General features: G+C 36.2%; 7 protein-coding genes across 8 annotated transcripts; 1 reads left to right on the forward strand and 6 right to left on the reverse strand.

Moving 5' to 3' along the window:
- Positions 1-7,663: 7,663 nt before the first annotated feature.
- On the reverse strand, positions 7,664-8,269 carry LOC113341171. The gene has a single exon (XM_026586154.1). The coding sequence runs from the start codon at positions 8,267-8,269 to the stop codon at positions 7,664-7,666; it is 606 nt and encodes a 201-aa protein (XP_026441939.1).
- Positions 8,270-24,137: 15,868 nt separating this feature from the next.
- LOC113341156 lies at positions 24,138-26,126 on the reverse strand. Its single transcript, XM_026586144.1, has 2 exons — positions 25,968-26,126; positions 24,138-24,621 (listed from the first exon to the last, which is right to left on the reverse strand). Exons 1-2 carry the CDS (start codon positions 26,044-26,046, stop codon positions 24,317-24,319), a joined length of 384 nt encoding a protein of 127 aa, XP_026441929.1. The 5' UTR covers positions 26,047-26,126; the 3' UTR covers positions 24,138-24,316.
- An 898-nt stretch (positions 26,127-27,024) lies between these two features.
- Positions 27,025-31,782, reverse strand: LOC113341162 (neutral ceramidase 2-like). Of its 2 annotated transcripts, none has more exons than XM_026586148.1 (10): positions 31,629-31,782; positions 30,702-31,110; positions 30,009-30,217; positions 29,597-29,914; positions 28,995-29,259; positions 28,626-28,896; positions 28,400-28,525; positions 28,230-28,293; positions 27,969-28,138; positions 27,025-27,834 (listed from the first exon to the last, which is right to left on the reverse strand). In XM_026586148.1, exons 2-10 carry the CDS (start codon positions 31,049-31,051, stop codon positions 27,286-27,288), a joined length of 2,322 nt encoding a protein of 773 aa, XP_026441933.1. In that variant the 5' UTR covers positions 31,052-31,110; positions 31,629-31,782; the 3' UTR covers positions 27,025-27,285. The 2 variants fall into 2 exon arrangements, with proteins under 2 accessions (XP_026441933.1, XP_026441934.1); XM_026586149.1 differs by having other exon boundaries at positions 31,722-31,741.
- A 5,780-nt stretch (positions 31,783-37,562) lies between these two features.
- On the reverse strand, positions 37,563-40,955 carry LOC113341172 (pentatricopeptide repeat-containing protein At2g39620). Its single transcript, XM_026586155.1, has 2 exons — positions 39,404-40,955; positions 37,563-39,296 (listed from the first exon to the last, which is right to left on the reverse strand). Exons 1-2 carry the CDS (start codon positions 40,953-40,955, stop codon positions 37,855-37,857), a joined length of 2,994 nt encoding a protein of 997 aa, XP_026441940.1. The 3' UTR covers positions 37,563-37,854.
- Positions 40,956-41,078: 123 nt separating this feature from the next.
- Positions 41,079-42,957, forward strand: LOC113341173 (pentatricopeptide repeat-containing protein At1g12300, mitochondrial-like). The gene has a single exon (XM_026586156.1). It carries the CDS (start codon positions 41,079-41,081, stop codon positions 42,858-42,860), a length of 1,782 nt encoding a protein of 593 aa, XP_026441941.1. The 3' UTR covers positions 42,861-42,957.
- Positions 42,958-49,052: 6,095 nt separating this feature from the next.
- Positions 49,053-50,833, reverse strand: LOC113341160 (S-norcoclaurine synthase 2-like). Its single transcript, XM_026586145.1, has 2 exons — positions 50,401-50,833; positions 49,053-49,612 (listed from the first exon to the last, which is right to left on the reverse strand). The coding sequence occupies exons 1-2, from the start codon at positions 50,642-50,644 to the stop codon at positions 49,542-49,544; spliced, it is 315 nt and encodes a 104-aa protein (XP_026441930.1). The 5' UTR covers positions 50,645-50,833; the 3' UTR covers positions 49,053-49,541.
- Positions 50,834-66,275: 15,442 nt separating this feature from the next.
- LOC113341188 (S-norcoclaurine synthase 2-like) lies at positions 66,276-67,182 on the reverse strand. Its single transcript, XM_026586173.1, has 2 exons — positions 66,848-67,182; positions 66,276-66,759 (listed from the first exon to the last, which is right to left on the reverse strand). The coding sequence occupies exons 1-2, from the start codon at positions 67,089-67,091 to the stop codon at positions 66,449-66,451; spliced, it is 555 nt and encodes a 184-aa protein (XP_026441958.1). The 5' UTR covers positions 67,092-67,182; the 3' UTR covers positions 66,276-66,448.
- Between the last annotated feature and the right edge of the window lie 4,907 nt (positions 67,183-72,089).

Consider the following 72,089-nt stretch of genomic DNA (forward strand, 5'->3'; position numbering starts at 1 on the left):
CACAATTGGTCCAGAGAGCAGTATGTGTGTTCGTGGTCGCAAGTTCGAATTTGCCTGCGAACATAGTTTTCTTCTTTTTTACAGAGAGTGAAAAAATGATAATTTCGCAATATTGTTTCATTATTTCGCAAACAAGAGGCAGCACAATTGGTCATCTGCGAAGTTAATGAGTTCATGGTCGTGTGATCAAGTCCCAACACATGCGTATTTTTTCACACATATATTTCTTTGAATATTTCGCACAGAAGAGAGTTGATGATAATTTTGGCAGAGATATTTCACAAAGAAAAAGCTTGCACAGTTGGTTAGGAGGCATGAATGCAAGCAGCAGGTCGCGGGATCAATTCTTGCTTCTCGCATCTATTTTTGCTAAGCAACATTTATACTTCATGCAACGCATTTTTCGCGCGAGATTGACAACAACAGCGAATCACATAAAAGCTAAGTACCACTTTCCTTGAACATTTTACTTTTACAGAAAATAAAAGATTTTTGATTTGATTTACAAAAGGCGATATAATCGCAGAATTACAGAAATTTCAGAATTACAAAGATTCCACAATTACAAAAGAAACCGAGAAAAATCTCGCACAGATCAATTTATATATTTCTCTTGAAAATTTGCTTTGTTTTAAATGAGAATGATATCTAACATGGAGATTAGTAGGAGGCAAAATAAGACCTTCCATCAACAGGCTAGTAAGACCTTCCATCAACAGGCTGCATAAGACCTCATTAGGATCATTTCCATGAAAGATGTTTATCGGATGAGACGAAACAAGTTATACAAAGGAAATCAAAACAAAGAAAAACAATTTGAACTTGCAATTAAATGAAAATTTTTGATAAAAGAAATGTTGAATACTAATCTAAATTCTTATTTGCATTACAGCATTGCATGAGGCAGAGAACGTGGAGTATAATTTCGCAATACTTCTTATTCGCAATCAAGGACGGATACTTCTTATACTTCTCAAATGATACTTCATACTTCTTATATATTTCGAGGATTGAGTACTTCGTATACTTCTTCAAGGATACTTCATACTACGCATACTTCTTCAAGGATACTTCATACTTCTTATACTTCAAGGGTTAATACTTCTTATTTACTTCGCAACGCTCCGGAACTTCACAAAAAAATAGAGGCAAGTACGTACTTTTCAAGTCCAATATTCTTTCGCTCGTTCCTCCAACAACTACTACTACAAAGTTGATTTTTCCTTAAAGATCGCTCTTCAAGCAATATTCAAGGAAAAAGAGGCAAGATGTAGGATCCAAATATCGCACAATAGTAAAGCTTTCGAGAATGTAGCAGAGCCTGCGAAATTGTAATGAGAGCCTGAGAGAACGTAGCAAGAGATCCGAAAATGGGGGAATATGAGTTGTACCCCACCATATATGAGTTGTCATTCGTTATGTAAATACCTATATAAAGAGAAAGGAAAGAGAGAGAAAGAATAATAATCAGAAAGGGATACACATTTTAGGATCAGAGAGGGAGACACATTTGTAGAGAGAGAGAAAACATAATTTGTATTATTGTTATTATCTCCTTCTTCTTACATCATCAACCAAGAGCTCAAAATATTCATTAATGGAATCTCAATTGTAATCCATATGTAATTACAAACAATCATAGTGAAGATCCCTAAACCCGTGGATGTAGATCACATTGATCGAACCACGTAAATCTTGTGTCTTATTTTCTATTTTCATTATCTTTATCTTTATTTTCATATCAAATAAGTTTAGATCTAGAAATCATAGTCATGATAATACAAAGGGTGTGTTGTACGATTTCCTGCAACTACAATCAAAGATCTTTAACTTCCCAATAAGTGCGTTCGTGAGAGAGTTGAAAGATCATTTGCCTCTATGATTGCATGCTTCTTAGATTCGTATTTATATGGCAACGATCTGAGAATTTTGCACAGTATATCTTTTTCAGAAATAGCCTTTCCAAGAGAGAAGGAAGCATTAAATATCTCAGAGAGTTTAATATGAAACTCTGTCGTTGTCATCCATTCGAAGGTTTTCCCAATCAGAAGTGAGAGTTTGAAGCCTAGCTTCCTTTTCTGATGTATTACCTTCAAATACGATCTGAAGATTATTCCAAGCTTCCTGTGAAGTTTAGAATATGGATACATGATGTTGTAAATCACGGCTTACAGCATGTATAATAGCATTCAAACCATCTGAATTCCGCATTGTAGAATCCTTTTGTTCAAGTGTATAATCCACTAAGCGTTTAAAATCAGTTTATGAACCTTCCATTTTCGGACGATGATAACCATCATCAACTAATAGCCGGTATTAAAGTCGCGTGATTGGAGAAAAGATCTCATAGCAGATTTCCACCACAGATAGTTTGTTCCGTCAAATCTTGGCGGTACGTTAACTAAAATCGATTCATGAGAACTCGAGTTCATTTCTTATAAGTTGGATCGCACCAAATACAGATTGTTAGATCTTTTCGTATTTGCCTGCTCTGATACCAATTGAAAAGACAAGGGTACCCAAATACACCACAATCTTTTTGTTTCAACCTATAAGTCCTCTACCAAATGTGATCGTATATGGACAAAGTCGAGACAATACGAAAATTCGGTTCACACTTTACGTGATCGTCTATGGATATGAGGTCGAGACAATACGACAACAAGATAACTTGTGTGATTGACTATGGATACAAGATCGAGACAATACAACAACGAAGTATGTTACTTGATAATAGGTTCGGTAATAACCAAAATCTATATGATCACTATCAAGAAATGCGGAGTTAACGTATATGTGTATTTTACTTTATATAATAAACAATTATTATGAAGAAATCAAAGTAAAAGACGCAACAAGATTTTGTTAACGAGGAAACTGCAAATGCAGAAAAACCCCGGGACCTAGTCCGGGTTTGAATACTCTCAGAATTAAGCCGCTATACAAAATCTAAACCAACTTTGTGTAGTTGATACCAAGCGGACTACCCCTGGCTACTTAGTTCCCTCAGTATCCTCGTGCCTTCGACTTCTAGAGTCACGCACGTGAATAGCAAGTCCTTTGGATCGTATTCCAAACAACAAAGGAAGAATATGTTTGGTAAACATTCTAATCAATCTTTGCTACAAGATATAAATGAGTTGTTGACAAAGGCTCTTATGTTTAATATAATAACTCCTTTGTCTGATTAGATCAATCTAACTTTAACAAAAGTATAGATTCACATTCATCAAAATAAATCTCAAAGAGATATATTGACAATGACGATCTCACGTAACTAATCAATCGAATACATATGATTCTAGTTGGATCCCAACCGATCAAGGTTTGTGCACACAAATTCACAAGATACGAAAACCAATAAGAAATCTTCTTCATCTTCTTTAATCTTCAATAAAAACCTGCACAACACCACTTGAATCTCTTGTGATCAATTACACACAAAATGAAGTCTGTTAACAATGGATTATCATAAGATGTCTTTAGATCTACAAACAGTTCTAAAGATCCCGTCAATACTTCGATCTAGTTTGAGCGAATCTTATATCAGAAGAGAAGATTCTCAATAATAAACAAACTAGGTGCAATCAAAGTTTCAACAACCGTTAGTCAATTAAATCAATCGAAAACTTTACAATTATCTAGTTTCTTACCAACGGTACTCGTAGAGCTTCTTGATCCCACGGAAGTCTTTAAACGAGCGGTCGTAAGAGATTTCACCTAATTAGGATACTTTCCTCTCTGAATAGACGGCTCCACCAGAAACAACAAAAAATGAAGTTTGCCTTGTTCTTAGGATAGTTTGCTAGAAATTCAAACTTAGGTAATTATAGACCAAGGATGTTTAGACACCAAGGAATTTCCAAAACCGAAAACATTCTCAAGATATGCAATGAATAGAAAAATTCGGTTTTCATAATTCCAATAAATGCTTGTCAAATATTTCCGAAATCTCTCAATAGAAAATCTCCAACTAGTAAATGCACATTACGAATTTTTATTTTCTAGAGCTACACATTAATTGCTGGTAATTAATGTATATAAAATCGAAAACCTTAATTAAAAGATTCTTAATTTATTTTGGCATATGATCACCTTGAGTACTAAGGAATATCTTTGAACAATAAATGATAAGAGTTACTGCTCGTGTTCAAAGTATGTTGACATCTTTTCACTTCAAATCCTTATTTCATATTTACATGGATTTACATTCTTGGAATCGGTTAAACCACACTTCCAAACAAATTTAGAATTGGTTCACATGTATTCCAAGACTACTATGTGATTGATCAAATACCAAACCACATACATGGGTTCAATCGGTTCTACCAATCACTAGGATCAGTTATACCTACATATGGAAACACTTGTGATCGGTCACACCAGTCACTAGGATCGGATACACCAGTTACAAGGATTGGCTCGATCTACACATGGTATTACTTGTGATCGGTCACACTAGTTACCAGGACCAGTTACACCAGTTACCAGGACCGGTTACCAATTACAAGGATCGGTCACACAACATTCGTGATCGGTCACACCAATTACTAGGATCGGTTACACCAATTACTAGGATCGGTCACACCAATTACAAGGATCAATCATACCATCACATGGTGATTACTTAGGATCCGTTACACCTATTAATAAAAACTAGTCATACCAAATCATAAGTCAGGCATTGTGATTAGTTATTCCAAGATATATGACCTAAGTTAAGATCGGTTCTACCATCTCACACATATTGGTCATCCAAATATTTGCAATGAATAGTCGGACCAATAATCCTAATGATTTCCCTTTCGATTCAAGAAACAAGTTCATGAATGTACTTCCTTTAAACAAATGTAAAACATTGTTTCCTAGAATGAAATCTTTATTATAATCCATTCACATAATCATAACAATATATACAAGATTACGTCGATGTCATATCTACGAAGTTCAAAAGATAAGCATTATACTTCATAGTCTAATTCCCTAATACTATGATCATGTCACATCACTAGAGTATTATACAATATGGTACGACTTGAAAGATACGTTAAGAATGAAACAATTCAAGTCAATATTACTAACCTCAAGTGAAAGGATGATGTCGCAGTTGTAGTTCGCTACTTCTTCACATTGTTCAGGTCTTCGGAGTAATACTTGTATGTCTCAATATTCCTAGACTTTCTAGTCTAACCTAACGAAGTTGACTCTAGTATTTAATCAAGCGACTCTAGATGAGCTTTGATACTAAAATATGACAACCAAACTTGACATACCAACGCTTGGTGAGTTCAACCGAGCTATGCTCTAACACCAAGTCTAACCATTATAGTATTATTTATATATATCTTCGCATGTTATGTTTTTTAATATAATCCGACTTGAAAGATATGTTAGGAATGGAAACAAGATCAAGTTAATATTACTAACCTCAAGAGGAAGAATGATGTGGTCGTTGTAATCGTTACTTCTTCATATTCTTCAGATCTTCGGGGTAATACTTGTACGTCTCAACATTCCTAGACTTGCTAGTCTAACCTAAACGAAGTTGACTCTAGTATTTAATCAAACGACTCTAGATGAGTTTTCATACTAAAATATAACAATCAAACTTCACATACCAACACTTGGTGGGTAACCGAACTATGCTCTAACAAGATGGATACGGATGTTGGATTATGGATGATGTTAACTATAAGCTTAGGGTTCACGGGATGAAATAGGGATAATTAGAGCCATTATACGCGCCTCGAGGATAATATATGCTAGAATTATGGAGAATAATATCTCATTATGTTACCTACTTTGAATTAACATCATTATTCGTAATTATCGTAACTGACTCTATAATTGAATTCAGCGCCAACGAAAGGTTTACGTGTGTCATCTCCATTATCAGATCAACCTCCTTCCATGTACATTACCCCTATAGCAGTTTTCGTTCATCCAAGGACTCCGATTGATGCACATATATCGATTTTATTTTAGGCCAATAGTTGCTCTGATTTCCTCAAAATAACAAGCAATTTTTAGCTCATGCATCTATTGATAAAATCTTTGTGAATAATCTATTTCAAGTTCTTTACTTTGTCTTAACAGAGTTGGACATTCTCTCATTAGTTGGCGGAAAAAACCACAGTAAACACACAACTTTGGTAATTTTTCATATCTCAAGTGAGCTTTTATCATCTTCTTGGACGAGAGAGTAACAATAATGGATTTTGGCAGCTCTTTTGTGATATATATCTTAACTCTGACTCTCGCATACTTCACCAATCTTTTTGATTCACCCTTAGACAAAATTCCCGAGCAAGGAAGGTGATATCCTTTTCATTAAGAGCTGTCATGGGTAAACCATGTATCTGTAAGTTGAAATCTGCATAATGAAATAAATAGTCATTTGGAAGTTTCTTTTGATCACCCACTTTCATTAATATAAAAGGTCATCATTCAAACTCCATGACCCACCTTCAATAATAAAAATCGAACTTCACCATATAAATTCCTGCATCCATCTTAGATACTAGAATCCATCTTTTTCGTTTCCAAATTTTTACCACCAAATCATTTAACACCTTCAGACTACAGTGTCTTCCATTAACATTATTAACCAAAAAGTTGTATTTCGAGTCTTGCGACTCCACAATGAAATCTGTTAGGATCTCCACTACAATAGCTTCTGCCTCCAACAGACAAGCTATTATGTTAATTATTTCTTCAACCTCGCGTGGGTTTGATTTGTATGCAAGTTGAAGCCATGTTCTGAAAAATCCAAGCTGACCACCAATCAAATCCTAACTACGCTTGATGAATAACAAAAGAAGAATAATACATCCACCCAATTACTTAAAGAAATTATCCAAAAAGACGAAGAAAGGGTCACCCTAATGGTGAAGAAAAATCGTCCCTATTGCCGAAGAGAGAATAAATATCTGATCCTAAACTCTTTTTGTTTAAAATAAAAAAAAAAAATAGGAATATTTACACTCATTAAATGTGTATAGTTATATTCCAGTGGGTAAGTTACACTCATTCGATGTGTAGAATCATATCACAACGACAAAAACCTTGTTTATAGTGAAATTCTAAACAAAATCAAATCAGAAAACCACACAGCAATAGTATGCTTAATCAACATACAAATTTCATCCACAAACATAGCCCTATCCCCAAAGACTCTGCTATTTCTTTCCTTATCACAAGTGCCAAACAACAACACATGTCTTTTTTTTTTTTTTTGTTCTGAATCATATATATTATTGATAAAGGAAAATACCAAAAACTTGGAGGTTACAAAACAAGAAGAAAAACTAAAGAAAGCCTACTTAACAGGCCCAAGATAAAAGAAATCAAAAAGGGCCAACTGTATAGGCCCAAAAATCGACAATCCAGAATAAAGAACTAACTTTTAACAGAATCTGAAATACTCAGTTTCAGGCATCTCAACCCTTACAAGAAAGTAGGTTTTCCAATAAAAACTTACCTCTTACATGCATTTAGCATAGCAGCTCTTTTTGTTATTGTGTCAGCTGAGGAATTTACCTCTCTATAACAATGATGAAATTGAATTGAGGAGATTTTCTTGGCTTCTCTTAACCATCTCATTCTGATGAACCAAGAGGCCTGATTTCTGGTAAAATCTGATATCGCAGTTTTAGAATCTGAGCTAATAATGATATTTTTTTTCTCCCCATTCAACAGCCAGCTCAGCTGCACTAACTACTGCATAAGTTTCTGCAATATAATTGGTTGCAATACCAATTCCTCCAGCCATAGCTCCCACTACTTGACATAAGTGATTCCTTACAACTATGCCAAAGCCTGCAACTCCTGGGTTACCAACTGATGCCCCATCACAGCAAAATAGAGTAAAACCAATTTGAGGTGGAATCCAATAGCAGCTTTTAATACACTGGAACTTGCTTTGCTTGCATCCCAATTTGAAGAATTCAATTATATGTAGATCATAATTCTGATTCCATTCGGTACCCTTCATTCTCAAACCTCCTTCTGAAACCATTTGAATTATTCTCTTCTTAAACTGATGAATATTTGGTTTGATTTCCTCAAACAACTTGTTATTTTTTTGAAACAAAAATTCTTTGATAACAAAGCAGGCAGCTGTAATCCAAGCTTCTTTTATAATAGGATTTTTATTTTTTGATCTTTTCCAAATATTGTCAAAAGATTGAGGTATACTGACTTCAAATATATTACTGAGCCAACTCCAAATTTCAACACTAAAAGAGCAATGCCATAATAAGTGATCCATGTCGTCCTGATCTTCTTCACAAACACAACACCTTGAAGCTAATTCATATCCCCTGCCTACCGTGACAATATCATCCACATACATACCCCTAATGATTTTACACATGTTACTTGCTATGCTGGGGTGTAAAAATGAATTCCATATGTATCTTTATGTCTTAAGATAGATACAACAGAAGATGTTGTGAAGTTACCTTGCATAGTGCCAGTCCAGATCAGTAAATCTTGCTTCTCTCCCATTTCTGGCAAACTTTGTGCATTTAACAGATGCTGCAATTCTTCTGGTACATTCCATCTGTTGTTTTTTATAAGATCTGCCACCTTCATATGTAGATTTTCCTTAACATAAGAGTTAAATTCAGTTTTGAGAATAAGTGGAGAATCTCCAGTCCAGTTGTCATTCCAAACTAAGATCCTTTGACCATTACCAACACACCATTTAATACCATCTTTTAGTACTTCCCAAGCCCATTTCAATCCTGGCCAAATAGAAGACTGCTTCCAATCCTTACTCCATTGCCCTTTTGTGTTTATATATTTAGATTTAATGAACATTTCCCAATCTTCTTCTGAATTTATGATTCTCCACATCAGTTTCATGAGAAGAGCCCTGTTAATAATCCCCAGTCTTTGTATACTCAGTCCTCTTTCACTGTATGGTGTACACACTTTCTTCCAAGACAGAATAGTATATATAATTTCTCCATCACCTGACCAGAGAAAATTTCTTATAATTTTCTCACAAATCTTGATTACTGAACTAGGCCATTTATATATTTCCATGTTGTAAATTGGTATGATGTTTAGAACTGACTTGATTAATACCAATCTGTCTTGAAATGATAAAAGTCTTCCTTTCCATGTTGCTAGCTTTTTTTGCATTAGTTCCACCATTGGCCACACTGAAATTACTTTCACTTTGCTAGGATCAAGGATTACACCTAAGTATTTATCAAGAAAAGAACTCAGATCCATATGCAGAATTTCCTTTAATTGATTCTTCTTTGATAGAGTAGTTCCATCAACAAAAGTTTACTCTTAGCTTTGTTTATTATCTGACCTGAACCTCTTTGATAATCCTCTAACAACTTAGCAAGATTTTCAACACTTCTTTTTGCTCCATTACAAAATAAAAAAACATCATCAGCAAAAAACAAGTGAGTTGGATGAACCCCCTTTCTTATCACCATTGTACTGATTAACTTTTCTTGAACCATTTTCAGAATACATCTACTCAATACATCCTCCATAAGCACAAAAAGAGTAGGAGACAGTGGATCTCCTTGTCTCAGTCCCCTCCCCACAGAGAAAAAACCATGTGGACCACTATTTATTGATACATATATTCTTGCAGATTCAAACAGTATCTTTAACCATTGACACCAAGAGATGGAGAATCCATACCTGCTAAGTACTTGAAGTAAGAACTCCCAACTTACTGAGTCATATGCCTGAGATATGTCAAGCTTCACTCCTACATTTCCACCTCTTCTTGTCTTTTTCATTTCATTAATCATCTTTGAGGCCAACAAAATTTGATCTTGAATGCTCTTACCCTTGATGTAAGCTGACTGCTGTGGAGTTATAAATTTTGTCATAATAGAACTCATTCTTTATTTGAAAAAACGGGGGTCTAACAACACCACCCAATATTTCACTTAGAAATCTGTATGGAGTAACTCCGAAATACTTTTCTAGAGAATCAACTAGACAATCAGACTCAATATAGATAAAAGTATCTCAAGGAGTTAATATCTCTCTCTTGATTTGATTTTTACTCAAGATAAAAATAATAGCGAGTCTTTATCAAATACAAGGAATAACTTGGACGGTACCAAAGACCAATGTCCAAGTGTTAATCAATGAAATCGACAACTACAAGGTCGGATCTCCAATCGATTAAACTTTAACGCACAAACTGTATTATTTCAATTATAAGGATAAACAATATAATGGGGAAAATGAAATAACACAGACATCAGAAATTTTGTTAACGAGGAAACCGAAAATGCAAAAAACCCCGGGACCTAGTCCAGATTGAATACACACTGTATTAAGCCGCTATAGACACTAGCCTACTCCAAGCTAACTTGAGACTGGACTATAGTTGAACCCCAATCAGTCTCCCACTAATTCAAGGTACAGTTGCAATCCTACGCCTCTGATCCCAGCAGGATACTGCGCACTTGATTCCCTTAGCTGATCTCAACCACAACCAAGAGTTGCTGCAACCCAGAATCGCAGACTTGATAATAAACAAATCTGTCTCACAAGAAAAGTCTACCAAAGGATAAATATGTCTCCCACAGAAAAACCCTAGGTTTTTGTTCCGTCTTAAGATATGAAATCAAGGTGAACATGAACCAATTGATAATCCGGTCTTATATTCCCGAAGAACAACCTAGATTAATCAATCACCTCTCAACAGTCTTACTTGAATACACAAGAGGACGTCGAGGAATCACAAACAGTGAGACGAATATGTTTGTGACTTCTTTATCTTGCCTATCGGAGAACTCTCACGATCTCAAGCCAATCAATAGATTGTACTCGTACGATAAAATATGCAAGATCAGATCACGCAGCTACGATAAAAGTAGTATCGGTCTGGCTTCACAATCCCAATGAAGTTTTTAAGTCGTTAACCTGGTTTTAGAGAAGAAAACCAAAGGTTAGAGGAGAATCGACTCTAGCGAGCGCACTAGTATCACACAGACGTGTGGGGATTAGTTTTTCCCAATGCTAGATGTCTCCTATATATAGTCTTCAAATCAGGGTTTTTCCTTAGTTACAAAGCAATCAATATTCACCGTTAGATGAAAACCTGATTTAGATTCAAGCTAATATTTCTCAACTGTTAGATCGAAAACTTAGCCTGTCACACACACTTGTGATATACGTTTACTGGATTTGTGAAAACCGTGCCCAAACGTGTACGTGTATGTTGGTTCAACATAGTAACCAAAAGGTCAACCATTTGAGCATTTCATATTAACCTTGTTATTCTTTACCATAACTAGTTCATTTGAGTCAAATGAATTAGTTAAAGAGTTGTTCAATTGCTATGAGATCTTATGTAACTACACAAGACACAATTGAAACAAAGATGATTCGATTCGATTGCCACGGTTTTCATACTGCATTCCTTAGTAATTTAAGTTTCATGTTCATAGCACATCTTTAGATCATAACCCACTCAAGTACGCAAGCAAGTTCGCGGAAACAACCGGCAGAATGTTCCAAACTCAGTAGAAAATCTCGGCAAGGAGACTTCCGTCAGTCCGCGGTCTAGGTTCGTGGACTGAGTTCGCGGACTAAACACGCAAACGAGTTTTTGGAAAATCCCAGCAGAAATTCTCGGCAAGAGAACTCCCGTCAGTTCGCGGACTTGGAAAAGCTAATTCCTTCGGTTTCTCTCAATCAATAAAGTTCGCAAACTTCGGATTAATGAATCGGACTTATGCACATATGTGTTTCCACACAATGCTTATATCCATCATTGGTTATATAGACCTAAACTCTCATTCCAACCAATGAAACATTCTTAGAGGACGTTATATAGTTGTTACACTATTTCTCGTCAAAGCGATTTTCAAAATGATTGAAACATTATGACTTTCATCATTAGGTGAAGATGAACCTGATCAAAGCGAAACGCTTTACCAACACATGATTTCGAGATATAGATAGGCAAGATATACTCGGATCGAAATATCAAATGTGTATGATCTAGTCTATATAGCATACGACTTTTGTCTCATAAGAAGTAGTAGATAGAAGAGATAGACTTTTGAGTGATAGATAAGTTCAAGTCTCCACATACCTTTTTGTTGATGAAGTTCCACAGTTCCTTGAGTAGATCTTCGTCGTTGTATGATGAATCTTCATGAAGTCCTTGAGCTCAACTACACTTTTCTACCTTAGTCTGACACTTAGCTATGTAGACTAGAAATCAAGACTCATAGTTTTGATCACTAACATTGAAAAACATGCTTGATATAGCAACGCATGTGAGGTCGACCGAGCAATGCTCTAACAGTATTGATGATTTTTGTAAAAATCTTGAAAATGACATTGATGAGACCTATTGGTCTAAACTGGTTTGGATTTTTAGCTCCTTCAACCTTAGGAATGAGAATTAGAAAATTTGAATTAAGCCCTTTGGGAATGAATTTTCTAGACCAGCAATACTAAATAGTTTGAATGAGATCTTGATGTATAATCTCCCAACAAGCTTTATAAAATGCTCCTGAAAAACCATCTGGACCTGGAGAACTATCAGAGTCCATGCTAAATACTATTTCTTTGATTTCCTCTGCACTAGGAACTGCATCTAGCATTTGTTGATCTTCTTCATCTATTACTGTTGGGATGACATCCAGTAAATAATCCACCTTCTCTACTTCCTTGTATTGGAATTTCTGCTCATAATTTCTGCATTGATCTTCTATTAGGACTCATTCCCCCAACCTTTTCATCTGAAGAAGAAACAGAGTTGAAATCACCAATTGCTAACCAAGGTTTCTTGAAATCACTAACTGCTTCCATTTCTGCCCATAAGAATCTTCTTTGAGTAATTCCTACATGTGCATGGATACCTGAGATAAGAACTTCCCCAATACTTATTGTAATCATCTGGATGGACATTGATACCACTGAAGGAGTTGGAAGAGCTGAATTCCAGAAAATCCAAATGTTGCCCTTTTTGTTATTAACTGAATTATGAATTTCCATCTTCTGCATTCTTGGCAGATTTAATTTATTGCAAAAAAAAAAAGAACACACAACTTTTGGTTTTTCTACAAAAACAACTGAGGGTTGAAATTGATTTATTAGTGACCACAATTTATTCTGGGCCCTAGCTCTTCTAAGGCCCCTTAAATTCCAGAATAGAACTTTCATTGTTGAGATTGGAGGTTATTAGTACCTCCTTTCCCTTGATTTTTCCTAAAGTTGTATTTACTTGAAGGTTGTTGAGTATTTACCTTAGCAGCTCCAGGACCTTGTTGAGTTGAACTTTCTTTAGATGCTGCTGGTTTTTGTATAACTTTAGACCATGAAGTAGATGGTACTCTTTCTTCTGATACTGAGCCATCTTTACCATTAATATACTTGATTTTTTCCACTGTGTTGTCTTCTATTATTTGTAAAACTTTTGCAGGATCCAAATCTTGCTTTTCATTCATCTCAATAATATTTTCTTCATTAGTTAGAGAGCCAAACCTCCCTGAAGTTATTTTAATTGGACCATTAGTCTTCTGAAGTATTTGAACTTGTTGTATTAGAGTCTCATAAGTATCACAGATATCAAACTTCTCTAATGCTGAGGTAGTACTAGTAGCTGGTGAAGCACTCGTTTCTTTATTTTTATATGTATTCTTATCAGAAGAATTCATACTGATTTTTGGAGTACTAAACTCTTGTTGAACTGTTGGTTTACTTACTTCTGTGAACTTTGAAGCTTTACATTCTGATTGCAAATGACCAATGATTTTGCACTTATTACATAACTTAGAAAGATTAGTTAGTATCACACTTTGCATAAAGCCCCCAAACTTTGTCTTAATCCATAATTTATTTGGAACCTTCTTTACTAAATCAATCTTAATCAGAATTCTTGCATAGAAACCATCACATAATCAATGTTGCTTCATCAATTTTGATTGGATCTCCTAGAGCTCTTCCTATAGTAAAAAGAGTTTTCTCATCCCAGAATTCCAGACTCAGACCTGGTAATTGAACCCAAATCATAGCTGATGATGTTCTATGATTTTCTGGTGTAAAATTGGGAATCCAATTCCTTATCCACAAGGTTTGACGAAAACTTCCCAACTTCCTGATTTGATGTAGTTCTTATCATACTCATTGTCAAGTTTAATAGTGAAGAAACCCTTACCTAATGGAATCATCTTACATTGCCCCTTCAATTTCCATTGATTTTTCAAACATGAAACAACATCAACAAATTTAATACGAAGTAAATCAAGTCGACCAATTAGAGAAAATTTCCAAACAGCACAACGTGCATCAGTATCAGAGATTAAATCAACCGATGGTCTTTCTATTAGTGTATGAATTAAGTCAACCACAGAAGAATCCATCTCTGGATCTAGATTCGTTTCCATGAATTAAAAGAAATAATACCTAGAATTGAACACTAAGAACACCTGAAGAAGATTTTAAACACCAATCATTGAATGTATGTACGAAAATCACCTGAATTAATGGTGTTAACCGTTGAGAACGAAAAAGTAAATGAAGTTTTTGGAACTGAGTTTGTCACCGAACACTATGTATTGAACACTAACAACACATATGTTGAACACTAACAACACATGTCATCTTCTTCCAAACATATGTATTGTGTCTTTCAAACTAATAAAACTCCTTGCTTCAAAATTCCAAACCAACCACCCTAAAAGCTTTACCTTAAAAGTAAATTAAAAAGTAACAAGCAAATGATCAGCGGTTCCTATCTCATTCGGACATAAAACACGCACATCATTCTACACACTTCTAAGTTTACTCAAAGAAGGTAAATGAATTATGAAAAATTTCCCATAACATAAAGCTTACCTTTAAGTGGATAATTAAATAAGTTTGATAACTATTTTATCTCTAATTTAGGGTTCTTAAACGATTCCGTCAAATACCGCAACAGTAGGTAACGCCCACCTTGTGACTTCTAGTAACGTGAATTCTAGAGGAAATCTCAAACATAATCTGACATACGTTAAATATACCGCAACTGTGAATTTTATTGGCTTGACTAATTCGTTTTAGGATTATATGCAGAAGTAGGCCTGGTCTGGACCCTCACTTTCATTTCTAGGCCACTTTTTTTATTTCTTGCAAAACTAGGAAAGTTAAACGTATTCCATCCACTTTAACCATCTCGGTCAATTTATCGCGTTGACTTTTCAATGTCTCGCCAAAATATCATATAGGGAGATCTCATACATGTGGTAAGATTACTGAAATGTCCTTCACACGTGTGTGTCAGTCACATTAGATAAGATGTCCACCTGTCTCGATAAGATCTCCACGTGTTGCTATCTGAGAGCCTAAGCTAACTAACACGACATCTCGAGGATTAATTGAACGTCCAAGATAGTTTCTTCATTGTTATTATCGACAGCGCGGGAATGTGAAGGAATAAGAGAAGACAGAGAAAAATATTGATTCATTTGTTTCTAGTAGAGAGATTAATTAGTGAAATAGCGTTTTGTTAGTTGAGATTTGAAGAACAAATTGAAGATTTCCTGCTGGTGAAGATGACGAGACGGAAGAAACGTTCTAAAGAGAGGTAACAAAAAAACCCTAATATGTTTTCATGGTTGTTTTTAACGTTTCAGTGATAAACAGACTATGGGTTTTGTTTGTAAGGTTGATTTATTTGGGTTTGTGGGTGTTTAGATTTCTAGGGTTTTCTCTGTTTATAAAATTTTTATGAAGTTCGAATGTGTTCTGTTGCTAATGAAGTTGTACTGATAATTTCACAAAGTTTGTTAATTTCAAAATTGGGTTATGCTGATTGATTTCAAAATTTAAATTGATTTCTAGGGTTTTTTATGGTTTCTGTGATAATTGATTTCTAGCGTCTTTATGGTTCTAGATTAGGATGGGTTTTTCACGATTTGTCTGAAATGGGTTTTACATAATTTGCCTGATACATATTTTGTTGTTCTTAATTGTAGAAAGCAAGTGGTTCAAGAGGTTATAAATGAGTTTCAACATGGAATATTTCCAAACAGAGATATTAAGGTCAAGGATCTAATCGACACTTCTATGTGTTTTGAGTTTAAGGGTTTGTCCAGAGAAGGTATGGGTATAAATCAGTTAAAGTATAGGATTAGTCCTATGTTGAGATTAACCAGTAGGGAGACATTGGACCATCTATGGTTTGTTGATCCATGCCTACCATCAAACATCATTAATTATGAAGAGTTGTGGTTTTTCTGGGAAAATGCAACTCAAGATGAACATGGTTGGATTACATTGTATTTAAAAGTGATGCCACTAGATGACAATGGTGAGATAGATGTATCTCATGTTACTGTAGGTTCAATGCCTCCTCCACCACAGATGACACCCAAAAAGAATGTGACTCCAAAGAATCCAGTCTCTAAGACTCCACCTAAACCAGTTTTTACTAGCGCTTCATCACCTAAGAGATGGCATGACAAGTCAGTTAGAAGAAGTCAAAGAATACCAAGGATGAAGAAGAAGAATCCTAGTAAAGTATTTATTGATTTAGCTGGTAGTGAAGAAGATGTTTCTGATGAATATGTTGATGATGGAGGTGTATCAGTTCCATAGTTTACTTAACAAACACAAGCAAGTGTAGCTGAGAATGATGATGGAGATGTTTATATTCCATAGTTTACTCAACAAACACAAGCAAGTGTAGATGAAAATAATCATGTTTTGGAGGCTAGTGGAGCTGAACAAGGTAATGAGATACCTATATTTGGAGACTATTTCAATCATGACTTTTGGGTTGAAGCTACAACACAGGCAGAAGTGGTGGAAGATTTGTTTGCAGTTGTCCAAGAGTACAAGAAAAGTGATGAGTATGTCATGCACTTGAAAAATGTAGAAGAAGATGAATGTAAGCCTGATGATGAGGATGTCCTGAAGATGAATGACAATGACAGTGAAGAGAAAGATATCAAGAGTTACAATAAGTTTCTACAAAAAGTTGAGAATGGGTATCTTTCAGATGGTACTTCAAGTGAGAGAAGTGATGGTGATAATGTTGATAATGATGCTGCAAGTGATGTTGATAATGTTGATAGTGATGCTGGTGATCCAAACTTTGGGGAGGTGGAGGTTGAGAATGACAAGGAAGGTATGTGATTGCTTTTGTCTCTTTTTTAACTTTGTTGTGTTTGATTGTAGATTTTTTCAATTTATTTAGTACTAATGCCCTTGTCTCTGTGGTTTTGTAGAGGACCATTATGGGGACTTGGTCTCTGACAGAGAAGAAGAAGGTAAATTGTCATTTGTTTTGTAGTCTTTTGTTTTTCTTATTCTTTGTTTGTTTGTTATGTTTGTTTGAAGGGCTCTAACTGAATCATTTATTTTTGGGAATTTGTATCAGAAACCAACAAGACTGATGGGCTTGAACTTATAGTATCATAAAGCAACAAGACTGATGGGCCTAATTGTTCAAAGCCTAAATGTTCAAAGCCTCATGATAACACACAGTTTGATGAAGAGCATGCACAACATTTTAAGGATGAGGAAGATGAGGAGATGTTCCCTGAGGGATACTTTTGAACAAGTGGATCCTTACAGCCTAGTTAAGGGAAGCAAGTTTGTCAGCAAGAAAGCATTCAAGAAGCATTTGAGGGCCTACTGTGTGAAGCATAAACATCAGGTCAAGTTTAAAGATTCAAACAACTACAAGATTAGGGTGAAGTGCGTTCATCGTGAGAAGACCAAGTGTCCTATGTTCATTTATGGAAGAGTTTTGAAGGGTGAAGGAACTACATTTACTCTGAGAAGTTGGAATGTGAAGCGCACATGCAATGGAAATATTAAAGGGGAAAACAGATGTGCAAATCCAAAATTTGTAGTTGGCTGGTACATGCAAAGGTTGGAGACTCTTGGTAACAGAAACAAGGGGAGAACAGCTGCACGCCCGGTCATGTGCCGTCTTTCTTTCGAGGATTTTGCAAAGCAGTCTCTTACAATATCGATAGGTCGGCTTGGCATATAGGTTTTGACCAAGGGGTCCCACTTGTTCGTCATCTGGTTGTTCCAGAAGTCTCATTGTCAACGTTTCTCGATGCTACTGTTCTTGTGTCGGGTAAAAATCTCCCTTTCCCGCTTGCGGAACGAAATCCATCAACAACCTCCAAATATAACACGTTTTGGCAGGATGAGTTTCTCGTTTTCCATGGATTCGTGAATGATGTGGTAGAAAACCGTCGCGGTTAGCCTTCTTCCGCGGTTTTAGCGGAGCATCCACTGTTGAGGGATATTTCTTTGCCCAAGCGAAAATCCATTAGCCCGAATGCAGATAGTCCCCAAGTGAAGGAGCGAAGATCTAAAAGTTGTGCAGATGGTTCCCAGTCAGATTCGATAACCCTACCGACTTTCATCTCGTCTAATATGCGAGTATGTATGATTTTCCTCTTGATTTTAGTTGGATCGCGTATATCCTTGTTCCCTTTTCTGGGTATCCATCGTTGCATCTTGCCTAGGGTCTAAGCAGCGTGAACGCCTTTACCAAACATGCAAGTAGTCAGAAAACATCGTTTCTCGAGACGAAGGGTGGCGCTGCTGAGCCTATTCATGGTGATGGGGAACCCGAGAATGATGAAAGTTCTGAGTCCAGTGATGGCGAGAGTAGTTCTTCCGACAACAGTGCTGAATATTCCTCTAGTCGGTCTGAAAGAGAATCAGTGAGTCTCCCGCATGTTTTTTTTTTCTTTTGGAAAATATCTAATCCGTGATATTACAGGGGGAAGCCGTTTCTGAAGACGACCCTGAGATGGAGACTGGCGGAGATACAGCTTTGTCTCCAACTGTGGCAGCCGCACCGGGTGACCTTGAAATGGATGTTGATCGAGATGCAAACGCCATTGTGACTCATACAATGGAGAGTACTCCAGTGGCCGTGGGTGCAATTGTCGTTAGGAATTCCTTGCCGGTCGCTGATGCAGTCGCGGGCGCCACTTTCAATCCTCCATACCTGGTTCCTTATCCGGATCATGTGTTGATCGGGGGATTTAGCGTGCCAGCTAAACATGTGGCGCTATACACTAAGATATGGGGAAGCTACGGACATATAGCCACAACCAAGAAAATTACTAGTCGATTTGCGTTAGTTAAGCGTGTGGAGGAAGCTTTGTCTTTAATTAACGACATGTGCAACGTGACAGGTCACATTGTTTCTGAGGATGTAGTCTCGAGCTAGAGGTTCCATCGTGACGTGTGTGTAAACTTTGAGTTTAATGTTCCTTGGTTCGTAGAAGGTCTCTCTGAGGTTGAAAAGTTGTTGTCCGAAACAGTCGAAAGTCCTTCTGCGAATATGGTGAAGAAGCAGGAAGTGGAAGTTGAAAAGCTGTCCAGGAAACTAAACTTGAAGAGGGCGGCCCTTCAAAGCGCAAAGGAGATTCTCGCCAAGAAGAGCAATCCATTTTTGGAAAACTTTCCTTGAACACATTTTTGTCTTTTGAACTCCTTATTTTAGTTTTTTTTTTTTGAAAGGTGAATGAAACGCCTACTTTATGGTTTTAATTTTCTGAATTTTTGGGTTGATAGAAAAAGGCTACCTTGATGGTTTTGGAATATTATTCTGGATGAACTGTTTTAGGATGATGTCGTTTTTGGTTATGATTGTAAGTAACACAAACATCCCAGGGAAAATATGGAAACATGAACGTTGGGTGTCGGTAGATAACATGGGATGAAACATAACATGGCTATCGATTTTATCATTCCCGTGAAAAACTTGAAATAGTAAACCATGTATTTTGTCTAGGCAAGACTTACTCGGTTTTTTGGATCCGATACGAAAACGAATCAGGTGCAATTCCGACTTTCGTGGGAAATACCGCGATTGTGGAAAGTCCCATGTCGTCCCTGAGTCACTTTATGATCGAGTCGTTGATCCCTGAGCGGATCGTTTTGCTTTTAACCTCTGGGAAGTCCCCAATCGCCCCTTGCCGCGTCAAGACTGGTTAGATCATTCGCTTTTAAACTCTAGGCAGTCCCCAGTCATCCCTTGCCGTGTCAAGACTGATAATCGGGTCGTCTGTTAACTGAGTCGTCGATCCCTGAGCGGATCGCGTGCTTCTACCATCTTGATGTCTGAGTCGAATCATGAAATTGATGGTCGAAAATTGACATTGTAACCAAAAGATCAATCTCCCACTGTGGTCGCCAATTATTTGTAGGTGAACATGGTTTCTGCTGATTTTGGTAATTTCGAGTGTGTGGGTGAGAAAAAAATTTAAACCCTGAACAATGTACTGCAAGTGAGTACTTTAGATTCGAGAGATCAATCTGTACAAGTCCGTCCTAAACCGATAAATGGCAGTTCTAGACTTGCTTCGGTCACAAAGTGAATGAGAATGAGTTGGTTTTGGGGAGGGAAGCAAGGAAAGTGTTGAGACCAGAATAGTTGATTCTGGAAGAGTAGTTGTTTCACGACTTGTATCAGAAATTAGGAAGCTAACCGATGGAAAGCTAGCAAATGTTTTCTGAGTGTTGTATTGCTCCTGACTGAACTTGTTCTTCGGTGGAAATAGGTAAGACCTATTTATACAATTCGAAGTGAAACGTACTCTGGTCTCATTAACGAATGGTAAATGAGTGAGTAAATGAGAGGAGGTGATGACCGGTCAAGCTTGGAATTGATGTTCCATAAAAGAAAGCGTTTCACCATTACTTCCCATGTTTACTAACATCCTCATTCTTATTACACTTTCTTATAACGGGCATAGTGTACGCCGCACGCTGTAAACCGCCAAACCAATACCCAAATAGGATCCCCAGTTTGTGATATGTTTTGATGTCTCGAATGTTTTTGTGGAAAACATGTAACATGTTGTTGTTTTCCTGGAAAGTCGAGCTTGGGAGACTTGCTGGCTTGGTGACCTTCGACGATCAAGATTTTGCATCTTAAGAGGAAAGGTAGTCGTTGATCGCCGCACGCTTCCGTTCTTTGGTAGTCGCATAGGGAAGGCTAGTATGGAGGCGCGGCAAGGTTGGCATGCTATGGCGCGGTTTGGCGCGTCCAAATTAGGGTTTCGCGCCAAAGGTTACCATGCGTTGTCTGGTAACCTTGGATGGCTAGGATTTTCTCCTAGGATTGAAGGGCGACCGTTGATTGTTGCACGCCTTCGTTTTAGTAGCCGCATAGGGAAGGCCAGCATGGTGGCGCGGCTAGGTTGGCATGGCATGCCTTGGCGCGATTTGGCGCGGCCAAATTAGGGTTTCGGGCCAAAGGTTACCGTGCGTTGTCTGGTAACCTTGGATGGCTAGGATTTGCTCCTGGGATTGAAGGGCGACCGTTGATTATTGCACGTCTTCGTTTTAGTAGCCGTATAGGGAAGGCCAGCATGGTGGCGCAACTAGGTTGGCATGCCTTGGCGCGGTTTGGCGCGGCCAAATTAGGGTTTCGGGCCAAAGGTTACCATGCGTTGTCTGGTAACCTTGGATGGCTAGGATTTGCTCCTGGGATTGAAGGGCGACTGTTTATTGTCGCACGCCTTCATTTTAGTAGCCGCATAGGGAAGGCCATCATGGTGGCGCGTCTAGGTTGGCATGCCATGGCATGGCATGCCTTGGCGCGGTTAGGCGCGGCCAAATTAGGGTTTCGGACCAAAGGTTACCATGCGTTGTCTGATAACCTTGGATGGCTAGGATTTGCTCCTGGGATTGAAGGGAGACCGTTGATTGTCGCACGCCTTCGTTTTAGTAGACGCATAGGGAATGCCAGCATGGTGGCGCGACTAGGTTGGCATGCCATTGGCATGGCATGCCTTGGCGCGGTTTGGCGCGCCCAAATTAGGGTTTCGGGCCAAAGGTTACCATGCGTTGGCGCGGTAGCATGAGAATGTTAGGGTTTTGGACAGGTGATGTCAATCAATGTTAAGGGTTCTGTCGTGGAACATGACACATAGAAAGAAAAAAGGTAACCTAATAATTCTTACATAAGCATGCTGATCGGTTCAATAAATGTGCTAATGGTCATAATGATGTCATGTCAGATGTGCGGTTTTACGATTTTAAACCTAGGCTAAAAACCACCATCAACAGGTTCTTAAACGGTTCCGTCAAATACCGCAACAGTAGGTAACACGCTCCTTGTGACTTCTAGTAACGTGAATTCTCAAAGAAATCTCGAACATAACTTGGCATAGGTTAAAATAAAGCCTAGACAAATAAAGCTTCCAGTTGAACGTTATGGAAATTCTCGCTTTTTATTGGCAGAAATAAGACTTTTACGGAATGAGAGTTTTGGCATACGCTTATCAACATATGATCTGTAAAAAAATTTAAAAAAGGAAATCTTACCTTGCCATGTTTTAAACTCTATAGAAGTACAAATTCAATTCAGAAATAGCTAACCTATAATATGAGGACTCAAAACCATATTAAGATTTAGGAACCCAAAAACAAATAAATAAAAAATAAATAAATATTTACAACAAATATATATACATGTAGATGATATACTAATTTTTTTTCTTAAGGCACACGATACCAAAAAAAAGTTTAAAAGGTTTAGGCATTACAATAAACACAAAACAAACCAAAAAAAAAAATCATAGACCTTTTGTCAGTTGTTTTATATCATAACATGCAAACATATGTAAAGAAAAGTACCAATTTTGTTCATTATTATCTTTGATTATTTTCATCCAACGATTATAATTTTTATATCCCATAAAAACTACAATGCAATACTTGTATTGTATTAAAGCTCGGTGCTACTGGGCTACTATCAATTTTCATTCAAATTCTATCAAAAAGAAAAAAAGCTATGCTGGTGGATATAATGGAAAGACACGGGCACCTATCAGTTCTTAGGCCTATTCTTATGGATATGGCAAAAAAAATGTTGTTTGGCATGTCATGCGGCATGCCAAATGAGTTTCCTCAGTATGGTAGATATGCCTGATTAAAAACATATATTTAATTGTGTTGGGTGGGATCCTAATGAATAAAAAATATGTTTGTGTTTGTGTGGTGAGGTATTTATAAAAGTTTTAGTATTATAATATATTCAGTGGGGCCCGGTAAATATAAAAGTATATTAGAATAATGAAAAAGCAGAAAAGAAGGAGAATTTTTATATATATATATATATAATTACTTGGAGATAAAGAGAATATCGCTGGAGTTAAAGAGAAATCGTCAGCGATAAAGTGAATATCTCTCAGCAAAGAGATAGAATCTCTATCGCTCGATGGAAACTCTATCGTGTATGCCTATATGCCAGGAATAACATATATGCATATGAGTTTGGCAGTTTGGCATACCCATAGTGGGTGCATATATACCAAAAATCAATGTCTGGTATGTGCATAGAAATAGGCCTTATCATCATTTTATTTAGAGGAAAAAAATAACAAAAAGATATGGACTACTATTAACTCTCGTAAGCATTTTATTTAGAAGAAAAAGAGTAAAAATATGACATGGAAAAATATCACTTTTAAATTATTATTTTATTTAAAAAGTAAAAGAGCTTCGCTGAAGGGTATAACAAATAGGCATGACAATTTTCAATTTTGGACATCATTTTTTTGGTTTTCTTTTTTTTTTTTTTTGTGGAAAAAAATAATAACAGAAAGGCATGGATAACTATCAACTTTCATTATCATTTAGGAAAAAAGAATAATAAAAAAATACGGGCAAATACCAAGAATTTTTTTTATCAATTTTCGTCGCCATTTTATTAAGAAGAAAAAGAGTAACAAAAAGACACGTGCAACTGTTAGTTTTCAATTATTATTTTATTAAAATAAAAAGGAGCTTTTGCTTGAGGGTATAAAAAAACACATAGGAACAATATCAATTTTCATCGTGACCGGGAATTAACATTTTTGAACGTAAAAAAGCCTTTGATCTGTATAAATTCGTAAGGTGAAATTAGGCACCCCATTACATAGCGCGAGTAACAAATCTAAATTTAATGATTTCTCTAAATAAACTTTCTAAGCGGTTGAAATATGCACCATGTTGGGCGTATTTTAAGATTATCTTTTGCTTGAGATACTAGAATATAATGCAGATTTTTAATAACAAAATTGTTTGCGGAAATGATCCTTATTGCGAAAGTTTGATGCCGAAATTCTAATGCAAGACATCGACAGCTCCCACTACGGACCAACATAAGACAGTCTTATTTGAGAACGAAGTATTTCAACTACTAGTGGAACATTTTATTTATTTTTGATCCAAATAAGAGTGAAACATCGTGGATCCACTGCTTCAAAAAAAAAAAACAAAAAAAAAAACATGGATATACTCTCCTCACGTTGGCCACTTCCAACTACTACTAGGATCATGTTGGATTAATTTACTAATCTGATGAAGTGAAGGAAAGCTTCTGTACGTTACTACAACAGCAGTAGCACTGTAATGTGGCTGAGGCTATAGTATCGCATTGGTTGTGGACGGTCGTGTATTTGCTTCTTCCACATTGCCCCAGGCAGTTTCTCTTGCACCTCGGGCAAGATATTTTGCTTGTTGCCACTATTACCTGTCCGATATATCCACCGTCAAAATAGCAAACTGCGTTTCCATCACCGCTTAAATTGGTGGTCATTGCAAGATCCAAAATTGCATTTCCGTCGTCTGAATTAGTAGTCTGTGCAAGATCCCGAACTGCAACAACAAAAACATTGCTCAAAACCCTCTTTTTCTACCAAAATTATTTTTGCATATATATATATATATATATATATATATATTCCAATCAACTATCAAGAGATAACAAATGGCCTCTAAAGTACCGGTTACCAAACAGGAGGGAGGATCCCCTCACACTTTTGTTTGCATACTATCTCACACCTTCAGCATTATTTTTGTAAATAAAAACAAAACGGTAATGTATTTGAAGCTCATATTTTGAGAATATATTCCTTTTACGTAGTTCTATGTTCCTACCAAAAATCAGCATATTCCAAAACGTATAACACCATCATCTACTACCTTGAAAATAAGCCGTCGAAATCAATAGATTTTTAACCATTGAAAATTAGATTGGTAGATGGTGGTGTTATATGTTTCTAAATACGCTCATTTTCGATAAATATGTAGGGTTTTGTAAAAAGAACGTATCCCAAAATATCAGCTTCAAATCCAATACCATTTGATGATTCATAAATACAAGCCTAAAATGTGAGATAATGTAAGAATTAAATTGTGAAGGGATCCTCCCTCGCCAAATAAAAGGTTGCCTTTAACTCAAACCCTAGTTAGCAATTCGGGATTCGTCAAACGTACGGAACGGTAAACGTACGAGTATTATACGGTTTTGTAAAGTCCAAAATTCGGTCCAAAATTCGGTCAACGGGACGTGATTCGTCAGTAATTCGGAACGGCATACGTACGTGTATAATTCGATTTATAAATGTGAGTTCGGCTCTGAAAATTCGGTATCTATATATAACAAATAATTTGTATTTATAAGGTCATAGACCAATTTTTATGCATATGTGTGAGTTATTTAAAGAAAAAATAAACTTAATATGATGATATTAATAATATATACAACATTAGTTATCTAAGAGGACGTCGTATGGTGGTTTAGATGCTTGGTTAGTGAGTTTGAGATCTCTCTCACCTTCACCTTCAAATCTCTTCAGTCGTTTTTGTTTCATAAAAATTACAACACGTCTAATATTCGGTCGTGTATGTTCGGGAGGCAGTAAATCCCAAAAAGTGGAGTCTTTGAAAAGTAAAATCTAAAGAATTTATGGCGAATTAAGCGGACGTATCATTCGGGATACGTAAAATTCGTGAACGATTCGCAAATAATCCGGGAATGCCACATAATACGCGACTTGGGTTCGGAATTGCAAACGTACGCGAATAAGACGGTAAAATTCGTGATACGGAAAAATCATACATCTCATTTCAATGAAAACCGACCATGAGATCAAGCCTAGCCAAGCCCAAGCTTAATTTCCAAATGCATATAAAGGGGAAAAATACATGTGTATACGTACCAGAAGAAACGGATACAGTAATCAACAGCAAGATAGAAGCAGCAACGAAAATGGGAGAAGCACAAAATAGCTTAGCCATTATGGTATTAACTAAAGACTGTTTTCTGAATCAAAATAAAGCACAGTGGATAAGTTTAGAGACTCCAGTGATTGAATCAGCTTTAAATAGAGAGAAAGACTACTAGCTTAGCCATTATAATAACATTAGTCGGGAGTGGTGGCCAACTTATCATGCATTGCATCGCTGCTGGCTGCTGCTTTATTTTGCTTGAGCACAACTCGCAAATAAGATATAACTTAATATAAAGGTGGGCTTCTTTTGGCAGTTTCAGTTTTACTGTGCTTGTATCGACAACGCTGGTGTTATCTTTTTTATTTTTCTTTATAATCAATAACTAATTTTTTTTATTATGAAAACGATCCGTGTTAGATTGTGTATGTTTCCTTCGTTTATGGAAAAAAATTACTATCATTTTTGTAATTTAACCTGCTTTTAATCTACAATAAAACGTGATAATATCTATTTTCTAAAGAGGAAGGTAGTATATCTTAAAAAAGTTTACTGCATGTTCTAACATGATCCACAAAATAAAGAAAATTTTGTTGCCAAAACTCAGAACTTTTAATTGGTTGCCATGTAAAACCAACAACTACATAAGAGGGAATGGCAGCCTCCCCAATCTATAGAGATAAGAAAGAATCATATTCAATTTAATAACATATATCCTTAGCTCAATTTCAGGGCCGAATGGTTAGTGGCGGCTTTATTTCTTTATTGCCTCTTCAGCTCATGCAATAATATTATGACGCCTACTCAGACAGCAGGTGGAGTTGGAGTTGTCCTTAGCTTTGCCAATTGGGCTAAGAGTTAATCTAGATTCTAAATGCTATCTACTAAATTTCGTAGGATTTTTTTTCGACTAATGCTGTCAATTAGACCGGAGGTTCTCAAATCACTGGAGTAAACTACCCGTTGCCTGAAGAATTATTGTTGGATTAGCTCGTGTTGCACTGGATATATACAGAGTTAACGGTCCAATCTCAAACAACAATTCTAGAACCAAAAATGATGTCCAACATTTGTAACCAATATAGGACAATTCCCTTGCCAAAAAGAGAGTTCCAATACCAATCTCTTACAACAAAAACTTCGCTTTCCTCAAACCAATATGTAAGAAACTGTTATAAATTTAACAGCAAGGAAAATCCTCGGCTACAATCCTTCTTTTCTGTCACATGGGGGATCGTTTTCTGAACAAGACTAATTAAACTATACTTATATGCGCTTTAGATTAACAGTACGTACCAGAATATGGTATTATACAACTACAAAGGCACGGGATGAACCAGTGAAACGGCTGATTGACCCCAACAAGCTCTTTGCCGCACCGAAATGTCTTATCCTATACACACCTGAAACTGCTGACTCTGGAATTATCCAATCTATAGTTGCAAAACTATAAGCACTAAGTTTCTTAGGTCTCCACCATTTGAATAGCAAACAGAAATCATCGTCGTCATAAGCTGGGACCCATGTATCCTTGCCCTTAAGAATTTCAACTAGTGCAAATGTTCCTTCGGTCATCAGGTCATTCCTTGGACATCCTGTCCAAAAAGTAACACTTACATTGTCCCTCCTGTGGAAGGTGGAGTTTTGAGGAATTTCGGTTTTGACGTCCCCAAATTTGACACCAAGAGGAGTGAAATCTACAACAACTGGTGTGAGCAAGCTAATTTGCTTATTCAAAAGATCTGGGGGTTGTGGACCTGGATTGACAGTCAACCCACTAATGAGAGCCGTCGCCAATTTCTTGAACTCCTGTATGTATGCACTGAGTGTATGTGGGCCATATAGTGTCGAGGCACCCTGAGCATCAAGATAAAAAGCCAGAGAAATGGTTGAATAATGTAAGCTTATTCACTGATATAGAGCTATGTTCGAGGGTCTTTACCAAATAGAGGAAAATATAAGTTGAAGTCATTTGTTTGAACTATACTGACCTCATATCTCTGTATTTGGTACTCCTCAAAGGTGGTAACATACTGCGAATATGAATTTGTCAGGCCCGCGATAACAACATGAGTGTTGCTGTCAAATTCTCCATGACCTCCACTCGTGAGTACTGACTTCACAGCATCACGTAGACGTCTTCCAGCCATGGTGGTAAATTCTGTGGAGTGGGCAGAAAGATACTACATTCCAGTCAAGCCAGTCTAGACACTAAAAGGACTCGAAACTGAAATAAGAAAACCAGCTCCTACCTCCAGGTACGCTGAGAATGACTAGTTGCCCTATCCGCAAAATTTGAATCGGAAGTATTGAAGGCTACACAAGTCATCATAAATTTGAATCAGAGAAAAAAACAAAAAGATTTGGAATTTTGTTTCACACAAAAAATTTAGAGCAAAGAGATCCATATTTTAGAACTCACAGCCCAGTCATACGGTTCTTTCATTTCACCAGTATCGAGTAAAATAGGCTTTGGATGCTGACAATCTACTTGTTCCTGCCCTGGCTTTTTCAGTATGTTCCTCACCAACCGCCAAAAGGGATTACCCTAACACATTATTAGAGATACCCCAATCACACAAATACACAAGTCAAAAATATAATATGGTTAAAAAATGTGTATTTATCCATATCAACTCTCTAGTTACCTTGACGTCGCCTTGTGAGAAGTCAAAAGCTCCTGGCCCATCAGTGGTTCCAGCAGCAAAAGCAAACCCCATTGCAGCAGGACATGTTTTTACCGTCTGATGTCCTCCACCTTGTTTAGGAATATCAACCTCAAGCTTTGACAAGTCTAAGTATGTATGCCTGTAGTCAATCTTCCCATTCAACTTCTCAGATGCTTTGCTGAACAAATCAGCAGCCTTTCTAAATTGCCTATCCCCGATGATGCGAGTACTCTCAAATTCATCTGGGTAACTGCAAGGTACACAAAATGATATTTTTGGAATGTACATAGATATTAGATGCAGGAAATTAACCTAAATAGAAATTAAAGAGGCCAGAGGAATAGGTACCCTGGGCCACGACTGTAACACAATTCATTCTTCCCACCGCAGGTACTGTGATTAAATTCACAAGGTAGCCCAGTGTCTATGCAGAAAGCACCAAGCACATTAGGGCTAACGTCTCCACAATTTGACTGGCAAAATGCGGAAACAAAACTAGGCCTGTCAGCCTGCCGGATCGTACTACGAACACGGCTTACAGAACTAAGCAGTCTTGTAGCAGGTCTTCCACCAGAAGACTCGAAGGAGGCAGCAAGCACGTTTAGTTCGTCATCTGAAAGAAAGGTTTTACAAACATTAATGGAAAAAAAGAGGGCCAGATGAAAATGTTGTTTCTTTCACGCAATACCAACCATGACAACCAAGAATCAAATTGGTCCCTTGACTTGAGAGTACCACTACTACTTGCTAGGCAAAATGCGAAATGCACGAAGTCATGCCAAATTGGAGTAATAATCATTCCCCTCATAATTAGCTAACATTCTGAGGTTCCACAATCATTTTACACTACTTCTACAAGAAAAAGAAATCAACCCAACATAACACAGATATTTCTACCAGATAATCTCCTAACTGTAAATAGTTAACATGCTAGGATTGGTGGAACTTACAATTTCTACGCAGATGAGAAACTATGTTTGAGACTCTTCTTGGGATCCCATTAGATGAACCTTTCTTTTCGGCCCAGTCTTCCATGAACCTTGCAGCGGCACCTTTGTTGTCTCCACTGATCAATCCATTTGTACGACTCATCGAAGTCCCATGAGTTGGAAACCAATTGAAGCTGCCAACCGGGCCCCATTCATTATCCACAAACTTCAAGAGGATCATTTCTTTATCAACATTATACTTGTATTTATTCCGCTCAGCTAAGGGATTGTTAAGATAAGCACTAGGACTACGGCTTATACCAGCATCTAAGAGCTCGCCTGTAAGTGGACGTGACATTATAGATTTTATCTTTCTAGAATGCAACAAAAAGTCAAAACCAAGGGAAGTTAAGATACAAGTCAACAATCATACCTTTATTTACAAAAACTGAACCTGGTTGGAGGTTTTCATGAGCTATTATAATACTTTTCTCGATACCATCAACAACAGCATCAAATGACTGACGCACAAACCCAAGAGATGTCACAATGTAAACAACATACTGAAGATAACCACCAGGGCCTGCATGAGTGTGGATACCACTAATAGCCACATTCTGGTCGGTATACAAATCTCCGTACCTAAGAAAGGAAAGACATGACTGAGGTTAGCCCTAAAGTTAGACCAGGGAAAGCATTACTAGAAAATTCAACAAATAGATTAATACCAAGACTTAATGTAGATATAATGAAATCGAAGCTAGTGGGATTGTACTTCCAGCAGAATAACTTCTATTTACAATGAGGTCAGAAATCTGAATATCTTAGTTTGGCCAAACAACTTTGCCAAAAGTTCAAAGGTGAAGATAATAGAAACACCATAACATTAACCGAGGCATTTGCTATCCTTTTATTGTACTTTCTCAAACGCTAGATTGCAAACCAAAACCAAATTGCCTTGCAAGCTTTTTACTAACATAAAAATTAACTAACTAGTGAAAACACAGTTGTTGGTGCAAAATCTTGAAAGTACACCAGGAGTTATCTCACAGCCTTAAGCAGTTAAAATTTATAGACTAGATACTCGATTAGATGCCGGGAACAAAACAACACTAGATAAGATTACCTTGTCTTTAGTCTCTCAAGCACTTTAATTGTCACGATTTGTGAGGCCATACACGCATCAAGATTAACAAATACCACCCTCTTCCTCTTGGGCTCCGCGACAATAAAAGTACGAGCCCTCAACCTGAAGTGAACTCCAGAAGTAACCTGTTCCGTATTTGCATACCCCATCATGTTAACATCTGCTGCAGGTCCAGTTATGTCATAGCTTCCAAGTCCAATCAAATACTGGGAGGAGGAAGCTGAGAACGTTTCTATACAACACTGTGAAAATATCATCAAGGAGAACCAGAAGCAGATGCTATTGCACGGCTTCCGTCCATCGCCATAACAATGAGAGAAAATCGCCATACTTCCTTCTCTAACTGACACTAAAGGTCGTCACTAATCACTATATCCTTGACATTGTCCTTCAAACAAAGATCACCACGAAGAGACAAATTCACAGTCAGCATAGTTCAAAAAACAATTATCCAAACCATGAAGGAAAATTATAAGCTAAATCGCAAAGAGGAAGCAACCCTTAATCCAGTAACAACAACAATTTCAAACCGCAACCACTTGAAAACATACCCAAAAAATAAAGAGAAAGAAACCCATCCCACTGGTACAAGCAAACAAATTAAAAATCCAGTTCACGAAATTCACGAACCATTTTCGGAAATTAAGCCTATAAACAAAAAAACATCCCAACAAATTTTGTAATCTAGTTCAAGTTAGTTAGAATGTAGTTGTATTCCGAGAGAAGGCGATGAATAACACTAAATCAGTGTTAGAAATGAAACTCCAAAGCCGAATTCTAACAAGCATTTTAACAAAAACACAAACAAAATCTCATTTCCCAAGTCCTAAGCATTCAATTTAGCAAAATTTAAAATCATAATCAATCAGAAATGCAAGAAATTAATTTGGGGAAAAACATGTGTACCTTGTTTGAAGGAATAGTTTGATGTGTAGAGAAAATGAAGGTTTTAAGGAATGAATTTGAGGAAAAAAAAACCTAAAACCACACTCAACCAACCTGCTTTTGATCTGCTATTCAATTTCAATGGAGTAGTCACTCTCAAGCAAAGAAATAATCAATGAATGGAATATAGGAGTGGTGGTACTATATATGGGTAATGTTTTGGTGCTTGGACGTTTGTAGAATAATTGTAGTCCCGTTTTTTGACGCTAACAACAACTTCTACTCACTGAGTGAGTGAGGGAGGCAGTCGTCAGATTGTCCCACTACCTGTAAATACAGTTCGTGTTTAACTCTCGGGCAGTTGAGGAAAGTAATTATGTGACTTAAATACCCCTGTTTAGACCAAGAATATCAAAAATTTCAGTAGAATTTACGCAAAGAAAACTGTGGACTGTGGAGTATCATTTAGCTTCCATTAATGGGAACATTTTACTCATTCCATGGGAGAATAGTAACTTAATAAAAGAGATCAAATACTTAAATCCTGTTTGGTATAGTTTTCAAAAACAGTTTTCTGTTTTTAAAAACAGAGAAAAGAGAAAACATGAGAAAACGTGTTTGGTAAGGACATTTTCACAAAATGTTTTCTATCTGTTTTCTGTTTTTAAAAACAAAAAAATGAAAACAACAAATTATTGTTTTCTGTGTTTTCTCTTTTTTTCTTTTCTTTATTCTTTTCTTCTTTTGAGAACAAAGTAAGAGATGGGGAATGACTGCAAGTGAGTCATGGCTAATATCACTATCTCTTAGACGAATCTTTACATTTGATCCGATTTAGTTGGTTTTCCTTGTTTTCAAAAACAGTTTACCAAACAATTTTTAGAAAATGAAAACAAGGAAAAAAAAGGTATGTTTTTAAAACAGTGGAAAACTATTTTTGAAAACTGTTTTTCAAAACTGTACCAAACAGGCCCTTAATTTCTAGTTTTTCTTTTTGTGAGTTTAAATATGTTAGTCGAGATGACAATCAGGTCGCAGACGCTATTGCCAAAAATGTCAGGCAAACAACAATGCCCCTTGAATCCTCTGGAAATTTTGATCCAGCTATTTGTGGTCTTCTAGCAACTTTATCATCCTGGCCAAATTGGGGTATACCCAGATTAATTGAGGTATACCCATTTTGTTCCCAACCATAATAGAAGGTTAAGGGGTGTCTAATATGTGTAAAGTTACCTAATTACCCTTCTCCTAATAATAACCTAACCACCTCTTTTGGGTTTTAGATCAAAACCTTATTAATTTCTTTCCTTCTCCTTTATCATCAATGTAATGATCAATTCCTTTCTCCTACTCTATATTTCATCGTTTTCAAATGAAAAAATATCGTCGATTATGATCTTTTTTATTGTCGATTAATCCTTTCAAACTCATTCCAGTACTTTGTTTTGTTATTTCAATGAAAAATTAGATCAGAAAGTTTGAAATTGTTGAATTGTAGTTACACAGTCGGCATGGTCTTTGTTTGTCGAGCATGCCAACTTTTCATATTTATTTTTAGTCGGCAAGGTTATAAGATGAATAGCATGCCGACTTTTAAAAGAGTTTTGTTTCTGAAAGTAATATTTACAGTGTCGGTGTAGCGCCCCCAAAGCTAGCAGCTGACAAATCCAAGAGATTAACTAAATAAAGAGGCACTAAAAATCTAAATCATTTACTTAAGCATTCAATTAAGAAAACTGCATCAAAACTTAACCCAAAAAACTAGCCCCGCTCTGAAATATATGTATAAAAGAACTTTTCTCAAATGATACATATACAATAGTCATATGTTTTACAAATCGAATATACAACATAATAAACATAGACGAAGTTAACCAATTAACGAACTCAAGCCTTGAAGCTTTCGCTGCGCAACTTTGATCTGTCTCTGAAACTGAACGAGGGAATGGGTGAGCACATCATCCCTAAAAGGGGTGCCCATTAGGAATAACACCTAACTTTTAATCAATCATTGGAATGATTTGGAGAACAATTCATGTTTCCCCAAAACACTAAAAGACAACCAAAACACAAAAATAAACAAACATGGTATATGGAACTAACTTCTTCTTCAAAACAATGAATTATTGGATGTCGACAAATTCCTTACACATCCAATTGTATACATTGACAATGAAATTGTATTGGATGTCGACCAATTCCTTACAGATCCAATATTATGCATTGATGTCGACCAATTCCTTACACATCAATGTTGGTACCGACCAATTCCTTACACACCAAAGTAAAGGAGCCTATCCTATATACCTCATATGATAATGTTCATTTCCCAAACAATTCATAAAGACAAACAAAGCATTACAATTCCTTTCCAAGCAATAGAAAGATTAAAAGAATCAACAGTAGTTTCAGAATTTGAAAAGAACAATGCATGAATTTGTTAAACATAAACTTTGGTAAAAGAAAACAACAATAATCACAAAAGAGATAAATGTAAATTCCCACCTCTTTTGATGACAAGCCATGCATGCCTCGAGATCCACAATCCACATGTTCATCCTTTGAATCGATCGTTGTTAATATAAACTAACTGTTAATCACACAAGAACTCTAAGAGTTTAGCCAAAATGGCTCATACAAGAATCATACAAGTCTATCTAATGGTTCTAAGCCCAAACATGACTTTACATCTTTTTCATTATCTATTTTAAGCATATCTAAGGTTTACTAAATCAATTAGATTGGTTTTATACTCCATTAGCTAAGTCTTAAGAATATTTACAACTTTATAGAAGAAGCCAAAGGATAATTCAGACTATAAGAGGCCCAAAACATCTAAATAAGAATACAAGATACTAACCCAAGTTCTCTAAACAAGCCCATTAAACTAAGGTCCAGTCCATCTGAGTCAACTAACAGTCACTAACGGTCAAAGTGTTGGTTAATAATTAACTAACAGTCAACGTCCATAGTCAAGTCAAGGTCCTTGTCAAATGGTCAAAGGAACTAACTCAGTCAAGGTTCACTGAGTCAGTACTGGGTCAAACCGATTCAGTAGATTAACTGGTCGACTCAGTCAGATTGACTAAGTCAGCTATACAAATTGAGTCAGCTAAACTGACTAAGATGTCTACAGGAATACACCCTATTGAAACTACAAATTCACTACCAACCTGATGCTATAAACCTTTAACATTAAACAAATTATTCACTTAAACAAAATTCTATAATTCAATATACCAAGCCACACTCCTTCTACACTCAGCTAGCTACAAACTAATCCAGATAACAATAACAACACAAGGTTTACAATCTGCACCTACAATTGCCCTTAACAAAACCAAGGTCTTTCACCCACCAAACCAACATTCCACCAACACATTTTCTGAATCAAACAACCACCAAAAATTATCCCCTTCAGTTCAGCAATTACAACTCCAACTAAGACCACCAACCATTAACACCGCAAGAAGATTATAACTACATTCAATTCTACACAGAACACCAACTCAATTACAATTACTTCATAACCGCAATCTTCACAGATGCAACAACATTCATCTACTCTAATCACACACAACCAGAACCTCCATTAGCTCAATTAAGCTCATCTAATCTCAATTCTTATTCAATAACAACTCATAAATTCAATAACTAAATCAGTTCAGATCAAAATACTAAAATTAATATTATTTAGAAGCTTACCCAAAAACATCATCCTCAGAATTGCTATAACACTAACCACTTCCACTGAAACCCTAGAATAATCAACCACCACCATCAATCACTTGTAAATTCTACTATAACCATTCAATCACTGAAAACCCACCTCAAATCCTTCTCATAGAACGTCAATTACATTTTTTTTAATTCTTCACTGAGCTTTCCCGTGAAACCCCAACTTTTAAATGGAACTAAACTTCACTGCTAGCACAACTCAGCTTCAATCACTACTCTAATCCACGTCAAACCCATTTCTAATCCCTTCCTTAAACTCCCAATTCATCTTCCAATCATTCTTCTAAATTTCCTACAAAACCCTAGTTCTTTAATTTTTTCCTGAAACTTGAAATTCGACTATCAATTCTTCTTCCTTGTTCTCAATAATCAAAACCCATCACCAGTTACTTAATTTCATCCTCAATATCACAAAAATTTTCAAACGAATCTATAAACTCCAATTTCTTCAATTCTTCACCGATCAACACTTCAAACAGGAACCCTAACAATCCCTACTTGTTTCGACACGTGCAGCCACCAGGGTAATATTCAAATTACTATTTTACCCTCCATAAACAAATTGATAAATCTTCTTCACTCAGTGTCCGAATGATGCGTGCGATAGTCCATTATGCATAACTTTTCGAGACCTATTTAGTGATACTAATTTCGTATCTGGTTCGTTGTTAAATTAATTCCCAATAATTAAAGTTCGTGTTTAAACTAATCGAGTTATTATCGGATAAATCGATACTTGACTATCGCTAGATTATTGCTAAATCATCATTTGACCGGTCTAACAGGGTTGACGAGCTTGATGGTCTTTACAGTCGGCACGGTATTCATCCTTATACCTTGCCGACTAAGAACTTGAAAATTTGAACCTTGCCGACTAATTATGCATTTGTAACACCTTTCTCTGTATGTCAAAAATCCTATAGTCGGCAAGGTATTTTTTTTCGACCTTGCCGACTATAAGGTAGCCGACAAGGTAAAAAATCAATAAGATGCCGACTAGTGAAACATTTACAACAGTCTCTTGTGTGTCAAAAATAATAAAGTCAGCATCTTGTTCATTCATCGACCTTGCCAGACGGATATAGTCGGCATGTTATTCATCCGTAGACCTTGCCGGCCAGATATAGTCGGCATGTTCTTCATTCTCGACCCTGCCGACTTTTCATAGTTTCAGAACTGAAAATGTTGATTTCTTCTTTAATTTTGAGTATGATTTCACATCAGCTTTGCAATCCCCTTTTTATAAGTTTTTGGGTAGTATGTTTTCATTTCTGTTGCAAAAAAAATTTCACAAAACAAATTTTTTCATCAAAAATCTTCATACATGAGTTCAATCAAAAAGAAAATTTGATAACTTAAATTCATAAGTTTTAATCTACTTAATTAATTCATCTAAACTCAATTAATTAACCTAATTAGAATTTTTAGTGTTAATTAAACAGGAATATATTAACCATTTAGAAAATACAAGGTTAAGGGTGGCCTGTTTTACTTCAAAATGACCTGACTTTTGTCTCATTAGGTATAACCCAATTAATTTGAATATACCTCACTCAAGCCGAGTTTACCATATTGCAATAAAATTTAATTTTTATCAAAAGTAAAAAAAGAGTTGCAATTCCAAATTACGTTTTTGAACCCAATTTAGTTTTCATGCTTAGACTTTTTCTTTTATGATCTATTCCAAGTGATGAGGATGCTTATGAAGAAAATCACTTGGGAATAAACAAATTTTACCGTGTAGTATTTTTTTCTTAGAAAAGTTGTTGCAAAGTGTTTTTGTGGAAAACTAAACCTTATTTGCATAACAACATCTCTTTAATCCAAAGTCTAACTTAGAATCCAAACTAAAATGTCACTCTAATTATTCCAAGCTGTGCTCAATTTTGGGGCCGATTATGTTTTTGACTGTCGCTTTCTGGCCATCGATTTTGCCCAAAATTGAACGCAATTTAGAATAACGTCAAGGGTAAGTTTTTGAACCCATTTTATCTTCCAAACTTATTTTTCCATGATCTATTCTAATCGATAATGTGGCAATGAATTTGAAAGACAGAAATCTTCCATCATAAGCCACTGATGATGAGATGTATAGTTTGCGTCGACGTGGTGTTGATGGAAGAAAGGTGTTTTACTTGATTAAACTTAAGCAAGAGATCAAGGAAGATAAGAATTATGAACTACCACTAGTTTGTCACCAACACTTATATCGTGGAAGGCAAATGATTCCACACAACAGATAGTCCAAAACACAAAAGCCACGTGAGTGATTAGTAGTAGTGTGTTGGTTGTAGATCCAAGTCCAACAACAACAAGACCAAGCGTGGAAAACATCCATCATTATTTATTAATTAACATCCCCAGTTGAGTCCCACTCTCTAGGTTTCTCCCCTGTACCAGAGAAGTAGTAGGTACACTGAACTATACGTCAAGTTTTAAATGAATATTGTCGTTCTAACCTATGTACAGTGTAACAGTGAGTGACTAACAAAGGCTTCAGTGATTGGGATCACCAGTAATCGTTGCATGAACATGTACCTTTCTCGAAGTGGTGGAAACGGCTTGCATCCCTGACAATGATTTTGCGGCCTGTTATCTGCGAAATTAGCTTTATAGCAATATGACAGTCCAAGCAAACACGTAAATTCTTAACTATGTTGATAGGCATCCCTGGTTCTGTATTAAGAAGAGCAAATGTAATAGCAAGTCTCTCACTATGACTGAATAAGAACGATTCTTTCTCCTCTTCTTCCACATTATGCAGAACACAGCTTGTATCCGCGACATAACCAATCCTCTCCATTTTCTCATGTAAATCATTCCACAGTCGGCGCATTTTATCAAACTGTGGGTGTGTTTGATCACCCGCCTTGAAAGCGTGAACTACGTTTTTAATCTCAACCCAACTGCATCCTGGAGTTTTCTTCAGCCCCATGCTGCTAACACTTTTTCTCATCTTCCTCACATCACCCCATCTACCGGATTGAGCGTAAATGTTTGAGAGCACAACATGATGAGTGGCGTTTTGAGGTTCAAGATTAACTAGGTGAACCAATGCTATTTCTCCTATCTGAACATTAGAGTGCATTCTACTTGCACCTAATAAGGCACCCCAAACAACAGCATCGCCTGCCATTGGCATTTTCTGAATGAAGTTCAAAGCTTCATCCAGTTCACCCGCACGACCTAGAAGATCCACCATACAGGCATAGTGCTCTAGTTTTGGCTCTATTTGGTGTTCGAGGCTCATAGAATGGAAAACCTTTCTCCCTTCTTCTATCAAACCACCATGTCTGCAAGCTGATAGGAGACTAACAAAGGAAACAGAATCAACTTCAACGCAAGTCTCTTGCATTCGGTGAAAATGTGCCACCGCGGCCTTGCCAAGTCCATGTATAGCATACCCTGATAGCATTACATTCCATGACACAGAGTTTTTATTTTTCATCTGATCAAAGTAGTCCTCCGAGTAATCCAACCGCCCACATTTAGCGTACATGTCAATGAGACTATTTCCTACGAGTACATTAGATCCAAACCCAGTATGAACTACGTAAGCATGAATTGCCATACCTTGTTTGAGAGCTGCTAAAAACGCTGCTGCTGGAAGAATAGTTATAATAGTGACTAAATTAGGCCAAACACCCTCAGATCTCATCTGGCAGAAAGCAGATATAGCTTCCTTAGCCCTCCCATTTTGCATATAGCATGAAATTATTATATTCCAAGATATCTCATCCTTGGTGAATTCAGGCTCATTGAATAAATATTCCGCAGTGGTTACACTGCCACACTTTGCATACATGTCTATGAGGGCATTCTTTACATGGATATCAGCTTCAAACCCAAATTTAATGATTTGCCCATGAATACAGGTGCCTTGCTCTAGCGCATTCATAGTTGCACATGCTGGAAGAACACCTACCATGGTTCCCGAGTCTGGATAATGACCTGGAAGTAAGAAAAATATTATGAGCCAAAGTTAATGAAAACAAGGATCCCAAATTGAAGGATGCTAAGAAATATAGGGATTAGAGAGATAGAAGAAAGAAATAAACCTGCAGCTCGTAATTGATGGAACATCTCCATAGCACGATTACAGTCGCCAAACTGGGCATACCCATTTATCAAAGCATTCCAAGTTATAACATCTTCCTGTGGCAATCGACTGAATAGTGTGTGTGCAAAAGAGAAGAGTCTACACTTGGCATACATAGCTACTAGAGCCGTTCCAGTTGACACATCCAAGCCAATTTCAGATTTCAACACGTAACAGTGTACGCTCCTACCCAAGTTAATATCTGATGTTTCTCCACAAGCTGGAAGAACACCCATCACAGTAACTTTATTTGGTTTAAGATTTCCTCTTAGCATTTCCCGAAACAAAGACAAGGCTTCTTTTGGATATCCATTTTGTACAAAAGCAGCTATTACTGCAGACCAGATGACAATATCCTTCCGAGGGATGTCCTCAAATATTTGCTTTGCCTTCTCCAACTCCCCACACTTCGCATACATTGTCATAAGAGGAGTAGCAACCAGAATATCTGAATCAATTCCAGCTCGAACAGAGTAATCATGAATCTCTCTCCCTTTCTCTAAATCTCTTATCTCAGCGGCAGCCAAAAGTGCACTCACTGCTGATACCTGATTCAACTTCAATTTTTCTCTCTTTATGCAATCAAATAATTCTAGTGCTTCAGCGAAACAACTATTACGAACAAAACCAGCCATCATCGTTCCCCATGAAACATCATCTCGACCAAACATCCGATTAAATACCAACCGAGCCGAATCTACATCTCCACATTTCGAGTACATATCAATCAAACCATTCAAAACAAAATGCGGAAACCTTTTCCTGATAACAAAACCATGGATAGCTCTACAAGAATGAACAGAAGATAACTTAGAAACAGCAGGAAACAAGTTTAACAAACTCACTAAATTAGGTTCAATTCCAGCTAATTGCATCTTATAAAAAATCCTCAAAGCTTCAAAAGGTTCCAAACTTTGTGAAAACCCCGCAATCATTGCATTCCATGCAACAACATCCAAGTCAGGAATTTTCTCAAACACTTCCTTGGCAACATCTACCTTCCCCACTTTACAATAAAAATCAACAAGACCAGTCCCAACAAAAACATCAGATTCCAGTCCCTCCTTGGCCAGTTCTTCATGTATTCGCAAACCCATTTCTAAATTTAAAGTACCAGTACAAGCTTTCAATACAAAAGTGAAGGTATACTTGTCTGGTTTTACACATTTTTCTCTCATTTTTTGATACATAAACAGAGCTTCTCTGTTCTGATTGGTTCTTGTGTAACCTCTGATCATCGAATTCCATAATACAACACTTGGGTTTTCAGAAAAATCAAAGACTAACCGAGCAATGTCCGGTTTATGAAATAATGAGTAAGATTTTACTAAATGGGTATTAATGGAATCATCAAATTTGATTCCTGAAACTAGCAGTTGTGCATGGATTTGAAGGAGAGATTTTAAATCTTCGCATGAACGTAAAAGTTGCTTGTAATTATGGTTAATTCTTGGGTTCTTTAAGCTTATGGAGGGAAAGTTGTAAGGCCGAGTGGCCGCATGTTTTATCATAGTAGACTTGGAGCTTGGCTTGGCTTGGCTCGGCTCTTGGACAAGGCCCCTCGCTTTTGCATACTACATTTTAAGGCTAAATAAAACCAAAAAGGGCGGATATTTCCCTCTTCCTTCTTCGCAATGACTATCTTAATCAAAAGGGTAGTCTCTCGATTCTTGGCAGCGCTGCCTCATTCTACTGTAACCGCAACTGGCAGAAACTATGTTTTAACTGGTAAAACCCCATTCGAAATCCAAGTGTGCGATCAGTGCAAGTCTGGTGAAATTAAAAAACTTGATGATGCGTTAAGTTACTTTAATATATTAGTTTACATGAACCCTGTTCCGTGTATTGAAACATTCAATCATCTTTTAACTTCAGTCTCCAGAATAAGATGTTATCCTCAAGTGTTCCCGTTGTATCAGAGGATGAAGTTGGCCGGAATTCAACCTGATATTTATACGTTTACCATTTTGATAAATTGTTGTTGTCACTTAAGACAGGTGGATTATGGGTTCTGTTTGGTTTCTGAGATTTTGAAGAAGGGTTTTCATCCTAATGTTATAACTTTCACTTCTCTGATCAGAGGACTGTTTCTGCAAGGGAGATTCCGTCCTGCCATTCAACTGTTCGATAAAATGATTGATAATGGGATTCAGCCTAATGCAGTCACATGTGGAACTGTTATCACTGGGCTATGTAGAGTGGGTGAAGTAGGCCGTGCGCTTGAGCTGCAAAGGAAGATGGAGAAATGGAATTGCAGGCCGAATGGTGTTTCCTATGGTGTGATCATAGATACTTTATGCAAAACAGGGTCGGTGGACAAGGCATTGAATCTCTTCTTGCAAATGACAACTGATCGGAAAATTATCCCAGATGTTGTGGTTTATAGTTCTGTGATTAATGGACTTTGCAGTTCTGACCGCTTAAGTGAGGCTATACGACTCTTTGATGACATGTCTAGTCGAGGAATTTCTCCGAATGCGGTTACTTATAATTCAATGATCCATGCTTTTAGCCAACGTGGTTGTTGGAAGGAAGCAAAGAGATTTTTCGATGAAATGGCGGACAGAGGGATCTCTCGCACTGTAGTTACTTACAATATATTAATGGATACACTGTGCAAGCAAGGGAGGATGGAGGAAGCTGGTGGGTTGTTTGAGGAGATGATCAACTTGGGGAAACAACCTAATGTAGTGACATATAACTCGATGATAGATGGCATGTGTCTGACAGGTAAGCTAGAGGAAGCACAGAGATTGTTTGATTCGATGGCGGGAAGAGGCCTGGAACATGATGAATACAGTTTCGACGTATTGATTAATGGGTATTGCAAGAACTTTAGGCTGGATGATGCTTTGCAACTCTTCGAGAAAATGAAACAAAAGGGGTTGAAAAGAACACAGGTTACTTACAATACGCTACTGGATGGACTATGCCGAGCTGGAAGAGTTAGTATTGCGCAGAGCTTGTTTGAGGAGATGCAGTCTCTTGGCGTCACTCCAAATATAGTTACATATGGTGCCATGTTGGATGGATTTTGGATGAACCGACGTATTAATGAAGCAATGGAACTATTTCAGTCTATGCAAGGCAAGGGATTAGCTCCTAATGTCATAACATACAACATAATGATCAACGGCATGTGCAAGGAAGGTATGTTATTCGAGGCTGAAAAATTGCTGTTTGAAATGGAAAACAATGGTTGCATACAGGATGCTATCACATATGCAACCATGATTAAAGGTTTTATCGAAGGAGAAAATGTTGAGAAAGCCGTAGAGCTTGTTCAAAAAATGCGCAAAAATTCACCAAGCAAGGCCACTATTTCGCTCTTAGCTAATTCTCTAACTGTGGATCAGATCAAAAGGTTAGAATTTGTTAAACCTAGATGTAATAAAGGGGAATTTTGGCCTGATTGACGACTAGTCACAAAATGCTTTTGTTATCTGGAACAGCTGCTAGGATTCTTGTTCTCGTCTTACAACTTACTAATGCATAAGTAAAACATGGAATTACTATTACATTGCCAGATCTTTTCATAATCAACCAATCACAACAAAGGATAACATTTAAGCCAATGACTGCAATCAAGAACTTTCGGGACTTGCAGCTTTATTCTGTAGGAAACATTGCGAATTACATATCAGCAACTGATGCAGCTTTGTTCTTGTTATCAATGACGTACTTGGCAGCAACTTTAGCCATGTTTGTGAGACCCTCGATACTGATGAGATGAGAAACATTGGCAGCAAGATCATCAGGGACTTCATAGTTTATCATGGATTTTATGATACATGAATTAGCACCTTTCTTTATGATCTGGAAACTCTCCATGAAATATGTCACACCCATATCTAGATATCCTCCTTCAGTCTGTACTACCTCCTTGAGACGTCTGCGATTATCAATTGTCACGAACTTTTCCAAGTTTGTTAGCGGCACCTAGGGGTGCACATATCCTACCCTTACCCGCCACCCTATCCTACCCGTCACAATTTTTACTCGTATCCTATCCTACCCGATAATTGACGGGTAGGATGACGGTTAAACTTTATCTTATCCGTCGTCAAATGGGTATGGCGACGGATAAAACCTGAAATTATCCTACCCTACCCGCTTACCCGCCTGATATATTTAAAAGACCAAATACTCTCTATCTTTTATTCTGTCTCGTGTCCATTGTACCGTTATTTTAAAACAAACAAGGGGTAAAATGTTAACTCCATTTCTTTTGTCAAGTCGATCTAAATCTAAACAGAAAATTCATTTCTCGTTTTCTCCTTCAACCATTTCTTCCCCCGTGTTCTTTTTCAATAGAATCTCAGATAAATTTTTGAAGTACCCGAAATCAGCCATGGCTTTGAGATTAATAGCTAGGGTTTTAGGATGATTCTTGTGAAGCCATAATGCAGAAGCATAAAACCCTTTTTATCTGATTTACCAGTACCTCTCACACCTCTCAAGTTACATATCAAATTCAAAGCTGTTAACGGATCTCGTTTAGAACCCTTTAATCGGTTGATTCAAGATAAGATCTAACTTCAAAGTTGATTTTGTTTCAACTTTTTTTTTTGTGTGTTAAATTGATTGAAAAATCATAGGGTTTTACTAGGGGTGCACATATCCTACCCTTACCCGCCACCCTATCCTACGCGTCACAATTTTTACCCGTATCCTATCCTACCCGATAATTGACGGGTAGGGTGACGGTTAAACTTTATCTTATCCGTCGTCAAATGGGTAGGGTGACGGATAAAACCCGAAATTATCCTACCCTACCCGCTTACCCGCCTGATATATTTAAAAGACCAAATAATCCCTATCCTTTATTCTGTCTCGTGTCCGTTGTACCGTTATTTTAAAACAAACAAGGGGTAAAATGTTAACTCCATTTCTTTTGTCAAGACGATCTAAATCTAAACAGAAAATTCATTTCTCGTTTTCTCCTTCAACCATTTCTTCCACCCTGTTCTTTTTCAATAGAATCTCAGATAAATTTTTGAAGTACCCGAAATCAGCCATGGCTTTGAGATTAATAGCTAAGGTTTTAGGATGATTCTTGTGAAGCCATAACGCAGAAGCATAAAACCTTTTTTTATCTGATTTACCAGTACCTCTCACACCTCTCAAGTTACATATCAAATTCAAAGTTGTTAACGGATCTCGTTTAGAACCCTTTAATCGGTTGATTCAAGGTAAGATCTAACTTCAAAGTTGATTTTGTTTCAAAATTTTTTTTTTTTTTTTTTGTTAAATTGATTGAAAAATCATAGGGTTTTACGATTTCATGCATGTTGCCGGATACGATATTAGGTAATCTTAATTGATTAGGACAGTTCCAATATATGATTGATTAGACATAGTTCCAATCATAGCTAATCTTAATTGAGATTATTGATGTTCATTGTTTGATATGAATTTGTTGCAGAATACGAGGAATTTGAGTGTGCAAAGCTAATGAAGGGTTTAATAAGTGGTTCTTCCTCCTCCTCCTCCTCAATTAATTCCTGATTTGAAATCTAAACTAATTTTCAGGTGAAAATTCACTAAACCCAGATTTCCTTTTCCATTTTTTTACCCAAATACTAGGAGGGTTTTGTGTAGTTGAAGTAATTTTTATGTGGGGTTGCTCATTTTGTTGTTAGGAAGTTAAGCTACTTAGATTGAAAGAAAATTTACATATTTGTATTTGGAATCAGTCAGTGTGTTTGTATTTGCTTGGATTGTTCCTCTCTGAATAACTTTTGAGCTTAACTTATATAAGGAGTATGAGGAAAGATTTATCGTTAACATATATCTGATTTTCAGTCGTCTGTAGTTTGTAATTGTTTTGACTATGGGTAATCTAAACAAGGATTATCAGTGGAGAGTTGGTGTATTGATGAGTGTGGTTGTTTTCTTAATTCTTCTTCCATTGATTTATGTAGTCTTGGGGTCCAATTCATCACTAGCTAATACAAGTATGTGAGCACACAGTCCATGATCCATGCCATCTCTCTTTGTTCTCTATTTTAGCTTTTTAAGTGGAACGTTTTTTCATCGATTACTAATTGGCATTAGTGGTTGATCAGTTTCAAGTAAAATGTGTCTTATTACTGAATAGTTAATTTACATTTGGTTTTTCTAATAGTGTTACTATTTTTGGATGGAATTTTAGGAATCAACAAAATTGATGTATAGTTGAACATAAACGGTTTTGCTATGCCTTAGTTGAGATCTTGTTCCCTTGCTTATATACAACTCATTACTCATTGCTTAAATTGGAGAGCCAGTCTATATTTTTTCACTCTATACGTATTCATACGAAATTGATTCGTTTAGATTTAATTGTGAGAAACATGGGGTGAAAATGATGCAACATGGACAACAAATTATTTTTGCACTCTATACGCATTCATACCATTGCCTAAATTTTCATGTCTTAGACTATGACTCTTAGTTGTGAGGACAAAACAGTCCAACAAATCCGACTTAGTTGAGATCATCAGGAAAAGTCACTAAACATGGTTTAGTTTGTGCAGGCTTAGTGTGAGGAAACATGGTTGAGATTACAGAAGTGATGTCAATGAGACCTCCTATTCCGTCTCAAGCTGCATCTCAATCTGTGCAACGAAGGGCTAGTGCGGTTGCATCTCCGCCACCTCCACCTCCACCATCTTCTCAACCTGAGGTCAGAGAAAGTATGAAGCGGAAGAGAACATCTTGGGTATGGGATCATTTAGAAAGGAGTGTTGATGAAGCTGGTATCACATGGGGGAAGTGTAACTACTGTGAAGGTGGTAAATATAAGGCTGGTGGTAAGGATTATGGAACATCTAATTTGAACTGGCATTTGACTAAGTGTCAGAAGTATTTGGATACAGTAGAATCTGCACAACCTAGCAATCTGGGAGATCAACAACGTATGGTTGGGGCTACGTTTTGTTAAGAAGCATGTAGGAGAGCCTTGATAAATTTCATAATCACAGATGAACAATCTTTCCGAATGGTTGAGGGTGAAGGGTTCATAGCATTTTGTAGGTATCTTGAGCCGAGGTTCAAACTTCCATCTCGGATGACCGTCTATCGTGATATATGCAGGTTGTTTGTGACTGAAAAGGACAAGTTGGTGAACTATTTCAAGGTGAACAAGGTTAGAGTTTGTCTCACAACAGATACTTGGACGTCCATTCAGAACTACAACTACATGGTAGTTACTGCCCACTTTATCGATGACCACTGGAAATTACACAAAAGAATCATATGTTTTTGTTTAATCACTAGTCATGGAGGTGAACATATTGGAAGAACATTGGATAAGTGTTTGATCGAGTGGGGGCTTGAGAGAGTGTTCACCATCACTCTCGATAATGCATCTGCAAATAAAAAAACAATAGAATATGTCAAGGAGAGAGTTGTCAGTTGGGGATCATCAATTGTTGGAGGTAAAAATTTGCATGTCATATGTGCTGCCCACATATTAGCTTTAGTTGTTAAGGATGGGTTGAAGAAGTATAATACTTCAGTGGCAAGAATCAGGTCAGTGGTTAAATACGTCACAGCCTCTCCTGCTAGGATGAAGAAGTTCTTAGAAGATGTATTTGACGAAAGAATTGAGTATAAAAAGGGATTAATATTAGATGTAAAAACAAGATGGAACTTCATTTTTTTGATGTTGGATTCCGCGGGAAAATATGAAAAAGCCTTTATAAGGCTAGCACGGTCAGATAAAGCATTTCGTGAGAGGTTTATCTTTGATATTCCCGATGAACCAGAAATGTGTGTTAATATTGATGCAATTGACAGTTAAATGTTCCCGGTGAATATGAATCTACTTCATCTGATTCTGATGCTCCTGAAGAACCCGTAGCTGGTCGGAGAAAAGCCAAGAAGAAAAAGCCTCGTGTGCATGCTCCTGAAAAGTATGATTGGGCTAATGCTCGAGTCCTAGTTCAGTTTTTACAGGTATTTTATCTTTCTTTATCAACCATTTTAGAACTGATTGCATGAAACAAAAAAAGGTCTGAAACTTAGAACTGATTGCATGATACAAAACAAAGTCTGAAACCAGTAGATGGATTGTAGACTGCGATAGTCAAGGTGGTTAGTCTTAACTTTTGTTGATTACTCGTGAATCTTACCTCGTTTGTCACTTGTCAGTAATACAAGATCTTCAAACTAGTATCACACTGGGTCCATTCCTATGGTCCATTGTAAAAAAGAAATGGACTTTTGTTGTTTATTTCTTTCATTACCTTTACTGCAATGTAGTTAGTTTTGTCACTAAGGTTGAATTTATCACTAGGAATAACCCTATCTCAATATATGAGTTACTGTAGTGTTGCTCTTTACACCATCGATGACCTCTTTAGGTATTAGTTTACATTGTGGATGCTTAAAATGTGAATTAATTAATTTGCTTCTTTTTTCATGTATGATTTTTGGAAGTTCATGAATTATTAATTGCGTTCAATTTGAAGTGCAATGTACTAATTTTGTTGTTTGTTCATGTTTGGAATGTCCAACATTGCATTTATCTATGCTAGTATGTTCTGGAACATATGCTTCAGAGTATGAAGTGTAATCATTTGGAAACTCACATTTGACGTATGCTCATATCCTTGTAATTAAAATTGCTACATGTATTTTTTGAAGCCACTGTTGAGTTTTCTGGTTCTACGTATGTCACTTCGCGTACATTTTTGGCGGAAATTTGTGATGTACGTGGAGAGTTAAATGAATGGAAAAAAGCTCATTATGATCCTCACTTAAGCCATATGGGAAAGAAGATGTTACTTAAATACAACACGTATTGGGGTGAGTATAAAAGCATGAATCCTTTATTGTTTATTTATGTGCTTCTTGATCCAAGAGAAAAAGAACGTGGATTGCAAGTAATACTAGAAGACTTGATTATGCATGATATTCCTTGGATGAAACAAAGATTGGTAAAAAATTGGTTAGATAAAGTGAAAGAGGATTTTAATGAATTATATACAACTTATAAGGCAGAATATGCAGGTGTAGGAAGTGTGTTAGCCTCGTCAGAATCTGTAGGTGAAACTGGTGGTAGTCCTAGTCAAGAGAGCTCTAGTTCTAGTTCTACGTTACATAGAAAGAGAAGATATAAGTCCCATAGAGAAGAACGTAAAACCCAGTTGTCTACAATGGAGGATTTTGACAAATCAGAGGTGGAAAGATACTTATCGGAGCAGATTTACTCACCAACAAAAGACATGAAAGAAGGTTCAAAGTTTGATATATTGACTTGGTGGAAAAGCAATGGTGCAAGGTTTGATATTCTGTCACTTATAGCAAGAGACATACTTGCTATTCCCGTATCTTCAGTTGCAAGTGAATCTGCTTTCAGTACTGGAAAGCGAATACTTGGTCATTTCCGTAGTTCTTTAAGACCCCGAACTGTGGAAGCATTGATTCTCCTACAGAACTGGTTGAGGACGCCGATTGATATGGATCCATCTACACTAGGAGCTGAAGAGAAGGAGGATGACGTCTTAGAGTCAGGTATGAAACTTGTTTTTAGTATATTGCATGAATAAATGTATGAATTTGAGTGCATTCAATCATATTCATTATCAAATGGTAGTTTCAGGGTTTATCAAAGATACATATGCATCAAGTAGACTCGTACATTTTTTCTCAACTGCTCAATTCATCCATTCAAACCATCTGTTTCACATTGTAAATCAGATTGAAAACTCAAATGGGTTTACTTGGAATGTTGTTATGAACTGAGTTCGCCTAATATTGATCACTGTAGCAATATAACAGGTATTGGCTTTCTAGGGTGAGCACAGTCCTTGACCCTTCTTGAAGCACGCGGGTGCGAACTTACACCAGAAGGGTTTCATTTTATACATCTAATGAATAGTTTTTTTTCTGGATTTTAATGAATTGTCACAGGGGCTTTACCCCATACATTTAGTTAAACTTTTCCCCCTATGCTAGTTTAGTGTACAGCAGGCACCAGGCACATAGTATAATTTCAAATAGAACATTGGTAAACATTAGTCTGCAGTTCATGTACCTCCTTGAGAAGTTTTCAGGTCTATCTACCTTGTCAAAATTACTGTCTCAATTTTTTTTTGCAATTTGTACAATTAATCACTTCCACATTGTGTTTCATGCTTCCCTTGCTTCGGCCTCTTGTTGTTGATGGCCTTTGGATAAGCTGCAGTGTATACAATGCAAAAAATTAGAATCTCTCTTAACTATGAATACTTAGCCTTAACCACTCATGTTTCAACTGTTGTTATGCAGATTTATTTGGTGATCTTAGTATGTATTCCATCCTCGTAGATGATGATTGAAGAAGAAGGTCATATGAAGAGCTTTTGGTGATGATACTGCTATATGAAGAACAAGGTTACGTGAAGAACATGAAATTATGCTGGGATTCATCGTCGATTTTGAAAAGAATGGATCTCTTGTTTCTTGAGACTACAAATGGATTTGTGCCTGGCAGGATGTTTTTGTCTGTTCATTTTTCCCTAGTTAGATTGGCAGTACCATTGGGTACATATTTAATAGGCTGTTGCAAGATTATTCTTTTTCTATTTTGCTTTTTGGGAAACACTTTTTGTATACACAGTCAAGGTAGTAACTATGAACCACAAAGTCCAGAACATAGTAGAAAGTAGGAACCAGAACATAGAAGGGGGAAAAAACGATTATACCCGCTACCCTATCCTACCCGACCCGCCAAATAATAGGGCGGGTAGGATCTTACCCGTTTAATGGCGGGTAGGGTGGCGGGTAAAAAATTTCTTACCCGCCATTTAGCGGGTAGGGTGGCGAAATAGGTCATATCCTACCCACCTTACCCGTTGTGCAGCCCTAGCGGCACCGACACTGATATATCAATCATAAAAGAAAATGTAATATACATGCAGATCGAGAAGGCGGTAGCTCGTCAAAAGAGGAGTGCGGTTTATATAGGTCAAGGATGTTTATACATACCAGCAGGGTATACAATGCGAAGAATGCTGCCTTCACCACCGTCGCCTTCAAGAATCTCTATTCTTTCAAACACTCCTGGAAGTAGTTGCACCAAGAGTTTTGGGGCGTCGTTTGAGGCAAAAAGAGCCCATACATCATTAGCTGAAGCTGCAACTTCCAACTCATTGATAAGTCTATACCTCATTGATTCTCCAGTATGAGCTAAAAATACCAAACAAAAGAAAAAAACAGCTTGGTTCTTCATTATTTTCTCTATAGGCTGCAAGTTATGTTTAGATTAGACTTGGGACTGCGCTATGGACTTGTTTTGATGCTTGTTGGTCAAAAAATTTACTGCAATTTATAGAGATTCTTTTCCAAATAGTGAGCCCAAATAATTGATAATCACATGTTTGTAAACTCGTATTCCGAATGGAGAGAGATATCTACTGGCATGGTGGGTGTCTAAATGAAAGAGAGTGCTCTTTTGTGCATGTTGCACTTAAATGTTTTGGGACCTAAATGCATCATAATGTGTACGCTGGACAGTCTATTTTCTTTACATTGTAATACTCACGGGATTCAAAGTTGTACATGAGAATCAAACTGTACTTTTCTACCTACATCTAAAATTTTGTGCGGTCCATATTTGCCACGCATTTCACGAGTTCAAACTTCACAGTACAGTTGTTGTTTTCTCCTTTTACTATGATAGCTAGTCTTGGGGTCTATCTCAATTTATCCTGGCTAGTTTATCTCAATTATTTGAGTAGTATCACTGAAAATAAAAACGGATCATTATTTAATTGTGTTTTATATTAATAAATTTTTTATTAAATAATCCGATTACTTTTTTTATGTAAAAAACCAATATATTAAACCAGCATATTACATGACTTCTTAATTATCTTTCTTTCTTAATCATAAACAAATTTTATGATTTATTAAATAATCCAATTACTTACGGGATAATAATAATTTCCTGACCAACTTGTAATGTGTGGTGGAAATAAATCATAAAATTAAAAGATATTTTGGTTCTTTCTAGCTTTCTTTTTGCTAGAGAATGAGCTACACATTCGCCAACCGATTCACCTGTTTGCAAAACCAGAATTTATTTCTCGCCATATTATCCTTAGTTCTTAAAATAGAACAGTATAACGACCAGTCATACTAGGTTTTTCGTCGTTAATCAATTGAACTTGTGTTTTAGTCTGATTCAAACACAACCTTCTCCAATCCCAAGCTAGCTGCCCAAATAACTGCTTCCTCCGTAGCCCTGCACTCCAGCTACTCAGGTCCAATCTCTGGGTTCAGTCCTCCATCATAGTAGACTCATTTGGCTCCTGTGTAGCTTTTGTGCACATCTCTGCAAAATTTCTTGAAATTAGTCCAATACTACCTATAGATGTAATTTCTACATAAGAAGCATCTACATTTATTTTTATGAAAATCTTTATTCGGAAGTAACCATTCCTTCATGATGTTATTGTTACTTCTAAGTGTAGGATTATGCTGAGTAACATAAAGACGGAAAAAAATTGCTCACACAGTGCGAGAGCATATCTTGAACTAATAGCATTTAAATCACTAGATATACATGATATGACATAAGTAAACTGCGAGTTAACCACCGTTATCTCTTTTCTTTTATTGAGCAACGTGTTACGTTCTCTCTTCCATATTTTTAAAATAAACTTAAAGTGCTTATTCGTTTTGAAGATTCATATTAGTTTACTCATATACTAATATTCCGAAAACACCGTCTTTTTCAGCAATGTTCAGAAACAAGTTGTAAGCTTGATATAAATTCTCACATGCAATGTACAATTGAATCAAGAATTGAAGAATGTAAATATCAGAATCAAGCCAAGCTTTAATAGGGCCATCTGAAACAGTTTCTCCTCGTCTAAAGTCCGAAACGTCCGAAACTACTTCAATCAAAAAAAGAAATTAGATCTTTCATGATGTTGGCAATCTTCTCGATCTTATTTGATATATGTGTACCTTGTAGATAACTTGCGCTGATGCATATGGGTTCTGATCTAACAATTTAGAATATTATTTACAAAATTTTGATCTCACAATAATAAAAACTATTACAACTCTTGGCTCGAGAACATCATCGATCAAGAAGCACCCGCTTAACCTGTATGTGATAAACGCAAATAAGATCCAATTAGGGAAATTGGAAAAGAGCTTTTGTATCTAATATTCATGTGTAAATATCACAGTAAGATACATCGTCTTTACTAGGTTAGAGAAAATTCAAAAACGCGAGGAAGATAACTGGGGTTAAGGTTGCAGTTTGCTTATGTCATATCTCGTGCATCTAACGGTTTAAATGCTACTAATTCAAGATATTATATCAATGCTAAACTGCGTATTAGGCTTAAGGTTTTGAAAGATTTGAGAATACATGTTCTCCCAGATCATCCAAACAATAATCGTGAACCTGTAAATAAAATTCTCATTTTGAAGTTGAGAAGAAGAAATATTATTACTATTAACAGAAAACCAACTAATCATCCAAACCATAAAGTTAGGAAACTTATAAATAATTTCCATGATATTTATGTTAAGACCTATCCTAACAGACCAAACATAAGGTGATCCATCGTTACTTCACTAGAGTTACAAAAATGACAAAGAGTGTCAATGTTTTGCTTGAATCTCGAAATTTAGATCTAGTGGGGATTATGTCTTTAAGACCTCTCCAAATTGAAATTTGAACCCTATGGGGAGCTTTGGTTTTCCAAACTTCCTTAGGTAAAATAAAAGGAGAGTTAGAGACTCGGTTCTCAAAATTGCAAATAGTATCGTAAACATTTTTCACTGTAAATTCTCTTTTTTTTTAATCAGGTTTCCATATGAGGGTGTCAATATATTACCAAAAAAATGGACTCTCATATCCAGAAACTTAGCAGCGGTATCAGGGGAAAATAAACTATTAACTAGGTCCACAATCCATTTCATAGTTCATGAAATAAACAATTCACACATATAAGTAAATTGAGAAAAGTTAGATGAACCAACAGTTGGTTCAGGTGGACTGTCTAAGTTCATAAGGCATCAATCTAACCAAATTTTTATCTTTGAGCCACATTAACAACACCAAAAAAGTATTGCTTCACAGTTTCCACACCAATAAAAATACTCCTCTAAATGCAATAACTATTATCCTTGAGTTTATCCAAAGATCATCAGGATAGTTACAAACTTTCCAAACAAGATTAAGTTTCTAAATTCCTGAATCCTTGTCCCCCTAAGTCTTTAGGTAAATTCAAATGATGCCAACCAATAAACTTGAGAAATTTTCCTTGATAGTGACCTTACCAGAAATTTCTTTGTAAAAAATCCATTTGACGAATCAAAGTTTTAGGGATTTTGAAACAACTCATCTGATAAGAAGGGAGGGAGTTAAGAACATGCTTGATAATAGTTGTTCAACCAGCAACTCATATGATAACAAGGGAGGGAGTTAAGAACATGCCTGATATAGTTTTTTAACCAGCAATATTCAAGGTCTTACCTTTCTAGTTTTAAGTCTATAGCCAAAAGATTGGAGGATCGGCTTAAAAGACTCATTCTTATTTCTGCCAGAATAAGAGGTGCTCCTTAGTAATTTCCAGTATCCTTTAGAACTGACATATTTAGAGCCTTAGATATTACTTTTGAATTAAAATAAAAAACACCATAACCAATTATTTTTCTTAATGTTTAATTTATCCCCGATTAATTAGTGTTAATTCGTTGATTAATGAATGTTTAATCTCGTTAACCTATAAATCAACTAATGTTAATTCATCATAAAACATGTTGTGAACGCAAGGGAAACCAACTACCTGTATAGAAAAACTTAACAAAATTTCAAGTAGACCAACTTAATGTTCCTTGAAAATATCTAGAGAGTTAATATATCAACCTTTACTCAATCAGTATGTATATAAACACAAGGTCATGATTGTTAAGCAGAGTACTTGGACGATCTCAAAAATAAACATCCATGATCAATCTAGTCGTATCAAAATAATTCATTCGGAATTCTGCCAAGTGATTAAACTTGTCATCTATCTTTCAAGATACGAATTGTACAAGAAACTAGTCTGGTAATCGATTATAATTAAGTGGGCGTATCTCCTTAGATTAAACATGTACAAATTTGTGTAAATCCAATTATAGAGATAAACAATATAATGCGAAAAAGGAAAAACACTAGACACCAAAAATTTTGTTTACGGGGAAACTGCAATATCAGAAAAACTCCGGGACCTCGTCCAGATTGAACACCACACTGTATTAAGCCGCTACAGACACTAGCTTACTATCATACTTCGGACTGTAATGTAGTTGAGACCAAATCCACCCTACAATCGGTTGGTTATAGTCGCTCTTATTACGTCTCTTGAACCTCGCAATATTCTACGAACTTCATTCCCTTAGCTGATATCCTTTACAGTCTAAAGTTGCTTCAGCCGAAGTGAAGACTTTTGATACCAATCCACCTCTAACGGAAAAGCGCATTTGATTTCCGTTTATATCAATGATCAAGGTGTGGAAATATGTTTGAAATAGAAAGCTAGCAAACCTCACAAATCCGAAACTTAAGACTCCCAAAGAGCAGCCTTGATTCTTAACCACCTCTCAAGAACAATCGTCGAAAGATCAACTAAGCTCGGTCTTTAGTGTTAGAGCATTGCTCGGTCGAACTCACAAGTGTTGTTATCTCAAGCTTGTTTTCAAATTCAGTTGACCAAAATTATATCTTGATTTTTAGCTAGTCTACATTAGTCAAGTCTCGGATTAGGATAGAAGTGGGTATTTGAGAATCGGGTATCATTTGCGTTATGCCGTTTGAAGGCGAAGATCGACTGAAGCTCTGGAGAACTTCTTCAACAAAGGTAAGTGAAGACTAAACCACATATTTCTCAAGTTTTCACCTTTCTATCTATGAGACATTGTCGCATGACTAAATTATACAGTTTATGCATAATAGAAATTTCGAGTCAAGTTTATCTTGAATATCGTTCTCGAAATATGACTCACTATGCTTAAGAACATTTGTTCATACTTAATGAACTTGGTTAATAACAATTTATTGTTTATGATCCAAATTATGATTCAAGATTTAATCATTTGATATATCCTGGAACAGTGATGTGTCATTGATGTTATTCGGAAATGTTTCGAATTGACTACTAGAGAGGTACATAACTACTGTTAATCTGGATATAGAACAGTATGCATACCAGTTCAGATACTGGGAGAACTGTTATAACTCCGGAGCCGCAGTAGCTATAGTTCGGAAACGACTTTTTTGTACGCGTACCCGGTATCCATACCACAAAAATTTTGTTGACCCGTGAACCAAGAAAGGTACGCATACCTAGTATGCAAACCGGAAAAGATCTGTTGGTTTTAAACCCAAAAAGGTACGCAATCCCAGTATGCAAACCATAAGATATCTGTGAGTCCCTAAACCCGTTTTTGTCTTTAAGGATACTCATACCCAGTACACGTACTATGACAAACATATTCACCAACAGGTAGAATACATGTATTTACCCCGTCGAATAGTTTCAAATGCATTATAATTATTTCTATGAGATGATCAGCATTTGAACAACTCTCTAAAAACACGATCTAGACATTTTTTGATCATATGTGTGATTCAAGATTAAAGTCTTAAAGTGTTATATGAAAATGGTTAAGCACATAGTTCAATTGGCTAGTTTCAGCTAACCTTTCATGAAAAAGTCATTTTACACGGTTCAATTATGGTCCATCTTAACCAGGGTGTATATTCTACTATGTTAATCTCAAACTCAAGTTTTTCATCTAACGTTACCTATTGATTGCTTGATTCCAAAGTTACCTTAATATATATAAGGAGAACCTCAAACAACTAAGATTTTTGAATTTCTGACACTATTCTTATGTGTCTTAGTTGTATCTAGAGTCATCATCTCCTTCAAACCCTTTTAAGGTTTAAAGACTAAAAAGGCTTCACTTAGGGATTCGTGAAGCCAAGTCCAATTATCGTTATCTTGATAGTTTGTGTAATCTGATCTTGCTTTCTTTGTTGAGCTTGCTCTAACAAATAATATAAATAGAAATCACAAACTGTTTTCGTCTCAGGCTTTGTGATTCCGCAATTTTATACTTGTGAGGTGAATAATAATCTAGGATGCTCTTCGGGAGTCATAAGACCGGATTTTGAGGTTTGCTAGACTTTGTGTTTTGCAATCGATTTCCTACATCACCTTGTTCTTTGATCAGAACGGAAATCACATATGGGCTTATCTGTGGGAGCAACTCTTAGGCTGAAAACGACGTCAGCTAAGGGAATCAATTTCGCGGAGTCCTGCTGGGATTCAAGAGGAATAAGGAGCGTGACTGCAACTGAATTGATGTGACGGTTTAATTCGGTCTCAACTATATTCCAATACGAATTTCTGATAGTAGGATAGTGTCTGTAGTGGCTTAATATAGTTTGGTGTTCAAATCTGGACTATGTCCCGGGGTTTTTTATGCATTTGCGGTTTCCTCGTTAACAAAATTTCCGGTGTTTATGTTATTTCCTTTTAGGCATTATATTGTTTATCTTTATAATTGAAATATCACAGGTTGTATGTAAATCAATCAAAGTAGATATATCCATTCTTTTTTGTTGGATACGACTTGATTGATATTGGATATTGATCTTTGGAATCGTCCAAGTACTCTCATACATAATTAGGTTCACGGATTTGTTTTTATAAACATTTTGATTATGAGATAAAGAGATATAAGATCTTCATATAATTCCTGATTGAGATTCATTAAGTTGAACCCTCAGAATTATATTCGAGTTTAGTCCATACAGGTTACCTAAAAAAAAGTTGGTGGTGTATCTTGGTACCCCCACGTTTTCATTTAGATATCTATCTTGAGGAATCACAAAGTCTGAGACGAAGAGAACTTTTGTGATTACTATTTATCTTGCCTGAAAGAGATCACGAAAACCTCTATAACTAAAACCAAGATCAGGATTCACGAACTATCAAGGTAAAGATAGTCAGACCTAGCTTCACGAATCCCCAAGTGAAGTCTTTTTAGTCATAGACCTGAAAGTTCAATAGAGGCGACTCTAGAATCAACTAGGATACAAAGTGTTAGGGATTGATTTTCCCAGTTGACAGAGATGCTCTATTTATAGTTTTCAAAGACCAGGGTTAGCTTATACTTCAAGCTAAGATAACTTGAGAATCAAGCAAACAAAATAGGTCTTTAAACTACAATAGAAGACTATACATATAGGTTCAGTTACTGAACCATGTTAATGATTGTTCGGTTTGGCAAGTTATCCAAAAAACTAAAAGCTACTTGATGTTTATTTAAATCAATGATTCAAAGACATAAGTGTTTAATAAGTCAAAAAAGTCTTAGAAGTGTTTAATAGAGTTCTAGCAATGCTAAACATATTAAAAATGATAAGTCTTTGAGCATCTTCTAAACATTGTCGGGACATTTGGTACAACGGTTTGACAACTGCAAGGCTTTTTCACGAGTCGGGGTGCTACGGTTCGCTAACCCTACTAGACTATCAAACTCATTTGACCTCGGTTCGTGAAACCGGGTCGCCAACTTCTATCCAATTAATCTAACTTATAAAATCCAGTTCGCCGACCGGGTTCGTGAATTGTTCCCAACTGAACTTGTGGTTTGCGAACTGGTTCTCTAACCTTCATGTATTTCTGAGTCTCAGATATCCATGGTTTGCAAACTGAGTTCGGCAACCTACCCTGAGCAAAAATTCAGTAAGTTCATATTTCTCTCTTTTGATGTTTGAAACATTCCCAAGCGATATAATCATTTGCATTGGAAATTTTCAATTGATTCACAAATTAATTCACTGAAATAATATTGTTAAGGACCTTTGAACATCCAATCGCTGAATCATATTTCGATATTTTTCACAAGACAAGCTTGACTCGAAACATCTTCTTTGTTAATCTAATATAAGTCATACCATATAATCTCAATAGATAGAATGATGATATAGTGAGTAAAATAAAATGGTTCAGTTTTCACATACTTGATACAAAAGTTCTAAAATATGTCTTCATCGATCTTTAGTCTTCAAGGGTAATCTCTGATACTCAACTACAACTTTAACATATCCCAAACTTGATTTAGTATAGTACAAATCAATATATAGTTTGATCACTAACATTGACAACAAGCTTGAGATGACAAAACTTGTGGGTTCAACTGGGAAATGCTCTAGCACATGTTTTTGAATTTTTAGAAAAATTACGAACCATTAACGATATTCATGCCCTCGTAGACTGATCTGAGTCGATATTTTAATTCACGAAGAATACCAGGAACCGATGTATATAGCTTACTACATATACCATTTTTAGGAATCGGGGTCTATGGGTGTACATATAGACCGATTGTCTCATACTTTCATAAAAAAAATATTCATTCTTAATTTTGGGAAATCAACACATATGAGAATGTATTCTTGACGCATCAATACGTCGCCAATGAACCTCCGAGCATATTTGACCAACACATAAAATTTCTTCGCGTGAATGAACTTCCTTTACCCATGTCGTATTCGCCATAACCCAGTTGAAATTAAATGAATTACAAGTTAGCGGTACAAATATTAAACGATGAGATATGTATAAAAATGTCGGATTACTCACTTTTCACTAACAGAAGCTTGTGGATGATGGTCATTCACCATTTTACTAACTTTAACAAACTCTCGAATTTCACTTTTGATGTATGCGAATCGAAACGCTAAGTATCTCCATCTACGGTTCTTGGGATTTCCGGTGCGCTCATAATTGAGCACTCTCTTTTACAAATTTTAAGTACAGAATCAGTAGGCATGGTACACACACATAAAACGATTTCTGACGACACACTTACATAATCGTTTTATGATTATGTTAAAAATTATACATAAAAGTTGGATATTTTCCACTAATGAGCTAATTATAGGATTAACAGTTTAGAATTCACAAGCTAGATAACCATTTTATGTGAACATTCACAGAATTTGACTCTATCAGATATAACCAATAAAAAACGATCTTTTCTTCTGCTGAGGAATCGTTCGATGTGGGAATGAACATCGGCCGATGATGGTTCAACCAGAAAATACATCTAGAGCAGCCGGACGTTATGGGCATGAACAATGACCTTTTCCTGAAGCAATCGCTCCACAAGTACATTAACGTAGACCGATTCTGGTAAACCCGGACAACTTTGATTTCATAAAATTTAATTTTTGAGTCCATGCATATTAAAACACAATTTAGAGTATTGAGTTCATATAGAAGTGCCTAATTGGAGCCGCTTTTGCTTGTATTGCTCCAAGAATTTGTTCGTCTTCTGTAACCGTTTGCGACGTCGATTGTTTATTTCAAATCACTTTCAAAAATCCTAGATCTCCCTAACTAGGATAAGTAATTCTAGTGGTTTGCTTCATTCGTGGATGATTCGTTGTTATGTAGAAGAAAAAAAAATGATTAATCGTCTTTTGGATCGTCGATATTTCGGTTTAAAGGAAAAAAAAAGTGAGAGATGAAGAGAAGAAGAATCGATTGATGAAGGATTAAAAATGAAAGGGAATTGAAAATATTATATTTTTAGGTTTTATTATTAGGATTTAATAGAAAGTAATTAGGAAATTTCCTCCAATATAGACACCTGGGCCTCAAATAATTGAGACATTGTCCCAAACTGGCCAGATTTATTACAGATGATGATCCAATGATAGCACCTTAACCCTTTTTGTAAATAAGAAGTATGGCATATCCTTGAAAATCAAACAAAGTTAAGAATCTGAAGTGCTTTATCCAACAATCAATGGATATCCCCCCTAATGAGACCTGATTATGAAGTGTTACAAACTAATTGCGAAACTGTTATGCCTTTCCAACTAGTGGTAACATGGTAATTAGTATTGCAAGCGGGTCTAAATATGAGGGGTGGTGAAATCATGATAAGCATTAAACAAAGGTGTTGGGTGGACTGACGACGTATCAAAGGAAAGACTTCCAATATGAAAGTTGTTTTGAGATTTTAATAGTGTTTCCCAAACATAATGCAATATATGTTTTAATTTTTTAATTGTCAAATTATAAGGTTTAATATTTGTCTTACTTTATTAGTTAAAATTAAAATGTAACTCTAATTAAAATGTAATACTTTATTAAGAATAAAATATACGCTTAATTTTCAACAATACGAGTCAAATTTTCAAATTCATTATACTTCGAAGGGATAATTGGTATTTAGTACTCGGGTTTTGATCAACACTAGGCTTTGGTCTAACATTTTTCCAACGTTAGTGCTTGGTACCTGGACTGGATGTTGACCCAAATTGACTAGGTTAAGCCCTAACTTCTGTTTAGTAATTATTGAAAAGTTTATATAAAATGTCATTATTAATGAGTTTACTATATTACCCTTCAGTTTTCTTGATATTTACAAAACTCATGTTTCATACCCATCTTCAATTAACCCTTTATCATCACCAGCTTCAAATCTCAGTTCAAAAAACCGATCAAAACTGCACACATAACCTTATCAGAAATCCATCTATCCTAGCAGCTCGGTAGCAACCAATCCCTACAGCTCATTCTTGACTACAACACCAACAAACCCCTAACCAATTCATCATTTCCTGCAACTCAATTTCATTACACACTCGTTCTTGCTATCCCATTCAATTACAGACCAGTATATATAACTAGACTGCCACCATCAACACCAAATCTCATATCAATAACCTCAAAACCCTATCTGTCTTAGCTTCAGAGAATAACTCAAATGCCACCATCAACACCTTCAGTACCTAGCTCTCAGCACCACCATATAATTTCAGTACCACCAATTCAATAACATCATTCTAACATTCCCTGTAGATTATAGAGCCTCTTAGACAATTCAATTCACCTGCAATTGCATTATAAACCAAACACCCATTCTAATTTCTAATGTAACTCCTGGAACTCAATCAACACCAATTCCAGAAACATAGAACCAACACAACAACCTCCAATCTTCTCCGCAACACCACCAAACTCAACTTCGGTTCAGTTTTCTTCAACTATGCAATAACAACACAAATTAGTTCTTTCTCGACAACAATGTTCTATGAAATCCATCAGATACATCAAACCATCTTTAGTTCAAGACTACATTTGCATATTCATCTTCATAAACCCTGTCCTAACATACATCTAAATCTGCAATTCATGTTATTCTCTGCATCAAGAAGACTGAAATCGCCCTCCTGGCTCCCTTAATAAAATCGGCCGTTAAATCAACTACCATCTTCGATTTAACCATAATTCTCCAACTCGACAGATTTCCTCTTTCCATTACCGCAATAACCCATTACTCCTCTCTGCTTGAGTACCCTAATTTCACAATCTTCTCATAACTAAATTAGAACCCAAAATTAATGCAAACCCTATTTTCATCCTCCTGTTAAAGCTTATAATCACCATAAATTTCCTCCAACCACTCAAATAACCAACCCCTCAAATCAGTTTAACCTATTCTTCAATTAGTTTTAGTCTCTACAGAAACACCATTTTCTTGTTCTTGACAAGCATTAAAACCCATCAATACTTGCTTTTTCTTCATCTACAATTTCAAAATCATTATCATCACCCAATTCTTTCTTTTCTGAATTTCAGGTGGAAATGTTAATTAAGGAGAGAATTCTCGATCTAGCTGGGGTTTGTTAGTATTTATGTGTTTTGCGCAACAAATCTCCATTTGGTTAAACTAATTCTTGTTTACTATATTAAGTCGGATTAGTCTTAATCCGCATTAAGGCATGTTTATGGTATTAATCATGCACTAAAGACTATCTTAAGTTTAATGCTAGATAAGGTTGAGTCTAAGCATCAAATGTTTTTTAGCTTGACATGTAATGTGAGATGTCCAATGTAGCCATGAGGTGTCCTCCAAGTCATGATGGAAAGGTTGGAGTGACATGTGGCAAGCATGACTAGGACTCTCTTCTAGCCTCACAAGTTTTCTTTAAAAGAAAATATGTTTTCATCCATCAGAAAGTAATGTGAGAAAATAGAAGTTGATAATAAGTCATGAAGGTTTAAGTGTCTCTAGTATTTCTATTTCCTTGTACTACAATCTGTTTTAGTATGAACTACATGTAGTGTTCTTGCTGCATATGGTATTGTTTTGTGTGTTGTTGAGTATACTAATACTAGGTTCAAGGTCTGATTTCAGCATAAGGTTGTTTTCCACAATGTTTAGGTCTTAATTGTAGAGTTAATGGAGCTGAAATTCCAACATTCAACTTCTATTTCACCTAGCTATTAGGTACTTAGCATCTAGAGTGATTGTATGGTCGAAGTTTTGGACTGTTTTCCCTCTAAAGTTGTAGTTATTTTTGTATGTGGTGGTTTGGTACTTCATACTTGATGATGTGGGGCTGAAAATTCAGGACAATAAGTATTGGAGCAGTTGTAGAAGGTTTGTGTATCACAATCAAGGTATGTTCACATCGTCAGTACATTTGGACTTCTCAAGATGGCGGTTTTGTTGTAAGTATAAGTCTGAATTTTTCTGTTTTGAAAATTGTAACTTGTAACTTTTAATAGTTTGTAGCTTTCATTACTCTACTAAGTGTTGCCAAAGTGATGCTTTGAGAGTATGTGGAAGTGTTTTAATGAGAATACATGTGATTGTGGTGGTTTGTTTGATTCATTCAGAAATTATAAACACAAATCTTGCCCAAAGGTGTTTTGTGTTTATGAAAGTTGATGTGAATCAAGTCTCATATGTGTGAAAGATATTCATATGAGAATTTGTCTTAAACTTATTAAGACTCATTGTATGTCGTATTTCTGCCCAAAGGTGATTTGCGATGATACGAAGTCTTGTTTTGAATTTAAGATGTTATATTTCTTGCTTATTGGGTTGCTATCTATATGGTTTGTTTGCATATCTAAATAAAGAGATAATAAACATGTATGTGTTGTGTGAATCTGAGTTTCAGTGGAATTGTGATTGTGGTTTATCATCAAGTTTATTCAATGTTGTGTTTGAATCTGAAATTCAGTGGGAGTGGTGTTTGTAGCTTGTTTATCATCATTCTCTTATTCTTGTAAGGTTTGTATGCTTATAAAGTAGTCTCTAGTTTGAGATGAAGCATAGTCTGGTTAAAGTAAATGGGATATGATGTTATGGATTTATCATTATATTCGTTTCCTTACTTTTGTAAGGTGTTATATGCTCATAAAGTGGTCTCTGGTAGGATACATAGTTCTCATTCGATATCGTTAATGTCCTAAAGTTTTTGGTCTCATTAGAATACGATCATAGTGCTTAATTCGAGCAAGACAATGGGGATATCATTAAGGAGAAAAAACGGGTGGCGTAAGAGCATATGTGGTGCTGCTTGTATGGCTTCAAGCTAAGCCAATAAAGTTACAAGTGCAGTTCAGTTGGCATACGGATAAGCCAAATGAAGTTTTCAAGTTCAGTTTGGTTTTGGCGTAAAGCTAAGCCAATAAAATGTTTTCTGTTTTGAAAAATAAAATGTTTACTTGAAAATAGTAGACCGTCTAGTTTTCTGATTGTAGAAATGTCTTACGCATCTTAAATATGACGTGTAGGTCTCTATAGTCGAAGGCTAGTGTGCTATTTGACTCAAGTGTGCGGCTAGGATAAAAATTCTTTTATAAAGTTTTTTAAGAAAATTTTTGTTGCTTAAACAAGTGGGAGATGTTAGCATTTATGTGTTTCGCGCAACAAATCTCCATTTGGTTAAATTAATTCTTGTTTATACTATATTAAGTCGGATTAGTCTTAATCCGCATCAAGCCATGTTTATGATATTAATCATGCACTGAAGACTAGCTTAAGGTTAATGCTAGATAAGGTTGAGTCTAATCATGACATGTCTTTTAGCTTGACATGTAATGTGAGATGTCTAATGTATCCATGAAGTGTCCTCCAACTCATGATGGAAAGGTTGGAGTGACATGTGGCAAGCATGACTAGGACTCTCTTCTAGCCTCACAAGTTCTCTTTAAAAGAAAATCTGTTTTCATCCATCAAAAAGTAATGTGAGGAAATAGAAGTTGATAATAAGTCATGAAGGTTTAAGTGTCTTGAGTGTTTCTATTTCCTTGTACTACAGTTTGTTTTAGTATGAACTATATGTAGTGTTCTTGCTGCATATGGTACTTTTTTGTGTGTTGTTGAGTATGCTAATGCTAGGTTCAAGGTTTGATTTCAGCATAAGGTTGTTTTCCACAATGTTTAGGTCTTAATTGTAGAGTTAAAGCTGAAATTCCAACAGGGTTAAGATTAGGGATGGATTATGATAATGGGAAGGTGACAGTGGTGCGGGATATGATGATGGTATACAAGAAGAAAACGATGGAGGTGGAGATTGAGACGAATTTGTATAGACTATGTTGCTCAAGTTCTAACAGTGGAGAGGTGGGAGGAAGAAGAAGAATGAAGAAGAGAAAGAGTTAGGTTTAGAGTAATGGAAAGAGAAGGGGTAAGATAGTAAATTCAACTAATAATTTCATTTTATTTTATTTTTAATTAATATCTAACTGAGTCAATTCAAGTCAACGTCCGGTCCAGGTACCAAGCACTAACGTTGGATAAATGTTGACCAAAGCCTAGTGTTGGTCAAAACCTGAGTACTAAACACCAATTAATAGTCATTTTACAAGACATAAAACTAGGCAATAATAATTAAAAATATAGACTTTAAAAATAAAAGTATGGGACAATGTTCATTATCTTGTTTATCTTCTTCATTTCACATTACTTCCAATCAATGCACTCATGAACAGAGTTTCTTTTGTTTAGTTTCTTAATTTTTTGGCTTCAAATTTACTTTGCCTTGATTTTCCTTGCTTTTTCTTAGCTGCAAGTTTGAGTTGGTTAATATCCAAAACTTAAAGACTTCTTTACTTTTTATTTTTACCTATGTTTTATAATTATCACATATCTTCTTAGGTTAAGTCCTAATGTGTTCTAATCTAGCATCTAGATTGGCAGCTAAGTCCTATGGTCATTCCAATATAGCATCTAGATGCGCGGAATGAAACAACCAAAAGTATGTGCGCTAAATGGAACAACGAAAAGTAGAATTACGCTGCGTTGAACGGAACAACACCTTGCGCTGAAGGGAACAACGCAATCATCTCAGTCGTCCAACTATCTCAGCCGTCGTATCAACTGCGCTGAATCATTCAGCGGAAAGGTGATTTTGGCTGCGGTGAACCATTCAGCGAAACTATCTCGTTACTAATTCACATGCGAATATATCTAGAGAGAGAAGTAGTGTTCACAAATAGACAATATTTTTTCTTTTTTAATCTACTATACTTTTTTGCTAATCTAGCAGCCAAATCTAGCCCATATGACTCAATTTCAACAACACCTTCAAGTACTACATAAAAACAAAGCTGCATTGCTGAATTATTTTGGAGTTTGAAATTCTGACATTTGCGCAATTTTTAAAAATTTAGATTGAGAAACAGAGAAAACTTATGTGTAAAAATTTTGGTGAAAATATTTAGTTTGAAAATTACCATACGTAGACGATAAAAGACTAGCCGTTGGCGCTAGTCATTCCGCCGAGCGTTATTCAAAAAATTGCCATCAATAAATATTCATCGTTGGAGCTATTATCGAGATCGTTCGCCAGAATTACTGTCACTCAGTTGTTTTCCCATAATGGCACAACTGATTTGTCATGCCACCTGGTATAATAAACCGATTTTTTTTGACATGATACATAAAAAATATGCCTTATTGCAAGAAAATTTTTAAAACTTATTTAACCAGGTACCTATTGCTAAAAGAATTGATGGAGAGACTCATCCGAAAATGGGTTCTATTGACTAGTCTTTGTAGTAATAGTATATTGAAACTTATTGCTATCTAATTTTTATTAGGAAGTAACAATCACATTGCCAGACCTTTTCATAAGCGAAAGAGTACACTCAACAAATAGTGGGACTAGCAACTTTATTCTGTAGGAAACATTGTGAAATTACATATCAGCAAGTGATGCAGCTTTGTTCTTGTTATCAATGACGTACTTGGCAGCAACTTTAGCCATGTTTATGAGACCCTCAATACTGATGAGAGGAGCAACATTGGCAGCGAGATCATCAGGGACTTCATAGTTTATCATGGATTTTATGGTGCACGAGTTAGCACCTCTCCTTATGATCTGAAAACTCTCCATGAAATATGTTACACCCAAATCCAGATATCCTCCTTCAGTCTGTAGTATCTCCTTGAGACGTCTGCGATTATCAATCGTCACGAACTTTTCCAAGTTCGTTAGAGGAACTGACCCTGATATCAATCATAAAAATAAATGTAAAATACATGCAGATCGAGAAGAGGGGGGTACTAGTCAAAAGAGCAGTTAAACTATACATACCTGCAGGGTATACAACGCGAAGAACGCTGCCAACGCCGCCGTTACCTTCAAGAATCTCTATTCTGTCAAACACTCCTGGAAGTAGTTGCACAAACATTCTAGGGGCGTCGTTTGAGGCGAAAAAAGCCCATACATCATTAGCAGATGCTGCAACTTCCAACTCACCGATAAGTGTATACTTCAATGATTCTCCGGTATGAACTAAAAATAACAAACAAATGAAAAGAACAACTTGGTTCTTCATTATCTCCCTCCAAATTAAATAGCAAGTACTAATATTTAGATTGAACTTGGACTTCGCTAATGGAATTGTTTTGGATTGGTTTCTTTTGTCAAAATATATCCTGCAATTTATAGAATTATTTTTCTTCCAATCAAGTGAGTTCAAATAATTTAATTTTGAGATAAGTGACAGTCACATGTTTGTTAACTGGCATGGTGTACGTAGAGATAGGAACTAATAATAATCAAAGACAATTACTGGCTGCTAAATGAAAGAGAGTCTTATATGGCTGCTTCAACGATATATACCCGATAGGGAATGCTTCAACGATATATGCACAATGTTTGTAAAAACTCACGGGGAGCAAGTTGTACATGGTACCTGCATCTGGCTAGTGTGCGGTCCATATTTATCACAATATTTTGCCAGTTCAATCGAATTTTGATCACCTTTCAAATACTCATTTGTAATTTTCTCTACATTGAAAATTGTGAATCAACAGCCATCTCATTCGGGACTTTCATGAGGACATGCGCTGACCTCGAAAACGTAAGATGCTAGTATATCCATACTACTTTAGCCGCCTCATCAAGTTGCACCAAACAAAGTAGGGACAATGCGTTCAAGGCTTGATGACAACAACCTCACTAAACTGCACACTACTTCCTCCTTTTCATGAAAATTAAGCTACTCCGTTTCATGCTTACACACTGTTTATGGAAAATTAATCATACGGGTCTAATGTCTATCAAAGAAAGTGTTCTTGAAACAGGGAAAGGGTTGTACCAACCAAGTTGTACTAGATCAGGCACGGTTTTCTGTGGTAAATGATGAGTAATGTAAATTTGTAAGTACTTTACATAACTCTGTACAATCTGGAATTCTAAGAGATAGGAGGGAAACTATCGAGGATAGTTTACTCCATTAAATCTTAAACATTAATGATTCAAAGTAATCCAGATTAAACCATGTGTTTTAGCAAATGCGAGAGTATTGAAATAAATCACTTAAATGAATGTTGATATCGAAATCAACGTTGGGCTCCGGACTTTGGACGCGAAGTCGGAAAAACAATAGAGTGATTTCAAAATTTTATTGATTATACTTGTGTAGCGAAAGTATATGTACGCTAGAAATAGATTGTTCTGATCAAACGATTATTTTTGGAAGAAACACATGGTTTGAGATTATGGTGTCTCGAAATCGACGACATAGCACCATATACGCAACTGTTCTCAAATGCGCGCATCTAAAAAAAATAGTGTATGTGAATTGTATCAAGCCCGCAAATGATATGAATTCTAGAGAGCGTATAATTGTGTCATCGAGGAAAATGGGATAGCCTATATAGAGTAGTATTTATAACAGACACCCAACCTAGCGATTGGAGATCCCATGGTTATCTAGGTTCAAAAGGGACAACCAAGTTATAAATTTATACTCACCGGAAACACTGTGAGAGTTTACTCTCTTTCCCATTTCTATGATGAAACAGTGTTGCCTGTCAAGTGAGAGGTTGAGAATTTCTCTTAATGATTCCTATAGCTTAGTTTTCACTAAGAAAGTATGTCAGGATACTTTTCAAATAGGAGATCACCTATATGAGTGTGAAGTGGGGCCGCTTCTATGATAACTATAAGGCTAAGTTAATCTAAAGCACTCATGAAAACCAACATCGTTCAGGGCCGAAATGAACACAACAGAGAACCGGATATGTAAGAAAATAAAATGTGTGATATCTATTGCATCGGTTTACATCATAATGTTGGGCGGTTCAAGACATCGCGTTCACCGAACAACTAGTAAACCCGGTAGGTATTCACTACGGAAGATTCAAAGCCAAAAGCTATCTCTCCCGATGCAGTGATGTTCCGCGCACAAACTCTTTCTAGTGTCTACATTAAACTTGCATGAATTTCTATTCAATGTGGGGGATTGTTGGAATTTTTGAATAGAAATATGAATAAGTGTGTCAGCTCACTTGAGTTTTTTCAACATTAGTGTCTTATCCCAAGGGATGTGACACTCATCTAAGGGTTGTGACTCTTCATGAAAGGACTTCTCCAAGAGTCACCTCTAAACCTATATAAACCCCACTCATTCTCCATTGCAAGTGTGTTTTGAGAGTCATAAAACTAGTACTAGAAATTTAAGAGTTTGCATGAGTCTTCAAGAGTTAAATAAGAGGTTGTGCTACATCCATCCGCGTTCGTTGTTCGGTGTTATCGAAGTGTTGCGAAAAACATCGAGGTATTGTTGAATGTTAGAGACATGTGCCGCTAAATATGTAACAACATTATATACAGGGCATAAATTGTCTTAAGCAAAGAGATTACTCGCCTCAATACACCCAAGTAAGTTTGTTTAAGTTTTGTGATTGATCATCTCTTTTCTATCATTCTTTTCTTGTTTTGTTGTTGGTATTACGAGATGTAATACATAAGTGAAAACCGTGTTACAAAGAGTTGTAACGGATCGGTGGATAATATACGAGTCGTATTATTGGAGAATCGGTAACGAAGATCATTATCCAACAAGATCGTTTTTCAGTATTTTTTTCTTATTTATCCTTTTTGCTAAAACATATCTCTTAAATTAAAAAATGGATATTTCTAGATTTTATATTTTTAGAAACATTTTAAAAAGAACGCGCGATTGGGGATATTGAAACTAATTGGGGGATATAGGAAAAGGACAAAAATTGGATCCAAATATCAAATCAGGGTCACCCCTTATATAATTAATTTTTTAATTCCTAATCTAGCCCTCACTAATCAGGTTTAGTGGTTAATAAGAATTAATAAAATCTTAAGATTTTTGATAAATGATTAGTGTGTATTTTTATTTGAATTTGTGTGAGTGAGGCGAGAGTAGAAGGAGGGGAAAATGGAAGATGATTGTGAGGAGAGAATTGCAGCTGCTGAATCTTTAGCTCAACTACAACAAGAAGCATATCTTCAATCTTCGGTTAATGAGAACAACTCACAATTGGAATTATATGAAGAACCAACACCCTTGGATTTGAAGAACCAACCCAAGAAAGTAAACCAGTTCAACATACAAGCATCCCCAATACATAGGTAATGCTGTTAAGAGGTCGAAAACTTGATTTTTTTTTTTTTTGAATCCTCCATGTTTTCTCTGAAAAAGCTCTGTGCCGGCATAGAAATAGTATGAATATCATGTCGGTATCGTCTATACCGGCATAGTATTCATACTATTTCCATGTCGACTAACAATATTCCCCATTTTGAAACATTTATCGGCGTGGTCTTCAACCAAAAATTCCATGTCGGCGCGCAGTTAACTTTTTACCTACCACCGAATATTCTATGGAATATTCAGCCGGCATGGTTCACTCGTAACTTTACCATGCTGGTACCCCCAATAAAAACATCCAGGAATTAAAGAATTTTGAACTTCAATACCGACGTGGTATATAAATTACCGAGCACGCCGATACTACATTCCGGCTTTGAACCTTATAAAAAGAGCATGCCGGTACCACAAGAAAAACATCTAGAAGTTAGTGATTTTGGTAGTAATATACCGGCGTGGTTTTTAAATTATCGACCGGGACGGATCTTGGTTCCGGCGTCGAAACTTATGTTATGAGCATGCCGACAATTCCATTTCCGGCATTTACATTCAAGAAAATACAATGCCGGTACTGTTTAAAATTAGGTCCTCTTTTTCAAGTGCAATTCCGGAACATTATTCGAGAATGTCGGCACCGGTTTCCGGCTTTGGTTGTTTTGAGATTAATATGTCGGAGCTGTCGTTGAGCATGTCGGAACTAGTACCCGACATAGTAATTTAATTTTATTTGGAACTAATTCAATTTCTTTTTCATTCATTCCTTAGATTGTGACATACATTGAACCAACAAATTCCCAACCGCTTGGTCCGGATACGTCCGAATACTATAAAATGCCTCCGGTATGTCACCAAACAATACTTTTCACCTAGTTTTTAGAAATTTATGTGGGGATTGCTTGTAATGAACCTTATAATCTCTCATTGTTGTCCTTATGTAGGGAATAAAATCTCCAGAGGAAGAAATTGCTTGGGCAAAAGAGACGGCTCTTAAGAACATGCGTGTGTTGGTGAGGAATACCCAACGTTCAGATAATCGTTTTGAGATGGTTTGTGAGAGAAGTGGGAAACACAAGAAGAAGGATAGTCATAACATAAAGGGTTATGTATATCCAAATAAGACTAATAGGCTAGGGTATACAAGACTCGTAAGAGTAAAGATAATTGCCCCTTTAAGCTTGTATTACATTTAAGAGACAAAGAAAAGGAATGGGTTTGTACGGTGTGGTTTGGCTGTCATAACCGCCGGAATCCGAAAGATTTTGTTGGTCACTCCCAAGGTAGTTAATATCGCGTATCGGCATCGTATCGGTCGGGTCCTATACACCTATACAAATGATAGTATCTATTTTTACAGGGGATACATCATTTAATATAGATTTTCAAATAATTATAAAATCATAGTAAAAAATAATAAGAATCATACACATATCTCAAATTTCCAAATAAACAAGGTGGTTTATTAGAGATTCTCCAATGGCCATTGTGTGTGCTTCCTATGTGGCAACACAAATAAGACATCCTTAATCAATTTTTTTCATTAAAATTAGGGAGAGAAAAAAATCAATCTCCAACAGTATTGCATGTAACATCTTCTTTTAATTAGTATAAGTTTTATTTTTCATAATTAAGATTTTATTAGAGCTAAAAATATTTAGTTAATATATTAAAGTCAATTCAATTAAGTAAAAGCTGACTTGGATGGTAGACAATGTCAAGGAGAATGTCTAAAATTAGACATTCACCTTGACAATGTCTACCCGAAGTCATCTATACATTGGTTTAAGACATCAACATTGGAGAATAATTTTATAAAAAATGGATGTGTATCATAGGTGGATTTTGACATTTATCTCGACACACATGCCATTGGAGAAGCTCTTAGCCAACGTTGTGATTGTTGTCCCATTATGCAAGTAAATC

This window comes from Papaver somniferum, unplaced genomic scaffold, assembly GCF_003573695.1.
Source record: "Papaver somniferum cultivar HN1 unplaced genomic scaffold, ASM357369v1 unplaced-scaffold_25, whole genome shotgun sequence".
Taxonomy (NCBI): domain Eukaryota; kingdom Viridiplantae; phylum Streptophyta; class Magnoliopsida; order Ranunculales; family Papaveraceae; genus Papaver; species Papaver somniferum.

Coding starts and splice junctions, on each gene's coding strand:
- LOC113341156 (XM_026586144.1), bottom strand. CDS start 26,046: ATGGCTAAGCTATTTTGTGCTTCTCCCATTTTCGTTGCTGCTTCTATC. Junction 24,622..25,967: donor TACTGTATCCGTTTCTTCTG/GTACGTATACAC, acceptor TTGTTGTTGCAG/TTCGGGATCTTGCACAGACT.
- LOC113341162 (XM_026586148.1), bottom strand. CDS start 31,051: ATGGCGATTTTCTCTCATTGTTATGGCGATGGACGGAAGCCGTGCAAT. Junction 30,218..30,701: donor CTTGAGAGACTAAAGACAAG/GTAATCTTATCT, acceptor TTCCTTTCTTAG/GTACGGAGATTTGTATACCG. Junction 29,260..29,596: donor TTCTCATCTGCGTAGAAATT/GTAAGTTCCACC, acceptor CCTTTCTTTCAG/ATGACGAACTAAACGTGCTT.
- LOC113341171 (XM_026586154.1), bottom strand. CDS start 8,269: ATGGATCACTTATTATGGCATTGCTCTTTTAGTGTTGAAATTTGGAGT.
- LOC113341172 (XM_026586155.1), bottom strand. CDS start 40,955: ATGATAAAACATGCGGCCACTCGGCCTTACAACTTTCCCTCCATAAGC. Junction 39,297..39,403: donor CCATCAATTACGAGCTGCAG/GTTTATTTCTTT, acceptor TCTTACTTCCAG/GTCATTATCCAGACTCGGGA.
- LOC113341173 (XM_026586156.1), top strand. CDS start 41,079: ATGACTATCTTAATCAAAAGGGTAGTCTCTCGATTCTTGGCAGCGCTG.
- LOC113341160 (XM_026586145.1), bottom strand. CDS start 50,644: ATGAAGAACCAAGCTGTTTTTTTCTTTTGTTTGGTATTTTTAGCTCAT. Junction 49,613..50,400: donor TCGCATTGTATACCCTGCTG/GTATGTATAAAC, acceptor TATACACTGCAG/CTTATCCAAAGGCCATCAAC.
- LOC113341188 (XM_026586173.1), bottom strand. CDS start 67,091: ATGAAGAACCAAGTTGTTCTTTTCATTTGTTTGTTATTTTTAGTTCAT. Junction 66,760..66,847: donor TCGCGTTGTATACCCTGCAG/GTATGTATAGTT, acceptor GATTGATATCAG/GGTCAGTTCCTCTAACGAAC.